The sequence below is a fragment of the Coptis chinensis genome, chromosome 4 (assembly GCF_015680905.1).
Source record: "Coptis chinensis isolate HL-2020 chromosome 4, ASM1568090v1, whole genome shotgun sequence".
Lineage (NCBI taxonomy): Eukaryota > Viridiplantae > Streptophyta > Magnoliopsida > Ranunculales > Ranunculaceae > Coptis > Coptis chinensis.
In genome coordinates, this window is record NC_141459.1 from 103,495,510 (window position 1) to 103,567,598 (window position 72,089).

A 72,089-nucleotide genomic window follows, 5' to 3' on the forward strand; every position below is an offset into this window, starting at 1 on the left:
TTTTGCCAGTAGTAGTCTAAACGTAGAAAAAGGAGAGGAGGCGGCGGGGATGGGAGGAGGAGAGAAGAGGAAGTGCATAAGGTATTTTACACTATTAGTAACCTATGAAAATAGTACCAAAAACCTGCACACAAAGTCACCCAGTTTCAAGGATCATGCCCCTCTAATTTTTTAGTGAACCGGTTGAGTTACTCTTAATCAAAACCGGTTCCCAAATTGGAGAGTGCCCTCTTAGAAACCGGGGCGTGTTTTTAACATGACCCTCTTTTTATTCTGAATACGTGATTTGATATGGTTTAGACGTATATTTTGTAAGATAGATGTGGTTTTCATATACAAATCTTTTACCGAATTTTTATAAGAGAATATCAAATTATTCATGAATGTGGTGTGGTTTTCATATACACATCTTTTACTGTATAGACGAATGTTTGACCAAACTTTTATCCGATTTTCTTAAAATTGAAACTGATTTATACCCATGGATGATTTATGTTCGATCGAATTAATCCCGTTCCCGTAACTACAAATTCGTGTTATATCACCGTTTCTTTTGTATTTTTTTATGATTGAATTTCTTGCCTGGTACCTGCAGTGATGTACATGCACCTAGGCTGTAAGCAGGGGAGGAGGGGCGGAGGGGTGGCTACAGCCCCCAACTTTTCCATCGAAAAAAAATTGTAGTTTTAATAATATACTATTAAATCACCAAAAAAATAAAATATATATATTAGTTAACATTTGTACTAGCGGGCCCTTACTAACCATAAAAAAAAAAAAAAAAAAAAAAAAGCAGGCCCTTACTCAAAATCCTGGATCCGGCCTGCGGTAAGCATTTTGTTAAAAAAGGTTGACCACCTCACATTGCATGTTGTTTAGTCACCATTAACGTGTCAATCAGATGGCTTGGAGATTTTAACAAGAGACATGTGGAATTTTCTGCTAATATGAGTTCTCTTATATGATTGACCACCAGTCCAGCTATGTACTATAGCTTCTTCTCATCCTACGTGTCTGCTTCAAAGCCTAGGTGATTGACACGTGTGACAAATAAGGTGGACTGCCACATGTCAATCTATATTTTTCACGTGAATGGGGGAATTAAGGTTGCATACTTGCATGTAATGCACCGAGTTAAATTCAACTTTATTCCAAAACTAGCAAACCCCACACAAGTGTGAAACCTGAAGAAGTCTCAAAAACACAACAAAGAATACTTGTACGTTATGTTCTCTTCTTTGCAAAACAAGTACAAATGTAACACAACTCCAACTTGTTTATGTTCTTTTTTGACTGTTGAAGCTTTTGAAAAGGGCCAAATAGTCAAGTATAGTTGATTTGATGTCAAGGCATAGTTTTTCACCAAGTGTAATGATGGAGATTTCAGCTTTGTTTCCTGGTTTTAGATTTTCCCCTACAGATGAAGAATTGGTATGCCATTACTTGAAGCGTAAGATCAATGGTTTGGAAATGAATGGAGATGTGATCCCAGAAGTAGAAATTTGTAAATTTGAGCCTTGGGATTTGCCAGGTCATATCGTTTTCTATTCTCAATCATATACACAGAATTTCTTGTCTATCCTTCTGAACAAGATTTAGGACTTACTTTCATTTTTATATTTTCACTTTGTAGCTAATAATAATCTCTTATTTTACTTATCCTCATTATTAATTAGTGTTAATTGCTTTCGTTAAGTTACATTTGTTTACTCCATAGTAATCCACACATAAACTAATTTAGCCATAAGTCACATAATTGAGGTATAATCCATCATTGGACTACTGCAGTAGTAATTAACTATGATTCTGTGGAGAATATATGCTGAGAATTTCTAAGGGTTTATGGTTGCTCTAATGGAGAAATATATGCGTAACAGTGATTATTGGAAAGGAATTGATTCAAAACTGTACAAGCAAACGAAGGCCATTAAAATGGGCCGGGGCAAAGCTATATATAGTACGTGATGAGTTAGGCTTTTCAGAAACACATGCGCATTCAAGGATGCAATGCAAATGGGTGAGATAGAACTAAAAATGGAACAAATCAGAAGTATAGACTTCTCTTCCGATCCTGGCCACCTTAATGTGGAACAATGATCTTAAAGACTTAAACATACATTCTTTTTTTTTATAGCCAGCCCAGACTTATGTTTAAAGGTACCCTTTGTTTAGTCGTCCCTTGCTGAGGTACCAACTATTATGACAATAGCTTGTCTTTGTAGTATCCTATATTATCCAGTCATTCACATTAATATATTATCATTTTTACATAAATAATCTACTTATCTGTTGCCTTTCACTGATTGAGTACTGAATATCCTTGTTATTCATTTATGTTTATGAATCGATGTTATCTATAGTCTTGTGGTAATCTTCCAAAATACTCAAAAAACTAAATACTTGTCATTTATATAACTATTTGTTCTTTGTTTTTGTTATCTCTACTTATTTCCGCTAAAATTTATTTGCACATGTTCTATAAATTTAAAGTTAGAATTGCTATGGACATCTCATCGCCTCATCGGTTTATTTGTGTTTTACCACCTTTGGCTAACTTTCTTTAATAATGACTCGAATAAGCAAAAGTTGTATCCTGTGCTATTTAGGAGTTAGTCATGGTCTCCAGGATTAATGAATTTTTGTTTCTTGCCATCAGCAAAATCCATGATTCAGTCAGAACATGAATGGTTCTTCTTTTCTCCCAACGATAGGAAATACCCAAATGGGTCGCAAGCTAGGAGGGCTACTGAGGTTGGTTTCTGGAAAGCAACTGGCAAAGAGCGGAACATAAAGTCTAGAAAGAATGTGATAGGGACCAAAAGGACTCTAGTATTTCATCTTGGCCGAGCGCCAAGAGGAGCACGAACTGACTGGATAATGCACGAGTATTGCATGAAAGACACCAAAGAAGATAAACCACAGGTGATTTGGAATGTTTTGTTATGCCATGGTTGCCACATTATTGCAGTTCAATAACTTAAATAATGAATGAGTCGTTATTTAAGTAGATTGAGTTGTTACTCAGTCTGATATTGTGGTTGTTTCTTGTTCAACTCAAACCATGATTACCTGATTGTTCTTAGTAAACCCAAAATTGTTGTGGGTTAATTTCAGGATTCCTATGTTATTTGCCGCCTTCGGAAGAAGCAAGAGTTTACCATAAAGAAAGACGATCCAAACTCTGAGTCAGATGATCATATATCACCAGAGAATCCTGCTATTAATGTTGCAACGGAAGTTTGCAGTGACTTGCAACACTCAGAAACGGGCATGGTACATCTCAAATTTATGCATTTGATAGTATCTTATGAATTGATTTTGATCTAACTTCCTCGAGATGCCTGTGTTGAACCAGTAAAATTTTGATTTATCAGCTAACAATCTAGATCTTGCAAGAGCAATTTTTATGTACCAGGAAAGGACTGATGTTGAAACAATTATTCTGTTGTTTAGAATGGTAACGTGAAGCCTCTGGAAGATGATTGTTTTGATGACATTCTAAAAGATGAGATTGTCCAGCTTGATGAAAGTACATCACAAGAACCACAACTATTGCCTACAGTTGCTGAAGGGTCAGTGGTTTTCAGATCCACTCAACCAGCTTACTCGTTAACTTCAAGGGTGAATCACTTCCAAGGAACTGCGCACAGGAGGATCGGATTGGAAAGATATAGAATAAAAAGAAACCACAAAGAGAGGCAGGAAGTTGATGATATAGAGTATATGAAAGAAGTAAAAGAGGGAGATGCAAAACAGTTGACAAAAGACTCGAAGACCGAAAGTTCAGTTCATATGTTCAATGGTTGGTTAATATGTTCCATTTTTATCTTTATGGTAGTTTTGCTGCCTTTCTTACAGCTTGTGCTTGGAGGTGATTGTTGATATTTTGTTTAAACTCACGATGAATGTACATAAATAAAATGTCCTGTCATAGAAAACCTAAGTGTATCATCTACTTGGAAAGGCACCTTCCATTTTGCCAATGGTCCTTTGTCGATAACCGCCTGCCCCTCAAGGCCTCACCTCAGATATTATGTTCTCTGTCACATGGCTTATTGTTGAGTACGTGCTATACTAAACAGCTACATATTCTAGGGTTAATTTCAAGGGAATAGGCAGCCCTCTGGTCATTTTAGTTCCTGCTTACTTCAAAATGGCTATGAAGTAAGTAACGCACGAACACTTGTATTAATGTATAAATAAACACCTTCATGAGTTACCTGGCTCTTTTTTCGCTTCGATGCATCAGTAGCTCAGATATGTTCCATCTATCACTGAATGCATACTGTATCACTTGAATACCAGTATGAAAATTGTGCGAGACTTGTAAAATGCTATGCTGAATCCCAGCCACTAATTTCTACAGCATATTGACTACTTCTGTGACTTCTTTCCTTTTGTTTGAGATTTTCAATTTCCATGTGATAATTTTATCGTGTCTACAAATTTTATTGTACCAAAAAGTGGATATTGAGAATCCAGTAGTCTAAACAACACGATTGTCCAAGTAAGAAATTGCAACAGCAGCATGAAACGCTGCCCCTATGGGAAGCACGTCTTCGTCAACAATAAAATGGGGCGAGTGCAACGGTTTATCTGATTTAACAGTCTCATTCTGGATCCCAATAAAGAAGAAACCAGTCGCCATTTTCTGGGAATAGAAGCTGAAGTCCTCTGCTCCCATGGTCATTGGGCTTAAGTGCACATTGGAACCTCCGAGCAGTCTTACCCCAATATTCCTTGCATGATCGTACATTGCTTCATCGTTGACAGTAGGGGGATATGGTATTAGTTTGTCTTCCATAAAGTCCACAACAGCAGTACAGCGATGGACGTCTGCCTGAGCTTCTAGGATCTGCGGAGAATACACAATGCATTTTTCATAGTAGAAAAACTGCTGAACACATTGATTCTTTCCCAATCCAGTATACAAAGTTGTGATGTAATCTAAAGAAGCTTGTACTAAGTACCTCCTTGATTCTCTGTTTGAGGTAAGAGTAACCTTCAGGGGTCATACTTCTAAATGTGCCTCCCAACTTTACAAATTCAGGAATCACATTCATTGCTTCTCCCGCTTGAATGTATGCAACTGACACAACCTTGATTTGAAAGAGAATATAAGATTGTGTAGCTAGAACTTGCTTTTTTAAAATAAAAATAATAAAACTGCTGCCTTGCAACAACAGATCGTAGACAAACTAGCACTGAACTTGGCAAAAACAAAAGAGGAAATTTAAGAGCGTAAAGAGTTGATGAAGTTTACTCTGCTTTCAAGAGGATCTGTTTCTCTAGATACAATCTGTTGAAGGGCAATGATTGCAAATGATGCTGCAATGGTTGGATCTATAGTCCTATCTGGCCTTGCTGCATGTCCACCTACTCCTCTAATTATCACTGAAAATCGTCCAGAGCCAGCAAGCATCGGGCCAGGTTTTGAAGCAACTGTACCAGTTGGTAACGAAGGCAAAACATGTAATCCAAACATAGCAGAAATGTTATCGAGAGCGCCCTCTTGTAACATATGATATGCTCCAGCACCTCCTTCCTCTCCTGGTTGGAAAACTAGCTTCACAGTACCCTTCGAAATGAAGTAAAACAGTAAAAGAACATTGGTAAGAACCACGAATCCAGTTGAAAAAACCAGAAGCAACACCACTACGGTATTCCTCTTACCTTCAAACTGAGTTTGCGATGCTGAAGCAACTTAGCTGCTCCAAGAAGCATTGTTACATGAGCATCATGTCCGCAAGCATGCATCTTACCATTGTTCTTGCTCTTATGCTCCCATTCTACCATTTCCTTCATATAATTTATGTTTAGTTAGATGATAGCAGATCAATAATCATCATAATGGGGTCTGGTGCGTCAACTAACCTCACCACTCTCAAAAGCTTCTCACCAGTGATCAATGATGGGGAAGCATTGGTCCCAAATGATTTGGTGGATTGGGGAATCAAACAATGGGAAGACTACCTTTTTGGTTACTTCCTTGATAAGAGATTATCATTCCCCTTTGTTAAAGATTTCCTGACAAAAACTTGGAAACTTAAGGCGAATTTTGATATAATTACTGATAAAGAACTATTCTATATAAGTTTTAATTGTAGAGAGGATAGACAAATGGTTCTAGAAGCAGGTCCGGTCTTTATTGCTAGAAGGATCTTTGTGCTTAAACCATGGAGTGTGGGTATTGATACTCAAAAGACACAAATTTACCACTGTTACAGTGTGGGTGAAGCTTAATAATGTTCCAAAAGAAATGTGGACACTTGATGATGGGTTATCCTATGTTGTAAGCTTAGTAGAAGGTCCTATGTTCATGGATGATGCAACTGCTAAAAGGAAGAGACTGTCGTTTGCAAGGGTTTGTGTGGAGATCCCAGTGAACCACAAGTATGAACCAACAGTGAGGCTCAAAGTGAAGGAGAGGGAGGTAGCTGTTGGTGTGGAATATACATGGAAGCCTTCATCATGCGAGAAATGTAACAAGTTTGGGCATTCTACAACCAGATGTGGTGTTAGAACTGTCAGCAGATGGAATGTTCGACGAGAGGGGTGAAACTAGTAGTTCCTCGAACACAGATGCTAATGATGGTGAGAATGGGAATCAGAGGAACAACAACAGCTTGGGGGATAACACACAAGATATGATGAGCCAGCAAGAAAACAATGTGGTTCAGAATAATGCATTAGTTCCTTATGTAGGTCAGGAAGTGGATACAGAGACAAATCGTGTGAGTGAGGAAGAAACAGTTTCAACTGCTATGGTGATTCACAGTAGTCATATTCAAACCCCAATCTCTTAGGGTTTGCTTAGAGTGAGTTTAGGGTCGGCTCCTCAACCTCGACCTACAAAGGACAATGAACCAATTAGATTGAGTGGAGCACAATCTAACATAAGGGTGAACTCTGCTCCCCATTTACAGAGAGCAATTGAGAGTAACTTTCATTTGATCTCACCAGGTGTAGTGGTATGTTCATATACGGAAACCGATATTGCACAGGTGCAAGGTGGTGTTAATGGGGACCAAAGAGATCTTGAGGAAAGCATTATGGTTACACCTATCCAGAGTCACCAAGATAGGATTACTTCTCTTCCCCAACTACCAAATAGCCGAGAAAGAAATATGTATGAAGGGTTAGTTGCTGAAAATGAGGAGGTAGATGATATGGATGACCTATCAGATTATGAGGAAGAAATATTTAATGATCACTTGCCTAAAAACAGGTCGAGGCATGAAACGTCTTCAGATGATTGGTCAATTGTAAAGCCAAAAAGAAGCAAAAGAATCCAAGAGCGTTCTTCTGGAGAAATTGAGCCTACTCTCGCAATGATGAAGAAGGTAAAGTCACTAACCAAAAACCAAAAAGGGTATATTGAGGATTATACGAAAGAGTTTTGGGATGACACTTTGGGACTCACATACGTGTGTTGTGCTTGCGGGTGTTTTTTCTGTGACTATGAGAAAACCCAATTTCATCTTAGGAAAGACCATCCTAAGATAGTAAAGCAATTGAAGGCTAAAAAGTAGGAGATCAAATGAAACGATTCCTATGAATACTTGCTTGTGGTATGTGTAATGATTAATCTCATTTGTGTGAGGGCTTCATGCCTGCTGTAGTCTTTGTATGCTCCCTTTGTCTTTGTATGGGGCTTCTGGATTGAAGGCAGATGGTCCCTCAGGCTATGGTTGATGGGGTTGCTGATTGTGGTTTTCTTGCCAGTGTTTGTTCCTTCGGGACTGTACGTGTAGGGAGAAATCCCAAGTGTTTTAGGCTTGATGCCTTATGTTATATGTACCTCCTTCTAATGACCATACTCTTAGGGAGGGTATGTAATGTTTCTCTATGTGCAATAAACCGGTGGGGTCTGCCTTAACCCCACCAAACTTTTCAAAAAAAAAATAATCATCATAATGGATAGCCTGGGTAACTAACCCTCCTATGTACAAAACACAGAACTTATTCTCAACAATGATGCTATCTAGAATTGTATAGACTTGAGAACATTAGTAGCTTTCACTGTACTGTAAAAAAATTCTAAAGCTTCCCTTTTCCTCACAGTTATGAATAACTAACAAATGCATTACTTATTGAGACGTTCCTTGTGTCATTGTGTTACATTTTTGTAATGACTTATTTGTATATAATCTTCTTCTTTTTTTTCTAAAATTTTCACATAAATATATATAATCAGGTTTCAAATTTGGAGTACTCAATGCAACAAAATTGTATTTCTGAAAGCACCGTACCATTACAAAACTATCAAGCAAGGGGTTTGAGGGAATATCCCTTGCCAGCAGATTTATCACCTGAGTGTTTTGTCTTTTACACAGACCTTCCAACACATTTACGTAAAAATGTGTTGAAAGTAGGCATAACTGAGACTAGCCAGTCAAAATTCTTCTCACCACTTTTGACAAAGTAGAAAGTAGAAACTAGTGAGCCACACCTAAAAAAAATGAAAAAATACCTGCATGGGCAAAGCATCCATATCCGCTCTGAGAGAGAACCATGGGTATTGACCAGACCCAATAGAACCGACCACTCCAGTTTTAGCCACAGGCCAAGAATACTCAATCCCGAGAGAGTCGAGTTCCGATCTAATGAGTTGACTAGTTTTGTGCTCCTCAAAAGCTAACTCAGGGTACTCATGAATTCGTCTTCGAACTTTTCTCATCCAATCAAAAAACTCGGCTTCTCTAGCCGATTCAAGCAAGTCCCTAGTCAAACCATTTAGTTCTAAGCCCAACTCGTTATTTAAGGCCCGTGATTTTTTCAAGAACAAAACTAAGAACAAAAAAGCATAGCAGAAGAAAGTCTTCATTGTTACTACTGAATTAGTTTGTGATGAGTTTGATGAATTTTGAAGATGCATTTCTTAAATATGGACCGTACGATATTCCATGAAATAACAATGTGATAACCATTTAACAATATACCGACTTGTCAGGAAACTTTAATCTACCTCCAAAACTGGGATGGTCACAAATCGTCGGCATTTGAATATTAACAAGATCAGCTGATTCCGGGTCTATATAACAAAATCGATGGCACTTCTCTTATTTTTCGGTGTTTTTTTAGACGTGCCAAATTGTTTGGAATTAGACATAACCCTCTCTCAACTAGGGACCAATTTCTTGGTCTGAGGGAGTGACTCTTAAAGACATAGGGGAAAAAATAACTCTCATTACTATTTTTTATTTTTTATTTTTTTATTTTTTTTATAACTCACAAAAAAGACCCGGCAGATGAAATATCAAGTATACTCCTAGCACGAAATGATAAACAGCCCGGCCAAACCAAAACAACTCGGTGTATATAGTACGAACAATCACTATTCATATCTCAACATAATATATAATCATTAAAAATATCTATTGAAGTATGAACAATCATTGTTTATACCTCAATATGAACTATAAACAATCATTTATCATATCTATTTGGGATATGAATAAATGTTCATACTTCAACATAATGTATGATCAATAAGAACACCTATTAGAATATGAACAATCATTGTTTATACATTAACATTAGCTATGAATAATCATCAGCATATTCTATGAAATATTTTTGGGTATGAACAATAATTTTTAAAAAGACAGAATATGTAAAATTAGAAAATTATTTATTTTAAATCCTAGTTATGTTATTATGTGTCCTTAGAAATTATTTTCAGCCGAAAATTAATTTACCACATTATTTTCACCCAAAAATTAGCTTTGACAGTGATTTAAAGAAAATGCTGGTTCGAAAGTGATTTGCACCCAAAAATAGGCCTTGGGACCAATTTCTTGATTTGATAATGCCACTTGTAAATGCTTTGCTAATATCCAGCCACTAATATATACAACACATTGCATGAATCCGTTACTTCTTTATGCTGGAAATGCTTAACCATGGCGATATACAACATAGATATAGTTGACAGTGCACATAGAATATGCGTAATGCGTCTAGTAACTTGTTTTCTTTTGTTTTAGATTTTTAATTTCCCATGTGACAATTATATTGCTTGTGTCTACATATCTCAATTCTTCATTTTGCTGCCGAAAGTGGGGGATTGGGAATACAGTAGCCTAAAATTCTAAACAGCATGACTGCCCAAGTAGGAAATTGCAACAGCAGCATGAAATTGTGAACTCTTAAACAAAAAAAGATTTTCTCGCATTTTCACTTGTAAATCACTTTTCACATTTGCATAGTCAATCTTTCCTACCAATTCTTTCTCAACAGATAAAATAGCTAACCCATTCAATTTGTCTTGGTCTTGTGACATTGTCGACCAAAAGTAGGATTTTATCAACTTCAATTTGAAAAAGTTTTTTTCCCCAGATACAACTGTAACTGGTATAGTTAACAATATTCTGTAAGAAATCCATGCATTTGTAAAGCAACTTGCCATTAACTTCAATTGATTCAACACATTTCTTTTTGTCTTGTGAAAAATCTTCTCTCGAGATTTTTAGTTCAGAAAATAACTCCTTCCCAACTAAATCAGACACAAGAGCTTCTTCTAGCTCAATTAGTTGTGTACCACTTTTCTCATGGGAGAGCTTGCAAGTTCGAATCCCACCAAGTGCCGGTTGGGATTTCTTTCTTGTATAATTACGTGATAGGCCTTTAAGCTAGGTGAGCTTTTAGGCTAGAGACTTGGTGTTGTTACAAATCTATGATAGGCGGACTAAAGAGGAAAAGCAAGTCTTCATGGACAAGGTGGAGGCGGTTGGGTCTACTCACCAAGTGTTGTGATGGGATTACGTGATGGGCCTTTGGGCGGTTGGGTCTACTCAAACACAGGAGCTTCTAGCCCAATTGGTTGTGTACCCCTCTCCTTATAGGAGAGCTTGCAAGTTCGAATCCCACCAAATATTGGTTGGGATTTCTTTCTTGTGTAATTACGTGACAGGCCTTTGGGCCAGGTGAGCTTTCACGCTAGAGACTTGGTGTTGCTACGAATTTATGATAGGTGGACCAAGGAGCGAAAGCAAGTCTTCATAAACAAAGTGGAAGCGGTTGGGTCTACTCAAAATGGCACATCAACAAGAGCTTTCGGGCTATGTTCCCTTCGGCAAGGTTACTTTCAAGGTTGTTGAGCCTTCGAGAGCAATGTAAACCTTTGGGCTTAAGGTCATTCAATGTAACAAGTTCAACTTCCACAATAGTTGCAATATCTTTAGCTTTAGCCATAGCCTCTTCGAATCCAGCGTTCAAAATTTGAAATGAGTCCTTTCAATTTATTTATAACAACATCCATATTCATGTATTTTTTTTTACTGGAGTTTGCTAACACATTTATCCTAAAACAATACATTATACCAAATAATCATGCCAACCAAAAACTCAAAATTTTCAATCTCATGAGTTGTTATAGACTCACCAACACTCTCTATCTTTAGTTCATCACTAGTGTTTGCCAACTGAACTAAAGCATCTCGTATCTGGGGTGGCTGCTCTTTTATCAGTGCAACACTGTCCAAATGACTTTCCCAACGTGTCGGTGCTTAAGAGTGGGACCACCAAACCCTGAGGCATTATCTTCAAAAACTTGCCATCGCTTTGTAGATGAAAAAAACAACTATAACTTATATATATCACAAAGAGCGGGATTAAAGGTATGACAACCAAATGGAGTGTAAAATGCTTTAGGTTTAATTTCGAGCAACCTATTTTGTACACCTTTGTGTTTCCCCTTCATATTGGATCCATTGTCATAACGTTGACCCCTTGTATTCCCAATATAAAGTTGAAGAGTTATTAAAATAGTTTTTAGTTCATTAAAAGTTCCCAACCCCCCTGATGTGTCATCCACCTTCAAAAATTCCAAAAAATAAAATATTTTACCTTCTCTAGACTTGTTGAAACATCCACACACCATATAACAAGTGACAATTGTTCTTCGTGACTTATTTTGGGCGTACAATCAAGAATGACAGAAAAATATATAGCATCTTAAATTTTCTTCACAATTGAATCTTTAACCTCAGTTGTTAACATTTGTATTAATTCCTTTTGACTCTTGTGACCAAGATAATGGTAATGAATTGAAAATCATTCGTCGAAAGTGATTTTGGATAGCCGGATCAAATTTATCCATCATTTCAATTATACTCAATAATCTTCTTATGGTCACAATTATACGAAATGCCAAATTATTCTTAGCAAGAGTTTTCACTACAAGTATATTCTTTAGCAATTCCCTTCAATGTTCTCTTTACTTTCTAATTTGCTCCTGAAGACGTTTATCAATTGTTTCATTTTTTGCCCAATCGATCAACCTACTCAATCCAATATTTCAAACGTCTATTGTGGTTAGGAATTTACTGATATTATTTAAGTCTTGTAGTGAGATTTCACCAATTATCAATATCCATCAGCAACGAACTAAGTAAATTTCCCATTTTGCTTGAACAACTCACAACAAAAGCAAAATACCTTGCAAAGATTTGGTTAATAAGGTAAACAAGCAGAGAGTTCAAATGCAAATTTGGTTAACGAGGTACATGAGAATGACAATGGCAATGAAGAACATATAAATGATGAACGTGAAGGGTTAATAGATCACAAACATATTACCAAGTGGCATGAAGAGTTGGTAATTAGATAATGTGGAAGCTGAAAATGTGGTGATTGAAGAACATATAGAAGTCAATAATGATAATTAAGGATATGCACCTATAAATTATTAAGATCCAGGAAATTAGGATAAAATTAACAAAAGTAATAGAGATTTACTTGTGGAAAATGGTCCAATAAGAGATATCGAAGGCAGACAATTCTCTTTCTCTTATTACACTCGACATTTAGATAATGAAGAGAAGCAAGATAGAAGTTGGTTTGTCTATTCACATACTTTAGACAAGGTATTTTGTTTTTGTTGTAAGTTGTTCAAGCAAAGTTTACTCAGTTGGTTGATGATAGATATGGTAATTGGTGAAATCTCACCACAAGACCAAAACAACATTAGCAAGCAAACACAAAAGATATCTAAAATATTAGATTGAATTGGTCAATCGGCTAAAAATGAAATGAAACATTTGGGAACACATCAGAAAATAAATAGAACATTGGAGGGAATTGTTAGAGAAGATACTAGTTGAAGTGAAAACTCTTGCTAAAAATAATTTGGCATTTCATAAAAATCATGAGAAGACTAAATAAGTGAATAATGAAATTCTTTTAGCATAATTGAAATGGATGGGTAAATTTGATCCGGTTATCCATATCCAATGCAGCTTTGATGAATTGAAAATCATGATATACATTACCATTATCTTGGTCACAAGAATAAAAATGATATGCGGCGCCGGCTAGGTTGATAGCCAAATTTCCACCGTTGGATCACAAAAAAAATCAAACGCCCAAATCTAAACACCGAAATTTCAAAATATAATCTTACAAAGGATTTGGGTTTTCTCTTACTCGTTCTTTCTCTCTCCTATTCCTCTCGCCAAACATATCGTGACTCTCTCTCCCTCCCTCTTGGTATTCTATTCTCTTTATTATTGTTTTGCAATACGGTAGGGTCATAGTACGTGCCTAAAGATATACTTCTTCTTAGAAACAAGAAACCCAAAACTCGTAATCAAAACCATTAAGAACTCTGATAATTTGAGGTGTTGGTTTGGATTTGGAGCAAATTGGATAGAAGAATAGGAGAGAGAAAACCCTTCCTAAGATTATATCGATTTTGATATTTCGGTGTTTTTAGTTACAGATCTCTAAAAATATCCAACAGTGGAAATTTGGCTGTAAGATGGTTATTAAAAATTTGGCTGTCAACCTAGTCGGCCTACATATATAGGTGAGGTTAAAGATTCAATTGTGAAGAAAATCTAATATGCCAAATATTATTATGTCATCTTTGAATGTACACCAGATATAAGTCATGAAGAACAAATGTCACTTGTTGTACAGTGTGTGGATGTTTCAACAAGGCCAGCATGGTAGAATAATTTTTATATGAAATTTTTGAAGGTGGATGATAGATCAGGGTTGAGCTTTTTAACTGAACTAAAATCTATTCTAATAACTTTTCAACTTGATATTGGTGACATAAGAGATCAACGTTATGACAATAGATTCATAATATAAATGAGAAACACAAAGGTGTACATATTAGGTTACTCGGCATTAGTCCTAAAACATTTTACACTCTATGTGATTGTCATACCTTTAATCTCGCTCTTTGTGATATAACTAACTCTTGTCTAAAAGTCGTACCTCTTTTCGCAGTGGTGCAACGTATATATATGTTATATTTTTTCATCTACAAAGTGGTGACAAGTTTTTAAAGACAATGTTCAAGCTGGTCCCACTCTCAAGACATTATCACCTACACATTACACGTTGGAAAAGTCATCAGGACAATATTGCAACGATAAAAGAGTAGGCTCCACAAATATGAGATGTTTTAGCTTAAAATGCTTAATTGGCAAGCACCAGTGATGATCCAAAGACAAAGAGCGATACTGAGTCTTTAACAACTCACGAGATTGAAAATTTTGAGTTTTTGGTTGGCATAATTATTTGGTATAATGTTTTGTTATAGGATAACTCTGTTAGATATGGATGTTGCAATAAATAAATTGAAATGAGTCCTTTCATATTTTGAAAAGTATAGAGAAACTGGATTAGAAAAGGCTATGGTTGAAGCTAAAGAGATTACAACTACTATTAAAGTTGAACCTGTTTTTCACACGTAATTCGTAATTCGTAGAAAGAGATAGTTTGATTAGAATGTCAGTGAAGAGACGCCACAATCTGCTGAAGAATTGTTTAGAGTCAAGTACTTCATTTTTATAGTAGACTATACTCTTTCTTCACTTCAGAGTTGATTTGAACAATTTTAAAAATTACGAGGTTTTGGATTTTTATATGATCTGGAGGAGTTGACGCCTGCAACTAATGCTAGTTTAAAGGCTTTTTGTGAAAACCTTGAAAAGTATCTGAAACATGACATTGTATCTGATTTAGATTGGAGAGAGTTATTTTCTGAACTAAAGATCTTAAGACAATATTTGCTAGAAGACATAAAGAAGGCAGCGGATGTATGTGTTGAGTCATTTAAAGTTAACAACTAGTTTTTTTTTTTTTTTTTCAAATGCGTGGATTTCTTACATAATATTGTCGACTATACCATTTACAATTGTATTTGGAAAAAAACACTTTTGAAAGTTGAAGTTGATAAAATATTAACATCGGTCGACCATGTCACAAGACAGATTGAATGGGTTAGCTATTTTATCCATTGAAAAAAAATTGGTACAAAAGATTAATTGTGTAAACGTGATAAGTGATTTTGCAAATAAAAATGTGAGAAGATCAATTTTCGGTTAATAGTTAAAAATTGCATCTTTATCTTTATCTGTTTATTTTATTTGTATCAAGAGAACTATGTGATGCTTGATCCATGGGGTTAGGTTCTATGTCCACGGTCCACACGACGGAAGTGACTTGGGTGTAGCAAAAAACAACAATAAGAGTAAAAATTTGTTTTGTAATTTATTTTTATTATTTTTACATAGGCCCCATTTCAAGAGCTCGTTATAGGTCCCTAGAAACCCTGAGTAAGGTACATAATACATGCAAATAAGGCTTTGCACGGGTTTTAATCAGACGGAATAAGAAGTTTTATTATGCCAAAAAAAAAAAAATCGTAATTAAATAACCAAAATATTCAGATCAAGCCTCAAGGTACTTCACTACTCAGTCAGTCAGTACAATTATTATCCAATAATCTAGACCTATTACCAATAAAATGACCCTACAATTACATAGAAAAAATAAATAAATAAATAAAAAGAAAAGAGAAAAATAACGAAAAACGGAAGTAATTAAAAGAGAGAGAGACAACGCAAATACCTGCATGGGCAAAGCATCCATATCGGCTCTGAGAGAAAACCATGGGTATTGACCCGACCCAATAGAACCGACCACTCAAGTTTTAGCCACCGGCCAAGCGTACTCAATCCCAAGAGAGTCGAGTTCCGATCTAATGAGTTGACTCGTTTTGTGCTCCTCACTCGTGAATTCGTCTTCGAACCTTTTTCATCCACTGTAGCCGATTCTAGCAAAACATCGAGTTCTGGGCCCAACTTGTTGTTTAATAAGGCCCATGATTTGAAGAACAAAGATGTCATTAACAAAACATGGCAGAAGAAATTTTGAGAGGTGCTCCGACTTGTGAGGAATATATTCAGGTCACTTGTGATTCCGGGTCTATGATAAACCCTAGGAAAAATCTTTGGTGTTTTTTTACGAGTAATTGTGGAGTTTAGAGTTCAGACCTCTATTGCATAGGTACGCCCTAATTTCCTCTGTACGCCCTAATTTCCTCTGTATTGCGTGCACTGCGTGTCACGAGGACACCTGGATGCGACACCCTGACACAAACAAAAAACAGACCCTAATTCTCAGATCTTGCCGTGTCCAAATCGGGTCGTACCCGTGTCCAAACCAGACACTCCGTCCCGTACTCATGCAACACACCTTTAGACTATTTGAAAATTAGAAAATTAGAAACGACTCTCAAAATTGTTCGAAATTAGGCATTACTCCCTAGGTGAATTTCAAATGTTCACCGACGATTAATTGGATTGTTTGTTTTTTTCGCTTGAGACGATTAATTTGATTTGATCTGTCGATCATTCTAAGAGAAAACCCAGCTCATGCAGATGTCTATAAAATTCCAACTCTTTTGTGATAAGGCACAAAAAAAAAAAGAAAGTTTCAATATGGCACTTGAAAGTCAAACCACCCTACTAAATTTACCAAAAAACAGAAATTCGCCTACTAAATTTGCTTAAATTGAATTGTTTATGTATATCGTCTACGTTAATTTTGAGAAATAAAAACCATAGCGAGATTCCCAACGTAGACGGAACAATTTTTTTGTCTTGTTCACTTGGACTAAATAGTGTACATTCCTCATTATCATTCAGGCATTCTACATTCTAGTCCACAAGCTTTTACGTCTGTTACTCAAATCGACATGACGAGCACTAAACTGATCGATACTATGCAGAAAAGGTACCTTTTTATTATTATTATTGTGTACTCCGATCATATGATTGTTTGATCTCTCATTTTCATTACTTCCTGGAGGACAGCGGATCAATTATTCATTTGTATGTTTCGATTAGAACATATTACAATCTTTCACTTCTTAAAAACTGCATCAATTTGATTTAAACTCAGGTTACTCAGGCATATGGCAAAGGAAAAACCAGTTAAACATCACCAGTAGGACTCAAAAGAAACGTAAACTAGGTTAAATGAGTATAATGCGCCCAGATATACAAACGCCCATCACACTCGCCATATCATAACACTTGCATACTCAATTTCAATTTCATCTCGTGACATTATCACCTACTACTTTTAATACTCAGCTTCGATTTCATCTCGTAACATCATCACCTACTACTGTTATTATTACCAACTTATCCTTACTATAATATATGCACCATTATAGCCATACACTATCATTACACCGTATGCCACCTCAGATAGACCTAAACACCTACTGTAGAGAAAAAGACGTTTTCTCTCATTTGGTGTTAAGAACGCCAGCCTAAGTATGCATGGATAAAGGCGCTCTATCGCGCTTCATGCATTTGGCGACTTCCAGGTCCTTAAGCGTGACCTACGCTCAACTTTGCGGCCAAAGCGACACAAGCTCCACCGTCATTCCGATTTCAATAAGATACAACCGCTTTTTGAAGTTTTTTTTTGAAACAATATAAATATAGGTTTTTTTTGTAAAAACCTAACCTAACTAAAACCAAGAAAGAGAGAGATTATAAGAGAATAATTCTTTGTGAGTTGAGTGTTCATTCTTTGTTAGTGAATTGAGAGATCTTGTAATCTGTTACTCTGGACATCAATGAAAGTTTGGAACTCGCAGTATGGACGTAGGCAAATTGCCGAACCACGATATATCTTTGTCTTGTGGTTTGTTCTCCTTTACATTAATTGTTTTACTTTATATGTTTGTTATTTGATATTGAGAAGTGTTGGGATATTACTTGGAGGATGTTGAAGTCTTGTCTAGTGAGAAGGATCGATCTTTGTGTAGGATTGATCTATTTGTTGTGGATAACGTTGTTTTTGTATTGTCATATTCATAACAATTGGTATCAGAGCCAGGTTTACGACCTAGGATTTTGAGTTTTTGTGAAGAATTATAGTGCTCAAAATTTGTATAGACAAGGTGTTCGACAAAATTTCAAAGTGAAATTATTTTTTTGAGTTATTGTGTGTAACTTGAAAAATGCCTCCCAAGATATCAAATGCTAAGTTTGAAGTAGAGAAGTTTAATGGAAAGAATAACTTTGAGATTTGGAGAGTCCAAATAAGGGATATCCTCATCCAACAAGGTTTGCATAAAGCCTTAAAGGGGAACAAGCATGGGCGGCGAGTATGAGTGATGATGATTGGGAAGAGTTCGATCTACATGCTTGTTCATCAATCCGGTTGCGTCTTGCTAATGAGGTAATGTATAGTGTGATGGGAGAAAATACCGCTGCCGTTATTTAGCTCAAGATAGAAGCTATGTATATGACCAAGAACATGACGAACAAGACGTACCTTAAGAAGCATCTTTATCGGTACATGATGGTGGATGGTTCAACGATGCAAAATCACGCTAGTGAGTTCTATTGACGCCTAACAGATTATTTGAATGTTGGTATGCATATGGATGATAAGGATCAAGCGGCATGTTTAATATTCTCTTTGCATGAAAGCTATGAGCATCTAATGACCACATTTATGAACAGAGAAGATGTTGATCTTGACGAAATTCAAAGTGAACTACTTTCTTATGACTTGATGAAAAAGACAAGAGTTGATAATAGCATTGATGTAAGTCAGGGGCTTGTGGCAAGAGGAAGGTCACATGAAAATGCTTCTACAAGTAATGAGAAGTCTAGGTCCAAGTCAAAGAAGTCTATGACACATGTGAAGTGTTACAATTGCAATGAAAATGGACATTACTCAAGTAATTGTCCTCACTTGAAGAAATAGAACAAGAGAGATGGTAAAAAGAAAGGTAATGCAAAAATTGAGGCAAGTTATGCTTCAGGCTTTGAAGGGGACGAGTCGAGTCTCTGTGTGTCCACACAAGACTATATGGCCGAAAGATGGATTCTTGATTCCGGATGTTCCTACCATATGTGCCCGAATAGAAAGTGGTTTACTTCTTATGAAAGCATTGATGGTGGTTCCGTTTTGATGGGTAATGACGTTGCTTGTAAGACGGTAGGAATTGGAACTATACGGGTCAAGATGCATGAGGGTGTAACGAGGACTTTAATCGATGTAAGACATGTTCCTGAGCTAAAAAAAACCTTATTTCTCTTGGTCTTGGATTCCAAATGCCACAAGTTTGTGGGGGAAGGTGGAGTCCTAAAGATTGTCAGTGGCTCTTTAGTTGTTATGAAGGGTCAAAGACATGGAACCTTGTATACTTTGATAGGTAGTACGGTGATAGGCGATGTAGCAGTGATTGCATGTAGTGATGATTCTGAGTGCACTAAGATGTGGCATATGCGACTAGGGCATATGAGTGAAAAGGGTTTGTCTGAGTTGTGCAAGCGATTGTTCTTGAAGCCAAGTATGGGGTTCTGTGAGCATTGTGTCTATGGGAAGCAGTGCATAGTCAAGTTCAAGTCAAGCAAACACACGATAACAGACATCATTAACTATGTGCATACGGATGTTTGGGGACCCTCCAGAGTGGCTTTTAAAGGAGGCAACCGCTATTATATCTCATTCATTAATGATCATACTCGCTATGTGTGGGTGTATATGATGAAAACGAAAGATGAAGTGTTTGAGACATTTAAGAAGTGGAAGGCAAGGGTTGAGAATCGCACATATAGAAAGGTCAAGACACTAAGGTCTGACAATGGTACAGAGTATATCTATAGGCCTTTCCAAGAGTTTTGGGCAACAGAGAATTGTCAGACACTGGACAGTAAGGGGCACACCTCAGCAGAATGGAATGGCAGAGAGGATGAATAGAACCTTGCTTGAAAAAGCGAGATGTTTGTTGTCTAATGTCAGTCTAGGCAAAGAGTATTGGGCAGATGCAGTGTCCATGGCGTGTTACCTGTATAATAAATCACCAGTTCCAGCTATAGATTGCAAGACACCTTATGAGGTGTGGTCAGGTAACCCAGCTGATTATATTATTTTTGCGAGTGTTTGGATCGACTGTTTACTACCATGTGAGGGAGAGCAAGCTAGATCCTAGAGCTAAGAAAATCATATTCTTAGGCTTCGCAAATAGGGTAAAGGGATACAAATTGTGATATCTAGAAGACCACAAGTTCCTGGTCAGTAAAGATGTTACCTGTGATGAGACTTCCGTGTTATCTTTCAGTAAGCCGGAAAGAGCTGGGCAAAATGGTGAGTCTATAGAAGTTCAAGCCACTAAGCTTGAGTTGTCTGATGCAGCAGATGACTAGTTGGTTCATGATGAGGTACCAAATCATAGAACCACACAGCAACAGGAAGAAGAGCAAGAGCATCCGCAACTTGTAGTGGCCGATCCTAGGCCAAAGAAACAAGTTAAAGAAGTGCACAAGTATGGGCACAAGAAGCCAGTGAAACACTATGGTCAGGTGGATTTAGTGGCATATGCATTGAATATCGAAGATGATGAGCCAGATAGTTTCAAGGAAGTTGTTAGAGATGCTCATTACAGAGATTGGTTGGTTGCTATGCAAGAAGAGATGGAGTCTCTTGATAAAAATCACACATGGGACCTAGTTTTATTGCCAAAGGGCAAAAGGATTATCGACAGTAAATGGGTGTTCAAAAAAAGAGGTCATTTCTGAGTCCGACAATACTGGGTACAAGGCAAGAGTGGTCGCAAAGGGTTTCTCACAGAAGGACCGAGTCGACTACAATGAGGTATTTTCCCCGGTGGTCAAACATACTTCAATTCGTGTGTTATTGAGTTTAGTTGCTCACTTTGACTTGGAGTTATAACAACTTGATGTGAAAACTGTTTTCTTGCATGGGGACTTGGAGGAAGATATCTATATGAGATAACCTGAAGGGTTTGTTGTTGCTGAGAAAGAAGATCATGTGTACAAGTTGAATAGGTCACTGTATGGTTTAAAGCAATCGCTAAGGCAATGGTACAAGCGTTTTGACACATTCATGATGCAACATGAGTACGCTCGAAGTAAGTATGACTGTTGTGTTTACTTTCGTAGACTTCATGGTAATGACTTCATCTATCTCCTGCTTTATATGAATGACATGCTTATTGCTTCCAAAAGCATGGTGGAGATAGACAAGTTGAAATCTCAACTTAGTTCTGAGTTTGAGATGAAAGACTTAGGTGGAGCCAAGAAGATATTGGGCATGGAGATTGACAAAAATAGAAAGAAGCGACAGATAGTTGTATCTCAGAAGAAATACCTTCAGAAAGTAATTTCTCATTTTGGTATGGAGAATGCAAAGTCGGTTTCTGCACCTTTAGCTGGGCATTTTAGGCTTTCAGCTAAGTTTTCTCCTAGTTCAGTGGAGGAACAAAAACATATGGCTAATGTTCTTTATGCAAGTGTCGTGGGCAGTTTGATGTATGCTATGGTGTGCACACGCCCAGACATTTCACAGGCAGTTAGTGTTGTAAGCAAGTATATGGCAAATCCTGGGAAGCAGCATTGGGAAGCAGTGAAATGGGTATTGAGATACTTGAAGGGTACCTTGGATGTGAGATTAGTTTATGGTGGAGGCACTTGTTATGTCAGTGGGTATGTGAATTTAGATTATGCAGGTGATCTAGATAGACTACGATCGACTACTGGTTATGTGTTTATGATGCATGGTGCACCGGTTAGTTGGAGGTCTATGCTACATGCTACAGTTGCTCTATCTACTACTGAGGCAGAGTATATGGCAGTGGCAGAGGCAGTTAAAAAGGCTTTATGGTTTCGAGGTCTTCTGGATGATATGGGTATTGAGCAAAACAGTGTTGCTTTGTATTGTGATAGTCAAAGTGTTATTCATTTGGCGAAAAACCAAGTTCATCATGCTCGGACCAAGCATATTGATATCCGTTATCACTTTATAAGGGATATCATTAAGGACTAGGGTTTGCCCGTGCCGTACGGCACTGAACAACTCGTCGCGCCTTCGGTGCCAAAAAACCCAATCAAGGCCAGCCCAATTTCCCATTATCTATAAGCCCACCATGTCAAATTTGGAGGCCCAAGAGTATATGGGTTAGCCTAGCTGTAATTGTTGACTTTCTGGATAGATCCGATGGATACTGAGTGTTTTAACAAAATTGCACAAGCCCCTAAATCACTTGGATTCGGCCGTGTCATATTTTATTGAAAAAGATTTTGAGTCAAATCGGATAGGGCCCGAAAAGAGCCCCACACCGTTCGTTTTGTTAGATATTAGGGTATGCCCGCGCTACGACCGTGAGACCTCAACGCTACCTGTCGCTTTACCCTCGACAACTTCGTTGTGCCTTCTTCGCACAAAGGCGTGCGATGTGCCAAACGCAGCGTGTCTTCGCGCGAAACAACAACGCTTTCGGGCCGGTAAAGGCCGACCAGCGCGCGACGCGAAACAACTCGTTACGCCTTCCGGAAAAATGTATGTCGTCTTGGCGCGAAACAATTGTGGCGTAAAGCCCAGCCCAATTGCCCATTATCCATAAGCCCAATAACATCAATTGGGTCAGCTAATTGTGCAGTACCATGTCAAATTTGGAGGCCCAACAGTTTATAAGCCCAGCCTTTTAGCTGATTTTTGGATGCCTACCCCACTATTACAATTTTTTTTTAATTGAGCCCATGCTCATGGTTCCAAGCCCATAAAAGATTCAACCCATAAAAATTTTGTCCAATGTTGACTTTTTTGTATGGGGGTGGGTGAGGTGAGAAAAACTGTTTAACTCACCCCATAAAAACTTTTTAATTCACCTTCCATGAGTTTTGAGTGGCTATGGTTAGGGGTGTGTCGACCGTCTCACCCTATGGACGTGGAATCGTCTTCCCCACTCCTCCCTGTTTTGTTAGATAGATATAGTATTTGCGTCGTGCGTACGGATCTGTAGCGCCTTTCAAAAACGCATCCACCCCTCGTGCGGCACAAATCTGGCTTTTCGAGCCCCCGCATTGCAGCCTGGATCTGGCACGGCAAAAACCCAGCCCAAGTCCACCAACTTAAAAGCCCAAAAGTGTAAAAGGCCTAACATAAAAGGCCCATCCCAAATAGTTATAGTGTCCATTCACAAAGTGTAAAGGGGCCCAATGTTAAAAGCCCGAAGCCCATGTAGCCTTTGTTGACCAAATGGTTATGGAGTGACTTAACAAAGTTGCACACACCCCATCATCTTTTAGATCATCCATGTCATAAAATTAATCCAAAGGTTAGGGGGAGGTGTGGTTGGTTATGGAGTGACTTAACAATTTGACTTAACAGCTTGATATGGAAGTGGGAAAAAAACAGCTTGAAAAAAACAGATTAAATATCGTACAAACCTCAACAAATCAAATCGATAACCACGTCCAAACAAAATTGATATAGAAGTGGGAAAAAATCGAAATAGTGCTAAAGATCACGTAACATGGCTATTATAGTGGGGTACATGGCGAAAATGGGAAGATGTTTTAGCATTTCTTTTGAAGCAAAGTAGTGCTAAAGATCACAGAACATCATATAATATACAAATGAACAACTAAAGTAGTCGTGATGATAGGTAAGATCTGGTGTGGTTTTATCTAAATGCTCCGGATCTCGATCTAAACATCCGCAAGTAAGGTCTTCGTTACTCACCGGGGTTGTGGTTCTTTGTGGAAAAGAAAAGCACAATGAGGCGTGGATACTGTTGCTCAATTGAAGTTCTCAAACCGAGGCGATACCGGGTTCTCGACAAGATGAGAAAATGGGTGGGAGTGATGGCGGGTTAGGGCGGATGTTGGAAGGAAATGATTATTTCTTTTTTTTACCCTAAATTAGAAGAAGAGATATATCATAACCTGCTATTAACTTAGAAATGCAAAGACACTACCTAGATGAATTTGAAAGTGCCATGTCACAACTTAGAAAAGACAATGGTAACCACTGGATGGAGGCCCTGCGGGCCCCACACCATTGTGTTTTATTAGATAGATGGTGATGTAGCACTTGAGAAAATGGACACCCATGACAATCCTGCTGATATGTTGACAAGGGTTGTCACCGGAGTTAAGTTTCAACACTGTTTGGACTTATTCCAAATCCTACATGCTTGAAAGAGCCCTTTGTGGGTATGGCCCTTCGGGGCGGTTGATTGCGAGTTCTGGATGGATGTGTTCGGCTCGGTTTTATGTGTTAAAATTTCACTGAGGTGGAGAATGTGGAGAAAAAGCGTTTTCTCTTGGTGTTAAAGGCGGCAGCCAGCCCGAAGCATACTGGACAAGCGGTGCGCTCATGCCTTTGGCGACTTCCAGGTCCTTAAGCGCAACCCGCGCTCAACTTTGCCTGGCCAAGGGCGCGACCCGTGCTCCACCGTATTTTAGCAAGATATGACTATTTCGGAAGTTTTTTTTTGAAACAGTATAATTATTGGTTTTTTCTGTAAAAACCTAACCTAACCAAAACCAAGAAAAAGAGAGATTATAAAAGAGCAATTATTTGTGAGTTGAGTGTTCATTCTTTGTGAGTGAATTGAGAGATCTTGTAATCTGTTACTCTAGACATCAAGGAAAGCTTGGAACTCACAGTGTGGACGTAGGCAAATTGCCGAACCACGATATATCTTTGTCTTGTGGTTTGTTCTCTTTTACATTAATTGTTTTACTTTATGTGCTTGTTATTTGATATTGAGAAGTGTTGGGATATTACTTTGAGGGTGTTAAAGTCTTGTCTAGTGAGAAGGATTGATCTTTGTGTAGGATTGATCTATTTGTTATGGATAACGTTGTTTCCGCATTGTCCTATTCATAACACCTACTACTGTTATCCACGTGTCTCTCACAGGCACATGCAATCCATCTCAACTGCACATATGTACTCATCAGTACACGTCGCATCTGATGCTCACTCTCAATAACTATAAAAGCCACTCTCTAGAGCTACTTGTGGTTTGACTCCATCACAGTCAAGCCACCCTCTAGAGCTACGTGTGGCTTGATTCCAGTCTCATTAACACAGTGCTGGATACGTAAACATCTTCTTACTTACAGGAAGAGCTGCCATTAACACTAAATAAAACCATCCCCTCTATATTATCCCAACTTAAAAGCTAAGAACTAAGTCTTACTCCTTGGTGTAAATTTAGACATTTACATATACATTTCAAGATCTAGTTATATAAAATTATAAAATGTTTTTTTTCCCTTTTACAGGCTAGATGGCAAGGTGGCAATTATTACTGGAGGAGCAAGTGGGATTGGAGAAGCTGCAGTGCACCATTTCTGGCGAAATGGGGCCAAAGTCATTATCGCAGACATTGAAGATGACCTTGGTCGAGCCATTTGCGATCAGCTAGATGAGAGTGCAATCTATGTACATTGTGATGTATCTAAAGAAGAGGACATCTCCAACCTTGTGGACACAGTCATAACCAAGTACGGGAAGCTGGACATAATGTACAATAATGCGGGCATCATTGAAGGCTTCGTCGGGAGTATCATAAATGCTAAGAAATCAGACTTAGATAAAATCATAGGGGTGAACTTGGTTGGTGGTTTCCTTGGAGCCAAACACGCCGCAAGGGTCATGGTCCCAGCACGTGAAGGGTCCATATTGTTTACTGCAAGTGCATGTGCTACAATTGCTGGACTAGGTTCACATGCCTACACAGCATCCAAATGTGCATTAGTAGGACTAATGACAAACTTGGCAGCAGAGCTTGGACAATATGGAATTCGAGTGAATTGCGTCTCTCCTTACGCTGTGACGACTACTAGCATTGCTAAGAAATATGGTGAAGCTAATGCCATGAAAGCAGAAGCATTGGTGCAAAGTGTTGCCAATCTCAAAGAAACAGGTATGACAGTCGATGATGTTGCAAATGCTGCGGTTTACTTGGCCAGCGATGAGGCCAGTTACGTAAGTGGATTGAACCTTGTTGTTGATGGAGGGTTCAGTGTTGTCAATCCTACACTTATGATGGCTCAAACTCAAGGTCGCCAATGGGTGCAGCCACAATAGGTAAATCTCGCGAAGAGTTCTTCCTAAAGGGCGTGGAAGAAAGGTACGAATGATGTATTGTACAGATTTCCTCGATCTTTTTTTAATTCCAGTTCATTATAGTGATGCTGAAGATAATTGATGCATCTCACTAGTCCCAGGGTATGCTTTTGCTTACACTGGGACACAACCAAGTTTAAATTCGATGTAATCAGCATGCAGAAAACCAATAAAGATGGAGCACTTCAGTTCTGAATGTTTAATATAATTTGGGGTTGTATAGACTTGAAATAAGATTCTATGTGTCGAGAAGATTTTAGGACAGATTATAGGTGCGCCTTACTGAGATTTGGTCTTGATGTAAGCTACTAAATAACTAAAACTCATCTATTACAGTTGAACAATTGCATTGGCTGTTTAGTATGTATTATTGGAAACTATCATTAATTGTATTGCTTAATTTAAGAGCTCAGATTAAATAAATCATGCATGGAGCCTACATGGCTACATGCTCTAGGCGCAAAAGTTATTCATGGTTGAAGGTGAATTGAGGGAGTGTAAACGGCGGTGTCGAGGTGGATTAGCAAGGTGGTGATGCTGATAATCCAAATTGCTTCCATTATTCTCTGATACTAGAAAAGGTTCAGACCATCCTCCAATTGGTTTGCGTGTTACGTCCAGCAAAGAATCCCTAACCAAGTCTGCTTGAACCATGTCATTGTCTCTCTTCTGTTACAAATAACACAACTAACATTGTTAGTTTCTAATGACTTGTTTAAATAACTGCAGAATAGATAACTTTTCTAGTCATAGTTATATTGTATCTCACCTCTACTTTGAAGATGTTCATGACCAAGGTTCTGAAGGTAGTGACATTAGCATTGGTAACTTCCAGGCCTAGTGAATTCAAGGCTTCCATCAATCTAACAAACCCACCTGGTTTGTGTTCACAAAACACTTTGAGGAAGAACTCTTTTCCATTTACTTGAGTCACTTCAACTTGTGGCTACAACGAGAAGAAAACTTTTGTAAGGACATTAAAACTTACACAGTACATAGAAGAATTAAATGAATCAATTTTATTGAAATAGGTACCTCGTATGTCTTCTCCTCAGCGTAATCCTGAGTTTGCTTGGTCAGGTTGGTTATCTTGCCGTTAGTGGAGCATCGAGTTCCTTGATCAGTTATTCCCATTTTTGACCCCTCGAGTGATTCGTCTTGCTCAGATTTGCTGGCTCCAGGACTCACACCATTGTTGCTAGTATTCTTATCACCATTTTCGTCTAGTGGTTCTTCAAGCTCATCTTGAAGATCCTTCACTTGTTTTTGCAGTTCCTTCACAAATTCTATTGCATCACCAAGGATGGAAGCTCTATCCATCTTATAATCAATAGAGGCATGATAGGTTAATCCAAGGCATAAACTTTTTTACATGAAAATCACACTTCCCACAGGGTGACGGTAAAGAAAAATTGTGTAGATATGCTAAGTGTAACTTTCCTGAGACAGTTTCTCGCATTTACGAACAACAATTGAGCACCATTTAACAACACATGTTGAGAGGTTAGAGCTTGATGGAATGTGAAAACTTGTGATCCTTATCGCGTGTGTGCCTAGTAAAATAAAAGTACATGAAGGTTTTAGTGTATGAAGTCGAAAAAGACTAATTACCTTTGAGATCTTGGGAACTAGAGCTCTTAGAGCATACAGCTTATCATTGAGCTTCTTCCTTCTCTTCCTCTCAGCAACAAGATTCTTCGATTGGTGTCTCTTACCTCCTCTTCCGATAGTTTTTTGATCGTCATCTTCATTCTGATCACTACAATCAGACACTGAATCTGTTCGTCCATTCTCTTGTTTTACTGAATCTTTCTCAGCTCCAGGTTGTTTAGTCGCACCAGAATCAGCAGATGGATGCAAGCTAGTATTAGTACCCATTACGGACTGATGAAGTGGAACAAACTCTGGAAACCCATGCTCCATAGAGGAATTATATGCTGTTGTTGGCCTATCCGACATAATTGTTTCAGTTGATCCTTCGAACCCTATATCGTTCTTAAGACGATTTTCTGAAGTAGAAGGAAACTGTTGCCCATATCCATTGAAGTAGTTCATTGGAGAATTGCTGAGGCGCACTTGATCAAGAGAGGTGTCCCACGGCAGATTTGAATTATCTGATGTTGTTGATGCAGGGGATGCCCATAGACTGTTGGGGGTCTTAGTTTCGAAACCATAAGTATGAAAAAGTTTCGATTGGTTTCGAATGATCCCGCTATCATTCAAATTGAATCCATCCATTTGGCTGCTCATTGCTTCTTGATCCCATGAGAGATTAGATTGAGCCATAACAAACTCTATGAGTTGTGGATCCTCAGACACCTGTGACACAGTTAATGAATTTAGTGAAGCCTTTTAATTATTCGAAACAAAAAGGTTGCCCTGTTTAACATTAACATAAAAAAATCCTCAACAATAATGATCACTAAAAGGGTGTGGTAGTCTGGTAAATGAACAAACTTCTGACTAAATGCTTCTTTAATTTGATTTACTGAAAAAGTGAGGCATAAAAGGAGGAAAGTCATACTTGTTTTGCAACAAAGAGCTCAACCAGTCCTCCATACACTGGAATTAGAACCCTCGTTTCAACTGTATCCTGCAAAAAAAAAAGTGAAATACATAACTAGTCATGTTGCAGAAAGGAAAGAAAGAATCAAGAGAGGGAGAAACTAGAGATACCCACATCAAAGTTATTTGAGTTAGGGGAGTTGGGAAGGATCATCCATCTAGGTTGGTTTGACATTAAAGTCTGAGTATGGAGCCTGTTACGAAATATATTCGTTTGTTAGACTAATTCATTGAACAGAACGTAACTAAATAAGTGATATAGAGGGAAAGAGAGTTAAAATGCACCCAGAATCCAGAGGCAGGGAAGAAGGTAATTGGGCTAGAAGATCACACATTTTAGTTCTTGGGTGCTGAAACATCAAATCTTTGCAAGAACCACCTGTAGAAACTGGGAACAAGAGCTCTTCTCCACCATTGTGGATACTGTGATCAGCTCCACCACAGCAACACCCCACCCACTCAATGAACCTAAAGGAAAAAACACTTGCTCAAATATTAAACCAGAGAAGATATTAGAAGGTTAGTTTTTCTTTTCACTAGTTTAGTTTGTTCATTCATTCAACCTTTGGTCTTCACTGAATTTCCAAAGGACACAGTAATCCCAGCTTTTGAAACCAACAATAGGTCTCAATTTCTCCAACAAGTTCTGCAAGTGCAAAACATCCATTTCTCCCCTGACAAGCATTCTTTATAACTACATACACGTGAGTTTGAAATAAGAATAGAAAGAATCGTCAAAGTGAGGGAAGATATGTGTCAGAGAATCAAGAAGACAAGGACAGATTCACCATAAAAGCATAAAGTGATATACTTTTGTTAGTTAAAAAACAATGTACCATTACTTAGACTAGACTTATGTTTAGACACTTTGATTCCTTCATCCATATATACCTGCTAGACAAATAGTACTGTACTTTAGCACTCCTGTTTTTCCACTTTCTGAATCAGCTTGTGACCAAGAAGAAAATGCAAAAGAAGTTTAGAAAAAGAATGTGAGAACAAGATATATAGAAAGTATGTTGAGAGCAATAGATAACTGAAGAAATATCATTGTCTTCATTGAGTTACAACTTAAAAGTTAAAACCCACCTCAGCAACTTCCTTAATAAAGTAAGCTAGCTAGACAACTCTTACTTGGGTATCTGGTCCATGAGATTTAAATGAATGACCAAACTCTTGGATTTTATATGAATCAAATTTATAAATTGAGTTTGTTACGTTGGTAGGTTGACATGTAATCTAGTGCGTAGGTCTAAGTAGATAAATTACTATTTTCTGTTTTTGAGAGTTGTGATCGATGATAGCAGAGATTATTGCATGACCCCTAGTTTTGCAAAATCGTAACAACTTTCTTTTGTTAAAGGACCCGTCTGGGTAATACTCTCTCATGTCTCGAATCTCAACGACTTCTCAACTGACTATAAAATTGGTTTTCATGATGTATATGATGTAAAATATGCATACATATATTGATACAGTAGCAAGATGAGCCTGCTATGCATATAGTTACAAATTTTGAAATTAGCATAATTCTGAAATGTTAAAAATCTAAATTATGTTCGGAATTCAATAACAGTATCGAAATTTGTAATTTCTTAAAAACAATTGGAACACATTCTGATAGTCAAATTTCAGAACATATCACTGTCCATCCACTTAAGTTTAAGAGTTTATACTAGAGTTTCTCAACATAACAGTGGCGATTGTTAAGGTAGAACAACAATGGTATATGTTAAGGTGAAATTTATCGATGGTGATAACGAAGAAGAAGTTTTATGATGAATGATAATTTCTATTTTTTCCTACCTCCTTCAATTTCAATGTCTTTTTCTATATTATTATTCAATTTCATTATATGTCCTACACACATAGGGGTGATTTTTAATTTTCAGTATAGGACACTTTCATAATTTATATTGGGAGTAGAAAATTATATAGATTTTTTTGTAATTTAGATAAAATATAAGGACTAATATTTAATTTAGAGAACGTGTAGAGATTGTTATGTAGTTATCGTAAAATATAGGGAATGTCCCATAATTACCATAAAAAAATAGGGATTGTTATGTAGTTTACATGAAACATAGGGATATGAAATTTTAAAAAATGCAAAATGACAATTTTGCCCCTGGGCGCGACATGGAATCACTATTCACTTGACTCCATATTTTTCTATATAGTAAAGATATATTTGTCAGCGGATCTCAACCTTACAAGAAAGCTAGTGCAGGGGGATTCAGGATTGTCACTCAAGGGGGGCTGCTACAACTAACATACACTCATAGTTCGGGATTTCGGAATTCTCGGAATTCCGATGAATCCAAAAACTGAAATCCAGTAAATTTCGACCCTATTATATTCAGAATTTCAATTATTTCGACACTATATTCGGAATTCTAATTTTTTGGAAAACCGAAATTCCGAGCGGAATTCCGGAGTTTCGTTCGGAATCACGAACTATGCATACACTACAAATATATTTTTTGGGGTAAATTATACATACTATTATAACTAGTTTTTTTTTTTCGACGGAAAAGATGGGTGTGCTGCAGCACACCCCCACCTCCCCTGGATCCCCCCCTGAGCTAGTGAACTCCTCACCCTTTAGGCTAAGTCCAATGGTTTGGTGCGTAATTGCATCAAACCACAATAGTACAGTGTATAGAGTTAGCGGGTTAGCGTTTGCAGAGGCAATGGTTTTACTCACAGCCGCTAGTACCTATGGCGTACAGGGGGAAAAAAATAGACTCTCCAGCCGCCATTGTTAAAGGCGTGTGGGGAAAAAAAAAAAAAAAAATTTCTAGCCGCCGCATAGTGTAGCGTGTAGTTTAGATTTCTTCAACCCGTCCCTCGTACTGGCGTGTAGACTTGACGCTATATCGTTAAAACTAGCGCTATAGATAGGTAAACTTATACCGATAGTGTTGTCGGGTTAGCATTTTGACGCACCATTGGATAAGAATTTCTGTGGTATTTGGTGTTTTGCCGCATTATTGGACTTAGTCTTAGCAATCCTCAAATCTACTATCTATATACTAAAGCAGAGACTTCTAAGAGAGATTTTTCTCTCTCTTAGGTGACATTCTAATATAAGAGATAACTTTTTCTCTCTCCTGCGTGGCTTTCTACAATGCTTTCTATCATGCCACGTGGACTCTTTAGAAAGTTTGATTCAATTTCCATTTTCCAAAAGAGTGCCTACTTACGATTAATATAGCTCTACCACATGGTTTCCTATTTTAGTACTACTCTCCCAACTTAAGTGCAAATGTGCAATTCAAATTAGTCCCCACAAATTCCGCAAACATAATTATGTTTAACTTGCAATTATTTCTTTAAAAATAGGAAAGAAATTACCACACAAATTCCGCACGTATAAAGAATATATCAATTATTTCCTAAAAAATAAAAAACATGATCTTATTATCCCCCACAAATTATGTACGTATAGATTTTTCTTCACTATTGGAATTAAATATCAACATAAGCCATTTAACAAGATGTACTCTTTTAGTACAACTCTCCCAACTTAAGTGCAATTCAAATATCTATATACTAAAGCAGAGACCTCTAAGAGAGATTTTTCTCTCTCCTAGCTAGGTGGCATTATAATATGAGAGATAATTTTTTCTCTCTCCTACGTGGCTTTCTACAATGCTTTCTACCATGCCACGTGGACTCTTTAGAGAGTTTGATTCAATTTCCACTTTCCAAAAGAGTGCCTATTTACGATTAATATAACCCTACCACATGGTTTTCTATTTTAGTACAACTCTTCCAACTTAAGTGCAATTCAAATTAGTCCCCAAAAATTCCACAAACATAATTATGTTTAACTAGCAATTATTTCCTAAAAAATAGGAAAGAAATTACTACACAAATTCCACACGTATAAAGAATATATCAATTATTTCCTAAAAAATAGGAAACATGATCTTATTACCCCCCACAAATTATGTACGTATAGATTTTTCTTCGCTGTTGGAATTAAAGATCAACATATATAAGCCATTTAACAAGACATACTCTTTTAGTACAACTCTCCCAACTTAAGTGCAATTCAAATTAGTATGTACAATTATTTCCTAAAACATAATTATTTTTAACTAGCTATTATTTCCTCAAAAATATGAAAGAAATTACCCTACAAATTCCGCAAAAATAATTATGTTTAACTAGCAATTATTTTTACCCCACAAATTCTGCAAAAATAATTATGTTTAACTAGCAATTATTTCCTCAAAAATACTTAAATCTGAAGCTCTCTCCTAAAAATCTTTAAAATAATTGGAAGTTTCAGAGAGAATAGATAATAGGCAATGAAGCTATGAAAGCATAGTAGAAAAGAATACAAATTGACCGGAAACTAGCATAACACAGTGATCATGGAAAGAACAATGTTAAATATGCCTTGATTTCCATTCTCAAAAACATAAATGAACTTCATATTATTATTCTAAGACTATCTATTTGCAGCATAAACCACATGTATACAGACATGTCACATACGTATTATCTTACCCCCAATGGTATTAGCAATTTAGCTATAGGTAAAAGCATAAAATATTAGTGAGAGGATGTCATCATAAAATGTAGGCATTGACACCACCAAAATAAATGTGCATAATGGGACTTGAAATGAAACACACTCATTAAATTCAAAGTTGTAAAAGAATGACCATTACATTGAATTAAGCAAGACTTGGCACCAAGACATCTCCATCCGCCCCCTGTGAATAGATTTTGATCTTTCATATTGGAATTAAAGAAAAAAAAACCATTATTGTTGTGTCCAAGTAACCTCATTGCCAGTTAAGAAAACACAAAACAGGACTCAATTAGAGAAATTGTGTGTTTGTCAAAAAATCATGAAAAAAGTCTAGAAACTATGTTCTGTACGTGTCTAGGTTCCATCTTAACATAGAATCTATTTGGCATAACATCACAAAAACCTTGACTGGAAATAGGGCTTTTTCTTGGACTTCAAAGGGGCTTGGGGAATGGGACATATGGGATAGACTGATGATAGGCGCATTAGAGCATAGAACACACTTGGTCCAAATAAATACCTATTTTGAAATATTTACAGGTGGCCAGAATACCGCTAGCTAGGGATAAGATCGACCAACTGTAACTTGGAAAAAGACCATAATTTATTCTAAATCTATAAGAAGGAAATAAAGAAGAAGATAAATTTAGTAGGACAAATACACAAAGAGACTCTTAATTGTTGAGATGGCCAAAAGTTTTCGAATTAAGCTATCAAGTTTAATATTAAAGGGGACCTGGGGGAGATAAAAGAACTTGAATATTTTGTACTTATAACTTATAACTTATAAGTTCTTACTACTATAAGTGCTTGCTACAATTTGTACCTACATAGATTAATTGTGATGTATTAGTTGGGGTGTTCATGTGTGGTGTCAAGAGTTGCTACCAAATGCATAGTTAAAACATTTTGTATATTGAAGGGTTTAACTAAAGCATCACATTTTGTGCTTGAATTAGATTGTAAAAATTTTAAATATAAAATCTATCAAAATGAAGCATTTCCTATTAGGAAACTCTCGATCTATAGGGGAAGTTTAAATCTTATTAACCTTAGGGATAAGGCGAAAAAAATAAAAATAAAAATAAAAAATGGACCATTCAAGTAATAAAAAAATATAAGGAAAATGAGATATATATATATATATATATATATATATATATATATATATATATCCATCCATATATATATATATATATATATATATATCAATATATATCCATCCATCATTTTTTTACATCAATGATACTAAATACTAAATACAAATATAGGTCATTTAATATAAAAATGCAATAATATAGAAAAGAAATCAAACAAGGGAGACAGATGACTAAGGATTCGAGCCCATAGCACACGGTTTCATAAAATCCATACGATTTTCCCAATCTAAATCAATTAGATTTTACATGAAGAAGATTTTGCTCAGCATGTTCTATTCGATACGGGTAGGAGAAGAACCCAACTCGGTAGTCATACAAATTGGTTGATGATTTTGAAGAACTGGAAACTAAAGAAGAGTCAACCGAGGATCGTGGTAGTCGTTCACGAAAAGCCAAACTTTTAATCATTTTTAATGATAACTAAGTTATAAAGTCGGTTGTTGAATTGGACTCCTTATAGACATTACCTTGCGTATCAATTCCCAAACCAATTGTAGGGGGATTTCCCGTCACTGAATAGATGACACGTGTATGGGAAATAACCTAAGACTATAGATGTCCAGAATGAGACAAGGACCATCGGATTAGTTATGTGAATAAGTGATCTCGTGCTCAGCACGAGTATTTAGTGGACATGTGCCAAGCACATGACTGACCGCCTTCAAGCATAACAGTTACCCCAGTCGTTAGGAACTGATATAGATAGTTCCTGAACATAAGGAAACTGAAGATGGTGATCTTTGATGATAAGGAAGGAATCGTGATGACATATCTTAGGAGTTACCTTTTAGATATAATCTTCCCATACATGATGGGACATTATGATCAACAAGGAAACTTACCTCTCATAAGATATGGTCTAGATTCAGACTTCAGAAGAGGAATCCTAATAGGAAGGTAGAGTCCAAAGATGGAAGAGAATTCACAAGTGGTGAAGACAGCCCTAACCCTAGGACTCTCGTAGCCCTTCCTATATAAACCATAGGGATTCGCTCTTAGGAACTACGAAAAATAGGGTTTGATTCTCTAATAGAACAAAGGAGATACGTAGGCAGCCGTCAGACGGTTCAACCCTGAACTCACCATCATCTCATCCCTTCTCTATTCAGCAAAAGATTCCAGATCACAAGACACAGAGGAAGATCAGGGGATACTTGGAATTTCCCCTACATCTTTTGGCGTCGTCTGTGGGGAGAAAAGTAGGTAAATATTCGTTCCAAACAATTGATTTATTCTAAAAACTCTTACTATTGTGATGGCAGGAGCAAAGAAAACAAAAGGGTGGCGCTACCACGCAGCAGCGTTGCCATCAGAAAAAAAGTGCACGAGATGCCTGAAGGGGGAGAGAATGTCGGTCGCCAAGATGCAAATGATACCCCCCCCCCCCCCCAAGGACCTATAACCAGCACCGATGAACCAATTGTTCCTGGAGCAGGTCTTAGGAATAACGCTCAGGAGGAACGTCAAAATGGCGAGAATGTTGTCCTCACCAACCCAGAGTCTGCTCAAGCGAGTCAGGCAGTGCAGGCTCTGGAACAGCAAAGGAGCAACCTTGAGCGAGAATTATAGTTGCTAAGGCACTTATATCAGTCCAACACAGGGAAGGAGCCACTCATCGATCTCGATGATGATGACCCTCCCAAAGCTGGTCGTACTAGGAACCCAAGGTGTGGGGACCCAGTGCGGCATGAGCTATCTGAGTCATAATACAGTAACTCAAATGAGGACTCAGGAACAGCCTCAGAGCTAGATTCCATTGACTAGGATCGTGATGTCGACCCTTGACACCGAAAAAGAACTCAAAATGGGAAACTTGCTACCAAAGAAAGTGCATGGGAAACTGAGAAGAATGACCTAATCCGTCAGATGCAACGGATGACAGGCAAGGGGAGGAAAATGCAAGACTCCCTTATTCAATCAGCCATAATGGGAGCAGGCAGATCTCCCTTTGCATCATGGGTGATGAGGAAGCCATATCCCCGTGGGTACAGACAACCGAAGTTCAGTGTCTTTAGTGGCAAGTCAGATCCGGCCGATCACGTATTCAAGTATCGTGCCACTATGGGACAATATGAGAGATATGACCATGTCATGTGTCAGGAGTTCAAAGCATCCCTGTCTGGATCAACGCTCTAGTGGTACCACATATTACCTGAGCGTCAGATCAGGTCCTCAGAGGAACTATTTAGGACCTTGATTGACAGGTACTCATGCAACAAGCATCAGCCAAAACGGATTGATGCACTGTTCAACATCAAGAAAATGGAGGGAGAAGCGTTGAGATCCTACATGCAACGGTTCATGGAAATTTCAATCCAAATAGAGTCTTGCGATGAACAGACTGCTATAATAGCTTTCAAACAAGGGTTGGATGAAAATAACGTCTTATTCGGATCTCTCTTCAGGATACCACCCCGTGATTTAGAGGAACTCCTTGACAGGGTTGAAACTCATGTAGGGTGGGAAGAAGATGTCCTGAACAGACATCAGGAAGCGAAGAAGATTAGTCGGGCAGTTCCTGGGCTTCCTCGAGAAGGGAATGGAAATTCTTCCCCTTAAAAATCAAAGAGAGATTGTAATCGTAATCGCCAAAGGGCCGAATCTCCATCAAAGGAACGAATGCCCAGAGGGTAATACCAAATGTAGCTAGTAGTGCAGATGGAAAACCACAGAAGAAGCCACGTGTGGAAGGAACTAAAGAAGCTCTTCCCTCGATGGACAGAAACTTTGCCCCTTTGAACAAGATGCCAGATGAGGTTCTGGACTCAATAAAAAATCAGAGTTACCTCAAATGGCCAGCTCCGCTAAAGCCAGGCTCCCTGGGTACCAGAGACCAAAGGACCTACTGCAAGTTCCATAAGAGTAAGGGTCACAGCACCAGAGCCTCCAAGACCCTGAAAAATGAACTACAGGATCTTATTGAAAGGGGGTATCTGAAGCAGTTTGTGGCACACGAACAGGCAAATGCAAGTCTGAGGAGATCAGCACGTCAGATTAGGATCCTCCAGGTGCTTTGGACCACTCAATGGCTGACTCCAGATAAATATGATTTCCGGAAAAGCAAGTAAACGGAATGGACAAATCACTGAAAAGGATGTGCGATATCAAATGTGGATCGCCAAGCAGATGAGGATCATGAACATCGAGTTGACTACAAGAGCTTAGGATAACGCGGTACCCCATAAGGATCTGCTCATCCTCTTCACTGAGGCTGACTGTTGCAACATCCAAACCCCCCCATGAGGATGCACTTGTTTTGACACTTGCTTTTGGAGATTAGGATTTGCATCGCATATTGGTTGATCCAGGCAGCTCAGCAAATGTGTTATACTACGCCGCATTCAAAAAGTTGTAAATTCCAGACTCTGAAATGGTCACCACCAACTCCAACCTATATGGATTCCGTGGGGACAAAGCTCTAACAGTTGGAGAGATCCAACTACCCGTAGCTACTGGTCCAGTAACTCTCATCATAAACTTTGTCGTAGTAAAAGCTAACACACTCTATCATATGATCTTGGGCAGGACCTGGCTGCACAGACTCCAAGCTGTTCCTAGCACCTATCACTAATGTTTGAAGTTCCCGCATAACGGACAATAGAGACGATCAAAGGAGATCAAGTAGCTGCCAAGGCATGCTACGCGCTAGCGACGAGGCAGTCCCCACTCCCTTTTGAACCAATGGAGGTGAGGCAGCCCGCCAAATAGCAATTACAGTTGGATCCACCTCTCACGGACTTGGTCCCACGAGAGAGGGAGGATCCCCCCTCACTAGAGCCGTTAGAGGAAGTAGAAATTGCAGGTGGTAGCTCGCCAAAGACCACTTTCATCGGCACCTTGTTGAGTTCTGAAAAGCGCCAAGCTCTAATATAGTTCCTCCGATAGCACAGAGATGTGTTTGCTTGGTCATTCAAAGAAATGCCAGGAATTGACCCTCATATGGCATGCCACCAGCTCAATATCCGCAGTGATGCAGTAGTAGTCAAGTTGAAACCGAGAAGGATAGTTGATGACAAATCCAGGGCGGTAAAAGCTGAAGTTGAAAAGCTAAAGATAGCTAATTTCGTCAGGGAAATCAATTTCCCCACCTGGATTTCTAATATCGTCCCAGTAAGAAAGAAGAATGGGTCTTAGAGAATCTGTATTGACTTCACAGATCTGAACCGTGCATGTCCGAAAGACAACTACCCTCTGCCACGAATTGACAAGTTGGTGGATGCGACGGCCATACACAAACTGTTATCCTTCACAGATGGGTCGTCAGGCTACAACCAGATCCCTTTACATGAAGAGGACCACAAGCATGCCAGTTTCACAACCGAGGATGGCCTATACTACTATCAGGTCATGCCCTTCGAATTGAAAAATACAGGAGCTACATACCAGCATTTGGTAAACAAGATGTTCGAAGGATCAATAGGCAACATTGTGGAGGTGTATATGGACGATCTCCTGATCAAGAGTTTGAAACGAGGAGACCATCTCTCCCACTTGAAACGTGCATTTGACGTTCTTCAAAAGTATCACATGAAGCTCAACCCTGCGAAATGTGCTTTTGTTGTATCATCAGGAAAGTTTCTAGGTTACCTGGTTACTAAGAGAGGGATTGAGGTAAACCCAGATCAAATGCGAGCGCTCATAGAGATGCCCTCACCTAAAAATATGAAAGAGGTTCAAAAAGTTACAGGCAGGTTAGCAGCTCTGAACAAGTTCATCTCCAAGAGTTCAGATAAGTGCAAACCCCTTTTTCAGTTACTGCAAAAGAACACCTCCTTCGTATGGACGGAAGAGTCCCAGAAGGCGTTTAATCAACTCAAAACATACCTGAGGGCACTACCAATCCTTTCAAAGCCTGTTGAGGGAGAAGTCCTGGGTCTTTATCTCTATTCCTCTGACTACGACATCAATTCTGTACTGATACGTGTGGATGTAAAGAAAAGTGAAAAGTCTGTCTATTTCTTGAGCCGGACGCTCCTACTAGTAGAAACAAGGTACCCTAAACTCGAAAGGGTCACTTTAGCACTTGTTTTTACTGCAGAGAAATTACGACCGTACTTCCAGTCCCACACCATCAGAGTGATCACAGAGTACCAATTGCGATCAATTCTGGAATGACCGAACAGGTCAGAAAGACTAGCTAAATGGTCTGTGCAACTGTTAGAATATGATATTATTTATGTCCCTAGGATCTCAGAGAAGGGTCAGGCACTAGCGGAATTCTTGGGAGATTTCCCAATGACCTACACAGGGTACGATTCAACCACCCCCAGTTCTGATGATGGCATCCTGCCTGAATCTCCAAACTCCCATCCAGACCCATGGGAGTTGAGCTTTAGATGGCGGCTGTTTGTGGATGGATCTTCAAATGACAGAGGTGCAAGAGTTGGAGCTATGTTAGTTACTCCCGACAATATGTGGCTGGAGAAATCTATCCAATTAGGTTGGAACGCCTTTAACAATGAGGTAGAGTATGAGACGACACTTGCTGGCCTCACAATGGCCCTCGACCTAGGCCTAACACACCTCACAGTTTTTAGTGACTCACAGCTGGATGTATTCCAAGTTGATGGAGAGTATGAAGCCAGGGACGAATGAATGGCCAAATACTTGGAACTGGTAAGGGGTCTTCAAGGAAAATTTGAGAACATTCTGTTCTATCAACTGCCTCGATCCGAAAATCGACACGCAAATGCTTTGGCATATGTTGCCTCGATGTTGGGTAACTGTGAGTCACGTTCCATCCCTATAGATTTCCAGGAAAAATCTAGCATTCAGATCCCAGTTACAATAGTTTGTGTTGTTCCTGCCATTACTTCAAGTTGGATGGACCCATATAAGTCCTACCTCAAAGACGAAACACTTCCTGAGGATAAGAATGTAGCAAGGCATCTGCTTGCAAAGATACAAAGATTCACCCTCGTAGGGGACGATCTGTACAAGAAGTCCTTTATGGGACCTCATCTCAGATGTCTCTCTCCACATCTCGCTGAACAGGTTATGCGAGAGGTACATGAAGGAATTTATGGTAACCATGCTGGAGGCAGAACACTAGCTCTCAAGATCCTAAGACAAGGATACTTTTGGCCTTATATATAAAATGATATACAGGTTTTTTCCCATAAATGTGAAAAAGGTCAATGATATGCCCCGCTAATCCATGCTCCAGCAATAGAATTGCACCCATTGGTCAGTCTATGGCCATTCGCATAGTGAGGAACTGATATCGTAGGACCTCTACCACCTGCTCTGGGTAATGTCTGATTCCTGCTAGTTGTGATGGATTACTTCACCAAATGGATAGAAACAGTTCCCCTTGTCTTCATTTGAGAACATGATGTCAGAAAGTTCATTTGGAACAACATATAGTCTGCAGTTTTGGCATTCCCAAAGTTATCATCTCAGATAATGGGCAACAATTCGCTGGAGGATTGGTTGCTGAACTCTGTGAAGAGTTTCACATTACCCATCTGTTCTCTACACCAAGATACCCACAAGGCAATGGCCAGGCCGAAGCCTTTAACAGGGTCATCTTGGATAATATTAAGCGTAAATTAAATGACGCGAAAGGTTTATGGGTTGAGGAACTACCTAGGGTCCTATAGACATACCGAACTACACCCAGACGGTCAACTAGTGAGTCCCCATTTTCACTGACCTACAGAACTGAGGCTGTCATACCTCCAGAACTAGCAGCTCCCACTCAGAAGTCAAATGTTGTACACACTCTGGACAATGAAGAGTTGTTATGTAGAGAAATGGATCTCTTAGATGAAAAATGAGAAAGTGTCGCACTTCGCTTAGCTGCTAACCAGCAGATTCTGAAGAGATCATACTACAAGAGAGTCCGGATTCGATCTTTCAAATCTGGAGATATAGTTTTGTGTGAGATCCCAAAGCCTAACTGCAAGTTTGGGCCCAACTGGAACGGACCATACATTATCGACAAGGTTGGTCGAACTGGTTTTTATTATTTAAGCACTGTTGAAGGGGATATTATTGTCAAACCATTGAACGACGCGCAACACCTTCACAAGTACTATTAGTAAATTGTTATTCTATGCTTTTCAATGCATTGTTCACTCCTCTCCAATTCATGAATAAAGTACTCCACATTGCCATCAAATTTATTTCTTGCATTTGTTGTTTATTTATGATCCATAATGGACTAAACCTTTAGGAAATTATCTTCTCACTATCTGTTCAAGAATATTGTATGCCAATTTGCTTCATAACTAGTGATATTGAGCATGGAAAAGTTGAACTATATGTTAGATCCTTTCCCATTCCCACGCAGCTGGAACTGTACGCCATTTCTTTTAAACTGTGATTATCCTCGATGGGTTAAGCCTTTAGGGAATTTGACCACACTAACTGTTCAGTAAACTGTATGCTAGTTTGACTTGGAACAAGAGATAGTATTCTCAAGAGCCTGAACTATATGTCAGTTCCTCATGCTCTCAAAACATTAACATAGGAGTTGCTGGAAAGATCTGGGTTGGATCCAGATCCTAGCACGCAAATCATGGGTCTGGAACAACATCGGCATGATAGCGCTGAGGAAGACTCCCCCACTGCTGTTTTGGCGATAACCTATTTATTTTTTAAATAAATGAAACCTATATTTATTAAACATAGTGTTATGCTCATGGCACCTAGTTCCTTTCGCAAAGACATATGACTCTATTGCGATCGAACTCCTGCTCACAGTTAACTTGAATGGCTCCCATGATATCTTGATCAGATTCTGATCATGCCTCATTTTAATCTGTTTTGCCCACTAGGGTCACCTCTTGTTGTTCCAAATGAACTTTGGGGGCATCAGGGGTAGAGTATGCATAGTAACACATGTCATATAACATAAAGTTAAGATAGTGTATACATAAACTATAAGAGCTGCAGAGCTCAATAAGTAAATAGTACACATGTATAAAATAAAAGAGTTGCAGAGCTCAGTAAGTAAATTATATCTGAACTACATAGCTCGATATTACAAATCTATAGAATAATTATTGAAAATAATTGTTTATGAGAATCATCAACTGAAAAACTTATGAAGCCCGGTAGAATCAAACTTTGGTTCACCATCAATGCTTGTTGTTGCACCATAGTCAGGAACTCTAGTTTCACTCTCAAGAACAGACTATGTGGTTGGATTAGCTGGAATGGTCGAAGGCTGAACAGAACACTCACCTAAAACTGGATCTGGAAGAAAAGAAAGCTGAACGGGAGGCATGACATCATCGGTATCTTCTTCAGAAGATGAGGAGGCATCAGACATAAGTTCTTCCTGGATAGCTGAGATACTGGTGTCTAGATCCGGAAACAAGATGAAAGGGTTGGTCACTAGCCCCTAAGCAACTGAGAGGCATATCCAGTAGCCTCAATAGCTTCTTCAAACTTAACTTGTCTAGCAGCATCGAAGGACTCTTGAGAAACATCAAGTACTCTCAAAGCAAAGCGAATGGCATTTTCAACTGACCTCTTCTTCATCTCCTTCACCATTTGAGAATAGAACTCAAAGGTCTTTGCCAAGAGGTCATCAGCCTTCTTATCAGAGCAAAGACGTTTCTCTTTCAGAGCCCTCTCATAGCCTGACATGACCTCATTTGCATGGCCAGTGGCTTACCCAAGGGTCCTCATCTCGGTGTTCCTACGGTTAAGTTCCCCTTGGACTTGGTCATGTTTTACTTGCACGGTAGTGAAGTTGGCGCGCAGTTCCAAGAACTTCACTTTCCAAGTGGCAACATCAACAGCTCCTTTTTGGGGTTTCTCTAGAGAGCTCTTTAGGTTGGAAATAGTGTCTCTCATATTCTTGAAGCCAGTATCTGATCTCTTCTCTTTCGCCAAGAGCTGGTCAACCTGGATTTGCAGCTCCGCAGTTCTCTTCTCAACAACCTCTTTCGCCCAGATCAGCTCACCGGTAGCCATGACATCAGTGGATGAATCGGCAGAGGCCGCAAAGATGGGTTCTTTCATAGCCAGAAAGTTATTCACTAATTGGAGAAGAATATAGGATGTGTAAGAAACATAATGAGATAAACCGAACACTGAACAGAGAGGAAAGTCTTACCTTGGCAAGGTGAACAACAGATCGGCAAAAAAATAGGTCCAAGGTCCCAGCTATGTTGGCTTCAGCCTTGTCAATAGGAAGTCGCACAGCTTCCAAAACTCCAAGCACGATATCAACATCTTTAACAGAGTGCTTGTTGGTAACAGGTTGTTCATCAGCTCGTCCCCAACGCCTCATCTCCACAATCATCTCCCTCTCAGGGGAATCTTGAGATCTTAGCGAAAAGGGAATGTCATCACTCGCCCTCCTCCTATCACTGGATCGAGGAGGAGGGAGAGCGACAGTTACAGCAGTGGTTTCAGCAGTACCCTTCCCCTTACGATTATCAGGGAGGGGAGGGTCAACGGTCAGAATGACATTACCACTAGTTTGTTCAGAACCTGTAGAAGGAACTGGAACCGATGGGGGTACAGCTACATTCTCACAAGACTTAACAAGTGGGGGAATACTAGCAGGAACCTTAAAAAGTGTCTTCAATAACAGAGAGGAGGCGGAACTTCATTTTTCTTACCGTAGGGGCGATGATCGAAGCGATGATCGGATCTCTTCAATCTAGAATGGTTGGACGCATGCACTCCCTTTTAAAATTGGCGGCCGCCCGGGTTCATGAGGTAGTTCGGGGCCCTCCCCCGGTGATCACACAATCATCAATCGACAAAGATATACTCTGGCCCGAACCCGACATCGCAGCTTCACTGGAGACGGCCTCCAAACTCTTCTTCTTGTGGTTTCCTCTTCTTCTAGTAATCAAAGCGGATTCATCCTGAACTGGAGGAGGAAGAAGTCTGGCATCCTGATCAATAGGGGGAGGAAGTGTTGTACGTCCAGAATTTACAGTATTTATCCCAAAGGGGGAATAGCCAGGAACAAGTTGCATCAATTCTTCAGTAGACATGTTGAAATATTCAAAAAGACGGGTGGGATCATGAACTATCACCCAAGGCATCCTCTGTTCCTTGGGGATCTTCTTGATAATGTCCACTGTAGCAGCATCAGTTGCAGTTAGTTGATTCCAGGAAGAAGAGTCGTCTAAGGAATAATAGCAAAAGATATTCAGGCGAAAGACTCTTATATCAAGTTATAAAGTACCTGAGTAGGAAGACTTACTAGTCGGAGCATGGGTATGTTTTCTGGGAACAGGAATTCCCATTGGCTTACCATCAGCATCGGAGGGGCGAACGTCCCACGCATCACCCAACACACGAAGGTGGTGATCAGCCCAGCCTTCGCCACTCTGCTTCCCCTCAAAAAAGACGATCGGAGAATTCTTGTCTATGGTCATAAGGTAATAGTATGACTGGTCTCGAATACGCCGGACCTCATAAAAGTAACCGAACACCCAGCAGTTTAGAGCAAACCCATGTCTCTTGGTAAGAAGGGCAGAGTACATAACAGTTCTATAAAACATGGGTGCTGCCTGACCAAGAGCAAGATTGAAGTGAATCAGACACTCTTTTAGCAATGGGTGGAGGGGAAGAGTGAGTCCGGCCCTAAGTTGGCCAATGGTGATGAGTGTCACCTCATTGTAGGCTAACTCATCAGATAACCTCCCCCACTCCAGGCCGATATCTCCAGGGATGTGAAATTTCTCGCGGATCAGTTCCATGGAGGAAATATTAAGGGTGGAATTTGAGCCGAGGGCTCGGAGCTTGGCTTGGGCTTGGCTCATTTAAGCTCGGCTCAAGCTCGGCTCGTTTAACTATATGAGCCGAGCTCGAGCTCAAATTAAAGCTCGTGTAACAAATGAGTTTGATGAAGCTCGGCTCATTTAGCTCAAATAGCATATTTATAGTGTAAAATAACCGAGCAGCTCGGGCTCGGCTTGGGCTTGGCTCGAGCTCACTCGTTTAACTATATGAGCCGAGCTCGAGCTCAATTTAAAGCTCGTGTAATTAGCAAGCCGAGCTTGAGCATGGTAAAACTTGGCTTGTTTAGCTCGAATTCCACCCTTAGGAAAGATCTCCGAAGTTTACAAGTGACCAGTTGGGATTCATGATCGAGAAAGAGGAAAAGTTTCAAGTTTTGGTTAAACCCTGATGGGAGATCAAAAGGTTTAGTATGCAGAAAAAGGTAGCAGAAGAGAATAAAAGTTCTCTCACCAGATCATTTATATACAGATAAGATGGACGGTTAGGATGAGCCCAAGTGGTGCATCTTTTCAGGATGGAACTGCCATCATTACCTTTTTTGGGAAACGGCGTGTCTGTTCGAGCCGTCTTTTTAGAGCCTTAATTAGTTGGGTACGTCAGCAGTTCCAACAAATAGTTTTGGAAAAGGATTCTCGCGCCAAAAGTAGCGTCGCTTCAAGCGCCCACGTGTTAGTTGGCATGAGCGGGGGAATCTGTAGGGGGGATTTCCCGTCACTGAACAGATGACACGTGTATGGAAAATAACCTAATAAGATTATAGATGTCCAGAATGAGACAAGGACCATCGAATCAGTTCTGTGAATAAGTGATCTCGTGCTCAGCACGAGTATTTAGTGGACATGTGCCAAGCACATGACTGACCGTCTTCAAGCATAACAGTTACCCTAGTCGTTAGGAACTGATATAGACAGTTCCTAAATAGAAGGAAACTGAATATGGTGATCTTTGATGATAAGGAAGGAATCGTGATGACATATCTTAGGAGTTACCTTTTAGATATAATCTTCCCATACATGATGGGACATTATGATCAACAAGGAAGCTTATCTCTCATAAGATATGGTCTAGATTCAGACTTCTATAAGAAAAGGAATCCTAATAGGAAGGCAGAGTCCAAAGATGGAAGATAACTCACAAGCGGTGAAGACAGCCCTAACCCTAGGACTCTCATAGCCCTTCCTATATAAACCATAGGGATTCGCTCTTAGGAACTACGAAAAATAGGGTTTGATTCTCCAATAGAACAAAGGAGATACGTAGGCAGCCGTCAGACGGTTCAACCCTGAACTCACCATCATCTCATCCCTTCTCTATTCAGCAAAAGATTCCAGATCACAAGACACAGAGGAAGATCAAGGGATACTTGGAATTTCCCCTATACCAATCTTTTGCAACACTTTCTCACTCAATGTGTCAAAATATTGTCATGCAACCATTTGGTAAGTTTACAGTTACTTCGAAACAAAATACAAAGTTAATATATAGCGTCTGACCACCACATCAAGACGACATAAATAGTACTACCTACTACAACATACGTAATTTTGATGTGTAGAAATTATATATTAATTTTAAGAACAACACCACCAAAAACACAACTAAACAAGTAGAAGATGAGTCAATAAGCACAAGGGAATAACTAACATGTTGGTTACCAACATACTATTCTCAAGAATACCAAACACACATAAAATATGACTAGCTAACATCGGAATGGTACATATCAAATCCAGTTCAACTCCCGATCCTATTTTATGAATAATAAGAAATAATAAATGGCTTCAGATGCATAAGTGGACAACATGCAATGATTGATTCAGTGTAGTCAGAGCATGCAAAGAACAAAATCTACCTACAATTCCAGAAAAGTATTGCAAGAGATCGGTTTATTGCCTCGCTTTTGATTTGAGAACTTCACAAAAGAGTCCTCAGGAATCGACCAATCAAAGCAGTAAAGATTCTCCATCATCCATGCCTCTTAGGCAGCACATTGTATCCATTTGGAGTCCCCAACTAAGAGCAATATGTGCAGGAGTCTTCAACAATTTCTCTGACACCATACTTAATCTTAGATGCTTACGCACAATACTCTTTAGCCATGTTGAACCAGAGGAACCTAATAGTTAATATCCCTGCAAAGTGAAGGCCAGATATGGAAAAAAGTTATGCAAAGAGGGGTATAATATTAAAGTTAGAAGCTTAAGTTCCTTAAAACTTATAACTCAAGATAGGTGTACTCCGTTCAATTGGCAAAAGGCACGCAACTGAGACTGTTGCCAAGCTGGGCGGCATTCCACCTGATTGATAGCAGCAAGGACACTTGAAACTTCCAAAAGCTCTCCCAACTATTTTGACAAAAAAATTATAATGCCAATAGCACGAGACTTGGCAAAATCATAAAGACCCTCCACTGCTTTCCAAGGTACTAGGAAATTCAAGTTGGAAATTCATGTGAATCTATTACAGTTTTCACACATGGGCAATTGTATGTGACGATTTTAAGAACAACATCTAGATTGGGATTGAGATATATATATATATAAAATTATTTGAACAATGTAGTTGAATCATTAAAATGTGAGAATAAGACCTCATTAATGATTTGACCTTATTTTGGATGTAGAAATTAGAGTATGTATATTGATTATTCAAAGCAACATACATGCAAATATACAATGATATACACTGATACAATGATACACAATTACACATGACCAAATACAATAAAGATTGGAGAACAAAATTTTCTTTCTCTAATATAATAGGCCCACACAGAAACAGAAACAACTTATCTAGCCTATTAGTTTAAAAATCTCAACAAAAAAAGAATGGGCTTTTCATAACATCCCATAGTATCAGTGTTACTTAAACAATTCAATAACCGAACCGTTACCTATATCACATTACTGTGAACTAAAATACTAGATAGGTTAAAGAGGTGCTGAGGTGGGATGGTCAACGAAGTAGTATATTTCCAAGGAAGCAATAAACAATGCAACAATCACTACAACAGAGGGGCCCTTTTGCAACGCACCCTTTTGCCACGCCAAAAAATTGTTGCTAAAACACATCTATTGCAACGCCATCTAGCGTTGCTACATCTTTCTCGTTCCATGAGAGCCCACTTTACTTGTATTCACATATTGTGACGCCTAGACTGTGGCAACTGCTTGTTTTTATGATATTTTAGAAACAATAATAAATATTTTTTTGAGGGATTTTAACATTGGCAACGCAGATGGCGCTACTATTGTACGTGAAATTATTTGCAACGCCATATTCATCACAATAAGTTTTTATCGATTTAATATTTAACTTTCTCAATTTTTGGTATACATTTGTTGCGGTGAGGTAGGCGTCACAATTGGGCTTTTTCACAGCCTACATTTTTTAGCGGGCTTCTTTTTTGTTTTGGCTCCTACAAAATAACAAAATAGAAACGAAATATTTAGCAAAATCAAAATAAAAATCCTAAAAACCCTAAAAACACTTCTTCTCTCTCCCTCCCCCCTTACTCTCTTCAATATAAAAATTGTTATAGCTAGGTGGCTTCAATCTTCCACCCTCGAATTAAGGTTAGTCTTCTTCCACCGAAAAAGATAATTGAGATAAGCTTTCCAGATTTCTCACGATCTCTTTTTTCCTCATATTGCATATTAAAGTTCCAAGCTTTGAATTAGGTTTTAGGCTGCGGATTGGGGTTTTGATTGTAAGGTAATCGCCCACCACTAGAATAGTGTCGATTTTGAGTTTGGGTTTGTTGAAATTTGTGTTTTTTTTTTGATAAAAAATTCTGTGATTTATTGTAGTGAATGGGTTCTCTTGTGTTTGAATGATTTATGGACATGGGTTTCAATTTTACTAATTAATCTTTTGTTTGACATCAGTTTAGACTTGGAACTTTGTCTGTTTATGTTTTAGGTCATGAGTGCTCTCTACTTCCGAGAACTAATCTTCTTTCTGTATATTCGCATGCAAGTCTGTGTAGGTGAATACAGGTTTCAACCCAGGTAATTTTCAAAAGCTTTCAAGGTGGTTCATTATCTCTTCGATGAATTTCTCATGATAGATCTTTGCAAGTTCTTGTTTGTATGGGATTGTTAAACTGTTAAGGTAGAATGAACATTGGGTTGTTTGACAAGTAATGGTATTGTTTAATTAGAATAAATAGTTTTCTTTCGTCTGGGTATATTTTGTTTTGAATTGGTAATAATGATGAAGTTGTGCAATCAATAGATTTTTGTTATTAGCTAATATGGCATGGTTTTCACCTTTCTATAATTGGGATTGGGATCTTTGACCGGCTTTTGGATCAAAGATGGAAACTTGAAATTTATTTGGAATTAATTGAATGATGAATATCAAATGTTATATATTCATAATCTGAAAGCTGCTCTTGATGATGTTGGTTGTCTTGATTGGTAATGCAATAATTTGATGGTATATGTTAATTGACCTAATTGCTAGTATTGCAGAAAATGTGATTTTGAAACGATGGATATCACTCATATTGTTCTTTGAACGATGCGGTTTGTTTCTTTTTCATAAGATGTATACCTAGATCCATCAAATGTTATAAGACCTCTTTAGCTTAAGTTATTTATTGTGGTTCTATATTTTGTTTTAAAGGTCTTGATTATCTAAGTCGTCTCTCGAGCATCTCGATCGATCGGTAGGCCAAGTTTATTTATTTATTTTCTACACTTTTTATTCATTTTGCTTGTTTATTTGGTTGGGATTTATTTTTTTTGTTAGTGAGGCAAAGAAAAAAAAAATCAAGGTTGGGTACATTGTGGTTAAAGCTTGGGTAGTTGGGTGTCAGGTTTTTGATGCATGTTTACAACCTAGTGTTTACTATAGCACATTTAATAATTAACTTGTCTTTTTCTTTTTTGACCTTGCATCTGATGTATGAATGGATTTGCTCTCTAGACGGGAAGTGGGAAGACATATACAATGCTTTCGGTGAGATTGACGAGTTGGAAGTAAAGCCCATCTAGACGTGGGATGACACCACATATTTGAATTCTTAATGCGAGAAGATATGTTGCTCCCTCAAAGCACATTCACCTTCTACGGTATGTTTTGTATTTGTTATTAGTAATAATTTACATGTTATCTGTGCCTGTATACATGTGTATTGTTCATCACATCTAACACAGTGTTAATGCGATATGCCATTTCAACTTTTCCCGAGTTGTTTCATTGTATAATCAATTTTGTCATAAACTAACCAGTAATAACTTGCATTTTTTGTTGTTGTAGAGTTTGATTCAAATTTCAAGTTAATGAATAAGCAAACATATAACATCTCGTAACAACACATGATGGTTCATGATTGGGCCTTCACGGACACGCACTATATTTTATTTGGGAATCGTGATTAAGCTCGATATTCCCGGTGAGTTAAACTTTAGATATGCAACATTATCACTGTTCCTAACACAAGTTTTGATTTACGTAAGTGCCTAAACTCAAATAGATCATCATACATGAATTAGCTTTCTAGCATTGTGCTAAGCTGGTTCTGATAAGCTATTCATGCAAATTACAATTTATATTTGTTCTGAACGTGAAAGTTGCTTTTAGTTTGGAATCAAAATTTCACAATATTATGTAAACATTGATTTAGAAGGACCATTGTAACATTATATATGTTGCATTTGCATAGAAGTGATTAATCTAGTCTAGCATTTGAATTGCAGGGTCAATGCTTGCATTAAGTGGGATATCTCCGATGATATCTGCGTTGTCTATGGACGATAGCAAATCTACATCTCCTATTTACTTGCTTCCTCGATTTCCAAATGAGATTGTTGAAGATCGAGATTGGAGGGTACTGATAATCATAAAATGAGTAGTTTACCTACGAAATGAACTGCGAATCCAAAACGTAAGTAAACTAAACTTAGTCTTTTACGTGTCTGATTATCAAAGCTTCTACTCTCAATGCGGTTGCACTAAATGGAGTACTGGCTTAGCTCCACTCCTAGTTCCCTAGCATGGATTGTTTTCTAAGTCTAACTAGTCTCTTAAGTCAATGAGAGCTTTACGAAAATATTATACTACGATACTTAATTAAGATGATTACTAGAAATTAACTACAAATGCTATGGAAATACTATTGTTTGACTCTAGATAAAGGAATTAGAGGGAATTGAATCCACCTCGAATCCAACTTAATGACCTAGTACAGATTATGCGGTATCTCGATTCTTACGTTTTCCACGGCAAGAATTCGAGTCTAATCCCTAGTGTTCATGGCATTTCTACCAAGTACTAACTAGCATGTGAGGTTAAGCCCACCCATTCTCATGGCTAAAACGACCTTCTAGAGTGGAATAGATGCTACAACGTTTCTATACTAAACAACTAAGGTTTCATCAAAGCTTCATCAACCCCTCTAATGGAGGTTTAGCCTTGAGTCATCAATCTAACATTTACCATTGAATCTAAACTAAACATAATGTGAGAAATTAAGACTTACTTAATTTAGCAATAATGAATCTAATTTAATGGCTGGAATAAAACAATGACAAGAATTGAATTTAGATCTAAAATGGAAATGAGAAATTCGAACTTGATAAAAAATACTACTTTATTTATCTAATCTATCAAGAACAATGATTCAAGGATTTAATCTAAAACAAGAATTTAAATGGAACTAAAACTTAATTTAATTAATAAAACTAGATCTATAATTCTATATCTTAATTTAGGTCTAACTAGCTACCATTAACAAAGAGCTAAGCTTTTGTTTTTATACATCCAGATCCAAAATTCGTGCATGGGCTTGGAGCCATGGGTTGGGCCAGAGAATCAGGCCCAAAACCCAATTCTTTCAGTCCAAAAAGGCCTCTTCAGCTGCAGTTAGCTTCCACAGACTTTTCGTCCACTTCTGCTCCTCTGATTGGGTCAAGGCTTGGACCATTGCAAAGCTCTTTCCGAGCCGGTCGTTTTGACATAAGGTAGGCCTCAATCCGGTGGTCTGAGTCCAAAGATATGGCATTCGAAGTTCTCACGACTTTTGCTCCTTTATCTCGCTAAAGTGGCACATTTCTCAAGATAATGGACCTTTGAAGCCTGAAATGCATAAAACACGTAATCGTGTATTAACTCTTACTTATTATTCACATAATTGGTCTAACAAGATGATTATTAAGGGGTTAAAACTACAGTTTTGGGCTCTTATCAAACCACCCCCAAGCGGCAAAGATTTTGCTTGTCCTCAAGCAAATATGAGAAATTAGAATAAGTGACCAAAAATGGAGTTCTACCTAATCTCGTTTACTGAGTCGATTGCATTGACCATATGCAACAAGGCCTTAAACCACTAGGAATTCCCTAGTGGACGAGTTATAGCCTCGTGAGAGTTTTCCATGAAGGTACTTCACAAACTTCATCTATACTACAACGACTAAGAAATAAAACTATTGTTTTCCCTTCATGCTCAACTATCTATACATCTCTATAGCAATTACATAAGAATAACAAAAAACCCTAAGTTAATATATGCATAATAATCAATCATCTACAATAAACATATAACCATGAGTAATACTATGAAATGTTTAGCGGGTTTGTTTCTCGAGAACTTCGAATAAGCGTCCTTAAGTAGGTCCTCACATAAATGTCAAGACAAAACCTCTCTGATTTTTCCACTCAAGTTTCGCTACTCCGATTAATGCAAGGGCACACTTTACCTTACAATCTCAATGACAACAAGGAAGTCGGTCGATCAAACACATCCGCCACTTTACTATCACACTAACCTATTCCTAATCGAGCTAGAGGTCTTTATTAGGTGTTCATGGGATTAGGAGATGGTTTAAGAAGGAAGGAAATGGATATTCAAAAAGGAGAAGTCTGAGATAATAGAGTCTTCATATTATGTAACTAGAGAAAACCTTGTTATTTACTTTTTGCTTTCTACACTTTGTTTCCATCCTTAGCCATTTTTTTTCTTTTCTTTGGCTTTTGACTCCTTTTATTCTATTTTTTTTTTTTTTTTATTTTTTTTTTTTCTTTTCTTTGGATGGAAACTTCTTTTCTTTATTTTCTGAAGCAATTAACTAACTTTTTGTTTACACGTGTTTTTCTCTTCTTCTTTCTTCACTCATTCTATTCTCGGACTTATTCTAGATTGGGTAGGTTGATTTATTATTTTTTTTTATTTTGTTTTGTTTTGTAACACAGGTAAAGGAATTGTGGGTTTATGGAAGGCTAAAGAAGGGGCTCTCGTGAGTGGCGACTAGCGGAAAATAATTCATAGGTTTGAATTTCTGGCTATATCGATCCAAAGAGCGCCTAAATTCTCGCTTAGGATATGGTTTAGTGATCAAGCAAGTGGACGGTGATTTCTCTATCCGGATTTTACTTCTCCCTTGTGTCATTTCTCAAATGTTTCACTCATATAAGGCTTTAGGCTATATTCTCACAGATTTGTGAATAAGTACTCTAGCCTAGATTTCAAACTTCATCGCTAACAATCATAGATACTCATGTAATAAATTTATAGATAGATGCAAAGATTATTACCTACATATTAACCTAAGTTTCTAACAATTATTCCGATGCAAAAGCCTACGCGACTTCTAGATTGTTAAAAGCATGGAGAAAGAAAACAATACCAATATTCCTAAGTGTATAGCATACTTTTATTTATATTTTTGAATTTTTGAAATTTTAACTAGAAAAACAAGTGCATATTATACATATCTATATCCTAACAGATGCCTTAATTACACGAAGTTTCTATGCCCCCAAAAAAAAGCATGCTTTGTCCTCAAAGCATTTAAATAAAGAGGGTAGAAAAATACCATGGAAACGCTGCGGAAATTCGAATATCCGCAAAACAAGGTTAGAACATACTAATATAGGAAATAAAACCGACGCAACACTATAAGAGTTCCACCCATTATGGGGTTAAAGAACTTAAATTGCTTGGGACATAAGCGCACACTAACTTAACTAAAAACTTACCTCGCACCCCAAAGATTTACTCGCCATCCTCCTCTTCTATATGAGGTTCTTTTCGCGATCCCGCCATGCCATAACAACTTGCCACGCCTTACGCCGTATCATCAACTAATGCTAACCTCTCTAGTGATATTTGGTCCGATGGGGTGTAAGGAGCAACCAAATGTGGTTGCATTCGCCATCCCGCCAAGTCATGGTTCGAATGATCGTACCATTATCGATTGGTAGGTCTCATGATTTCGACCCTTTTCCAATCTGCGGTAATCGCGGTACGTAATATGGGTAGGCAAGCGCGCGATAAGGCGGCAAACCAAGACAGGCATAAGAAGGTACTTATGCCTCAAGGTATGGCCTCGCCTTCAACGTAGCAACTAAAACTCGGGGAATGTCATACCGACGACGCCCCTCGCCTAAAGCAAGGAAAACGCCACCACCGTATTATTGGCGTATAAACCGCCGCCGTTCCCTAGAATGTTCATCATGATGAACAACATGGTTGTGCTACGATTCAGCCGATGATAGGCTACTTCAGTATGCATGTTATATTGGTCTTGGTCCATGATAATGAAATACCCTCCCCATAATACTCATGGAAATAGGCATATTCATATAGGTATCGTTATCCGTCATATATCCCCATGTGTGCATAGGGTCGTAATGGCAATCCCAAACCAAAGCTATCAAGTGCTTTATCTGAATTCCATAGACGCATTCATCAATAGTAAGGGAAAACTTTTGTTCTCCTTCTTGGGTACAAAAGAAAGTAATATTATTATAAAAGAATTCAGCTAGCTTAGGTGAAAAGAATCGCCATCACTCACCGTAAGATGTCGCCATCCTAATTGCAAGATCCGGCCAAGAACGATGCTCCATAGGTATAAGTTCCCATCAAGTCTTCAAAAGACTGCTCAGAATGACTATAGGTGGTGTCATCTCAACACTACTTTGTAGAATAGCTGCGAAAACCTGGAAGAACCTCGGAAAATCTAAAATTTCTGTGGTTTATCGGAGAAAGGCGCTGCGCGCCGCTATCTTGTCTTGAAGCGTGGCGCTTGGGTTTTGAATTATTGTTGTTTTAGCGCTGGTCGCTTTTACTTGTATGCGCTCCGCCGCCTGCTAAATTTTCGATTTCCGGTGTTTGAGCGAAGTCGCTCGCTACTTCATTTGCGCGCGCGAAAGTGATTTTCAGTTTACATAAAAGTAGGGCGAAGTCGCTGCTTTGAGCGCTGGCGCTTCGTGGAGTGCAAATTGAGTTTCTAAGAAAAACAAGAAAAACAAGAAAAAGGGCTGGAGTGAAAAGTGAAAGATGATGGTGGGTGTAGTAGTGTGTTGTGAGTGTAGTATGATGGAAGTTTAAATAGGTTCCGGGTTTCCAAAACGAATCGGCAAGTTGCCAAATTGTTTTAAGGCCATTTCCGAAATAGGAAACCGCCAAACCCAAAACGGAACTAACCATGTCTTTGATTTCCTAACAACCCCCGGTATCTTCTAAACTTGGTTTAGAATAGTAACTTCTAAACTCTCCTATATATCATACTACCACTACAAAAATCATAGATATGCCGATATCGGCCTAATTTCAACTTTTACTCCAAGACAACCTTCGAAAGATGATCAAAATAAATTATATTAAAATAATATGGAATCCAAATAATCTAAAACAAACAACTTAATATTCAAATCTAACTACCAAGTAAAATTCCACTACAAAACAATAAAGACAATGAAATAAAAGGACACAATCGATGGTGCACACCTAGGCGCAGGAAAGAAGATGGTCCCCGAGATGGAGATCGGCTCGGTGTCGAATGGCTTGAGCCATCTCGCTCATGGGCGACGACGCCATGCCTCCTCGACTCAACGGAGAGACGACTCATCAATGAGTGGCATCGCGTCAGAAGCATCTCTATCCCCGAACAAGCGTTGGCTTCCATCTCGCCTTTAAGATCGTGATAATCGGGCTTGGTGATTCTTGTGGATAACCTCCAAGTTAAACATTATATCTTGGTCGACCCTTTACGAGCATTTCAACCGTCCTCCTCAAGGTCCGCTTTGCTTATTGGCGGCGGCAATTTGTCTATGTCTCATATCTTCACAGATATTATAACTGCATCGCGAAAACCAGTTTTGCAAAGATTATCATTCGCTTCTAAATTAGAAGTATGACTATCAAAATTATCCTCAACCAACCATGTCATATCTTCCCCTTCATTATCCGACTCAACTTCCTTCTCTGCAGACAACGGCCAAGTCTTTTGAATGCATTCCTTATAAATACTTGCATTAGAAGGCAATTTGATCTTAATAGGAGCAGATCTAGCGACGGCTCTAAATGAGAGCATAATCTTAGTGATCAATACGGGAAGAGGCGCCAGGCTCTTTCCCACTCCTCTAATCACATTCAAAATTAAATCAAGGATGCAGAAATTATACTCTTTCGCTTTGCAAATTCCGTGAGAACGCGCATTAATCAAGTCCGATGTCGCCGACTTTGTCTCTCCCGAGGGACGTTTACCAATCCACCGAAGCTACCAGCCGGTTGATTAGTTCTCGTGGTAGTCCGCTTAACGAATGAGATATCGTATTGTATTCACCCTCTATGACCGTGATCTTTCATCAAAACAGAACCGCAGATTCTTGGATTCCCTCGAATGGTCGTATCTAGGTTGGTTGTTACAGGGTGATTCCTAATAGCTCACCAACAACCGCCTCGTGAACTTCCTTCCGCGTTCCTCGCTATCCTAATGAAAATCCTATTTCCCTCCACTTCTCGCTTCTTATAAAACCGTTCTACCAATTCATAGTGATAGAAATCCTCGATAATACCACAACCGCTCCAATGTCTCTTTAACATCTCCTCACAGCCATAAAATGAGCGAAACCGCTCCGGAAACAAACGCTTTTTCCGCAGAATTCTACGCCGCTAAGGCCATTGAAGTTATTTACTGATTTGGGGTTTGTAGATGGTGGTGGATGCGAGTTTGATGAAAACTAACCAAACCAACAAGCAGGTTATGGTAGGTTCGGCGGCGTTTCAAACTCGAATTGGTTGGTGGTTTCGATGGTGGGATCGGTTGGAGATTGTGGAAGATTGGTGTTGAGTTTCTATTATGGGCGTGGGTGGTGTTTCTATTTGGATATATTCTATTATTTATTATTATTTTTTTTTTTTTTTAGGTTGCTAGGGTTTGATTTATACTTTGTGTCAAGCGGGCCGGAGAAGAAGAAGATCGCGATCCGGTTTTGGAGTGGGGCGCTGGCGCTGTTGATAGAGCGAGTCGCGCTTTGGATTTTTCGACTTACAGAGTTTGAGCTGGTCGCTTGATGATAGCGGCGCCAATGTATAAGCGAAGGCCCAAGCCCAATTCGTATTTTTCGACTTTTGTCGATTTTTAAAAAAGAATTTCAAACTAGATTTCCGCTTCGTTATCGGTCCGATTCTTGCGAATGAGATATGGAAATGATCAGGAGAGAATTTCCAATCCAATGATCCATAAAACACTCGATTCCAACCGGGGTGACGAATAAGATAGTGGAAAACGCCTCAGTAGTGCGCTTGACGAAGTTATGCGAACGAATGAACACTAAATTTGATAACGCCAACCCAAATGAACTATACTAATGGACCTACACAACACAACTAGAGAAGTTCGAAAGCAATCCGATGGAAAGATCGATTTCTCACCCCCAAACAAATTTTAACCACAAAATTTGTTTACAACGCTGGTCGCTTAAAGTCGATTCCCAAGACTTGTTGGATTGCTATGTCTATGATTTTTATGAATTTTAATTTATTTTTATTTGTTTACTATAAGAAACACGAAAAACAATAAATACATAATTCACTCCATAGAGGAACATGACTCAAAAAAATCGAAAAAACATGCGAAAGTGGAAAAACGGAATTATGTGAACTGCGGGACTTAGGATCCGTACTTTACAGCCACACACTCCATAAGGAGGGCCCGTTACCTGAATGGTGTACTTATCAAGAAATGGAAATGAAAGTAAGTACACCAAATGACAAGGTCGGTCCTCATAGATGTGGTCCTCGTAAAAGGACTTCCTCCACATCGTGGGACAAAAGTTCGCGGAAAATGTTTTAACCGCTGACCATTAACTTGAAAGGTACCGTTGTCATTGGGATTTACCAAGGTAATTGCCCCGTAAGGGGTGACTTCAAGAACTGAAAAGGACCGCACCAACGGGTTTTAGTTTCCGGAAAATATGTAGACGGAGTTGTAAAGCAAAACCTTTTGTCCGACCACAAACTCTTTTTGGCGCAAGATATGCTTATCATGAACACGCTTCATGTTGGCTTTATAATCCTTCGCGAGATCGTAAGAATCGCCACGGATTTCTTCAAGCTCATTTAATTGTAACTTGCGCTTGACACCCGCCTCATCAATATTGAAGTTAAGGCTTTTATAGCCCACGAGCACGGTGCTCTAATTCGACCGCAAATGACATGGTTTCCCAAATACAAGTCTAAAGGGAGACATACCTATAGGAGTTTTGAAAGCAGTTCTATATGCCCATAAGGCATCCGATAGACGCTTCACCAGCCTTTCCTATCGTGGTTTATCGTTGTTTCTAAAATCTTTTTGATTTCCTATTAGAAACTTCTACTTGTCCGCTAGTTTGTGGATGATAAGGAGTTGCTATTTTATTATGTAACTCCATACTTTTTAACTAGGGATGCCACAACTCGCTGGTAAAATGTGTTCCACCATCACTAATGATGGCTTTAGGAATGCCAAACCGACCGAAAAATATATTCTTTAATAAAAATACAACGGTCTTATGGTCATTGCTACGACAAGCTAGGGCCTCTATCCATTTAGACACGAGTCCACGGCAACTAGGATATAAATATAACCGTGGAAATAGGAAAGGGCCCATGAAATCAATACCCCAAACATCGAAAAATTTCTACTATCAAGATTGGATTTAAAGGCATCATATTACGCCAGGATTCGCCCAAGTTGTTGGCAACTAATACACGCCTTGCAATGCACTTGGGCATCCTTAAAAAGGGTAGGCCAATAAAATCCATTATTGAAGAACTTTAGCGGCTGTTTTCATTCCGCTAAAGTGGCCACCACACTTTTGTCATGGCGAAACGATAGACTTCATTATATTCCCACCGGGAATGCAACGACGCTAATAACTGATCCGCACAATACTTAAAAAGGTAGGCTCATCCCAATAGTATAACTTGACTCGCCAAGAATTTCTTACGCTCATTTCTTGACCAATTATGAGGCATAACATCAGCCGCTAAATAATTTACGATGTCCGCATACCATGGTGATGAAAAATAGCATACGATGTTCATCGTGAAAAGAGTCGTATGGACTCGTAATCACTACTATCGCCATTTGTAAGTCTAGATAAGTGGTCGGCAACCACGCTGACCCCTCTTTGTCCTTTATTTCTAATGTGAACTCTTGCGTGAGAAGAATCCATCGGATTAATCTCGCTAGCATCCTTCTTTGCAAGAAGGTACCTAAGGGCGCATGGTCCGTAAACTAAAGTTTTAGAACCAACCAAATAAGGACTAAATTTATCTAAAGCATAAAATGACAGCCTAAGAATTCTTTTTCAAGAGTTGTATAATTCCGCTGAGCATCGCTTAAAGTTTTACTAGCATAATAAATAACAGTGGACTTATTATCTAGTTTCGTCCTAAGACAAAGACCAACCGTGATAGTCACTAGCATCACACATGAGTTCGAATGGTTTAGACCAATCGTGAGGTCAGATAATAGGTGCAAGGTTGCATGCTTTTAAGGTTTCAAAAAGCCCGCTTTACGCTTAAAATTAAAATCAAAGATTGCATCTTTCAAAAGGAGGTTAGTTAAAGGCCTAGCTATTTTCGAAAAATCTTTGATGAAACGCCTATAAAACCCCTCGCATGGCCTAGAAAGGTTCTAATCTCACCTGACAAATCCGTGGTTTAGGTAGGTCGCTATCTTATCTAGTTTGGCTTTATCTACTTCGATGCCATCACTAGATACAATATGACCTAGACTATGCCCTTTTGACCATGAAATGACACTTTTCCCAATTTAAAACGAGGCTCTTTTCTTCACACCGCGTCAAAACCTTAGACAAAGTTAGACAAACAAATCAGAAGGAGTCTCCATAGATAGAAAAATCATCCATGAAAACTTCCATAAAGCCTACCATGTCACTAAATATATGAAGCATACATCACCGAAGGTACCGTGAGCATTACAAAGGCCAAAAGGCATTCGCTTATAGGCATATGTTCCGGGGACATGTGAAGGTTGTTTTTCTTGGTCATCGATATCAATAATAATCTGAAAATAGCCGAGTAGCCATCCGTAAAACAATAAAAGGTATGACCGCTAGACGCTCTAGCATCCGATCTATAAATGGTAAGGGAAGTGATCCTTCCGTCATAGCATTTAAACGCCTCAGAATCAATACAGATTCTCCATTTCATAGACCTCGAAAGTGACAACATAGTCACCCTTCCCGCTACGCACTATGGTAATTCCCCGACTTCTTAGAACTACATGAATGGGACTTACCCATTCGCTTATCGGAGATTGGGTATATAATACCCGCATCGAAAGTAATCGCAAGACTTCTTCCCTAACCACCTCTTTCATGGCGGGGTTCAAGCGACGCCGAGGTTCGCGAGAAGTCTTCGCTATCCTCCAAATGGATACGATGAAAGTGCGCATTAGGGTCGATGCCCTTAATGTCAGCTAAGGACCAACCAATCGCAGACCGATGTTCCCTAATCACCCTTATTAAAGATGTCTCTTCATCTTTAGATAACAAAGAAGATATAATTACCGGATGACTACCATCCGGATCAAGTTGTATATATTTTAATTCCGGGAAGAGGTTTAAGCACCGGGTGGGTGGAAAATCAATAGATATTTCGTCCGGTCCTCATTTTGCATAATGAATACCGCCAGTAGCAAGTCTTCATAATCGCTGTATGGAGCAACCGACGGTCTACAATTGGTGTGGACTCTAGGATGGTGTTGACTTCCTCTAAGTAGAGTCATTTACAAAATCAGAAGTTCCAAAAGAAAGGAATTTGTACATATTGTTTTCGTGAAACGTTTGTTAAAATAATCTTGAGCTAAACTCTCGATCATGCTAACCTCCCCATCTATAGATCTAATCCGGGTAATCGCTTTCATCATTTTAAAAACATTTACCTCGGCGTAAAGATGGCCAAAAGATAAGGACATCTTTCCATCGCGACAATTTATAAGCGATTGGCAAATGCCAAGAAGCGGGCGCCCCTAAGATGATCGGTAACGAGTCATTCGCGACTTCAGATCGAGGATAACAAAATCGCCAGGATAGTAGAAACTCAACCTTAACAAGCACGCTTCCACTACACCTTTAGGATACTTAATTGACCGGTCCGCTTAATTGCAACGCTATTTTTTTGTAGGTTGCATTTCCTCGTAGACCTATTTGTTTATACAAGTAATAATACGGGAGTAAGTTAACACTCCCCCCGTGTCTAATAAAGCCGTCCGCCGTGGTGTGAATCTCCTAAGGTGCATTTTACAAGAGGGATCTAATTGTGGTCCTTGTACTTAACAATTCCATTATTTTCGGATAAAGTTGGGAACCGCTCGCTTAAAAAGGCCTTTGGTATGTTCGCCTTTTACGCCTAGTAGTGCACAACTCTTTAAGAAACTTAGCGGGTTAGGAAGCTTTTAATAGCTTCGAAAAAGGGAGGTTTATCGCTAGATTCTTGAAAACGCTCCTAATTTCCTCAAAGTTTGTATCCCTAGTTAGCATGGCTAATTTTTGAGGGAACGGTGGTTTCGCTTCTATATTTCGCGATATGGCTCTACTTGTCGTGTAACCTTGGCTTTCGGTTTCTTTGGTTGTGGTTTAACCGGTACCTCTACCGTGGTAGGCTCCTCGCTTCTATTTCGCATCTAGTTCGATATCCGTGTAGGGAGTAATCGATGGGGTAACTATAGAGAGCAAGCATTTTATTATCAACCACTCTTCCGTAATCCGGAGAGGGTGATGGCATTTAGGTCACCTACGATTGTAGTGTCCGTATTAGAATTACCGCTTACCCCAAAGGTCGCGGTTTGCCGCTTTTGGTTTGGTATAGCTTGACCTCGAAACACGCCTTTTTGTCATTTTTCTCTAACTAACCGTTGTATGCCCCGATTTATTGATTGTAAGATCCGCTCGCTTGATTTAGTCATTGATTGGAAAAGTTGTCGGGTAACCTCAGATAAAGGCCGATACGATCCGGTTGTGTAGGTGTAGTAGTCACGGGTGGTGCGACCGAACTATCTCTCGCTGATTATTTATGGGTGGGTTGTGATAGTTATTATTATTAACCTAACGATACCTCTATTGGTATTATAATTATTATAATTATTTTGACCTTGTGCTCGACCTTGCCTAGGTCAAGGCTGGGTGTTATAATTATTATAATTCCCTTGACTTTGTCCTTGTCCTTGTCTAAGTGAAACTTGGTTATAATTGTTTGCTTGCCTAACGCTTTTGATTATTGTACCTGGAGGTGTTACTTGTTGATTATTTCTCCAACCGAAGTCGATGTCCGCTCCAAGGGGCGCTAGGAATAGATAGTTATTAATAGAGTAAACATTATCCCTGCTCGGTGGTTGTTGTTCATAAGCTAGAGGACAATAATTGTCGTGGTGCTCGACTCAAACAGTAAATTACATGGGTTGGAATTTACATTCATGACGGGATAGGCTTTTTTGAACGTAAATAGCCTCTACTTTTTTAGTTAGAGATTCCAAGAAATTTTAAGTTCGATCGGTTTTATTCTCAAATATACCGCAGCCTTTACCGCTGAAGAAGAATCCAGCCGAAATGGGGATATCATCACTACCCCCAATTATTATTTCGCTTAGTTTGGTCTTCTAAAATTTTGTAAGCCTCCGCGGGCTCCTTTACTTAGGAAACTACCCCCCCCCATTATGTCAAGGACTTCTTTATGGTGATGTTGAAGTCCTTTGAAAAAGGCACGAACTAACGGTCTTTGCTAGGTTATGGTGTGGACACTCTATAAGAGATCGGTGAAACGATTCCATGCCTCGTAAAATGATTCATTTAGGGTTCCGCCGGAAGAAATGAATCTTGGAAAGCATTTCATCCGTTTTTAGGGGGGGTAAAATGTTCCATAAACAAATAACAAGTTTAGCCCACGAAGTCCACGTAATTAGGGCGCTTTGGGCGCTAATCCAAGACGCCTTTATCGGGTAAATGTGAAAGGAAATACCCTTAGTTTAATCTGCTCCGCACCAACCGTAGGATGATGGAATGTTGTAAGGACTTGTTCAATCCCACGACATGTGTTGGTAAGGTTTTTCATGGTCTAGACCATGGAAAACGGGTAACAGATTAAATATGTTCGGGGAATTCAAAAATCCCCCAATCGGTCCCGCTAGAACGATGCAAGATTTAGGGCTATCGCCAAAGCTTTGTAGAAGCCGGAGAGAGGAGTCTCTTTCTTCACCATTATGTCGTATGGTTTGTGTGTGATAGTAGTTAGAGGTGTCGGGGTGGTGTACTAGATAGACTTGTTTGTCAGGGTGTAATTACGCTTGTTGTTTTGTTCGACTGCATCTTTAATCTCATGCAAGACTAAGTTGAGCTTAACTAACATGCAACACTCCAAACAATTCTCGATATACTAGTATAAAACCTCTAACCGAAAAACGCGAGGTATGGAAGAAAGGAATACCGATAAATATGCCCTTGCTTCGCTTTATGAATAGCGCCTTGGTACGCTGTGTTCGCGTAATAAGATATTAGAACACCGAAAAACTTGACAATTCAAGTTTAAATCAACCGCGGAAATCCTCGAATTTCAGAGGATGCTGGCGCTGGCTTATATCGCATGCTGGCGCCAAGGCAAAGTCGAAGCCCAAGAAGATAGCGCTGGTCGCCGCCTTTCATGCGGCTACCAAGGTATAAACGAAAGTCCAAGAAGATAGCGCTGGTCGCGCTTCTTTTAAACTGGCGCGGTCGCCGCTGCCGCCTCGAATTTTTCCAAAATCAAAACGGCAAACACAAGATGAATCAAACAAGGGTGGGTGGGGTGAAATGGGACTTAAAAATAACTAATTATATTATGAAAACAATGCTAAAGTGCAACTAAGATGGCAGCCACATTTGATAATCATAAAATGAGTAGTTTACCTACTTAAATGAACTACTAATCCAAAACGTAAGTAAACTAAACTTAGTCTTTTTACGTAGTCCGATTATCAAAGCTTCTACTCTCAATGCTAATTGCACTAAATGGAGTAATAAGTTCGCTCCACTCCTAGTTCCCTAGCATGGATTGTTTTCTAAGTCTAACTAGTCGCTCTTAAGTCAATGAGAGCTTTACTAAATATTATACTACGATACTTAATTAAGATGATTACTAGAAATTAACTACAAATGCTATGGAAATACTATTGTTTGACTCTAGATAAAGGAATTAGAGGGGAATCAATCCACCTCGAATCCAACTTAACAACCTAGTACAGATTGTTGTATCTCAATTCTTACGCTTTCACCAAGCAAGAATTCGAAGTCTAATCCCTAGTGTTCATGGCATTTCTACCAAGTACTAACTAGCATGTGAGGTCAGCCCACCCATTCTCATGGCTTAAACGCCGACCTTCTAGAGTGGAATAGATGCTACAACGCTTCTATACTAAACAACTAAGGTTTCATCAAAGCTTCATCAACCCCTCTAATGGAGGTTTAGCCTTGAGTCATCAATCTAACATTTACCATTGAATCTAAACTAAACATAATGTGAGAAATTAAGAATTTACTTAATTTAGCAATAATGAATCTAATTTAATGGTCGAATAAAACAATGACAAGAATTGAATTTAGATCTAAAATGGAAATGAGAAATTCAACTTGATAAAAAAAAATACTACTTTATTTATCTAATCTATCAAGAACAATGATTCAAGGATTTAATCTAAAACAAGAATTTAAATGGAACTAAAACTTAATTTAATTAATAAAACTAGATCTATAATTCTATATCTTAATTTAGGTCTAACTAGCTACCATTAACAAAGAGCTAAGCTTTTGTTTTTATACATCCAGATCCAAAATTCGTGCATGGGCTTGAGAGCCATGGGTCAGGCGCAGAAATCGCCCCAAACCCAATTCTTTCAAATTCAAAAAGGCCTCTTCAGCTGCAGTTAGCTTCCACAGACTTTTCGTCCACTTCTGCTCCTCTGATTGGGTCAAGGCTTGACCATTGCAAAGCTCTTTCCGAGCCGGGTCGTTTTTGACATAAGGTAGGCCCTCAATCCGAGGTCCGAGTCCAAAGATATGGCATTCGAAGTTCTCACGACTTTTGCTCCTTTATCTCGCTAAAGTGGCACATTTCTAAGATAATGGACCTTGAAGCCCGAAATGCATAAAACACGTAATCAAGTATTAACTTTTACTTATTATTCACATAATTGGGTCTAACAAGATGATTATTAAGGGGTTAAAACTACAGTTTTGGGCTCTTATCAAAAATCCCATTGAGGCTCCAAAACGACGTGGCTATTACATGGGTAATGCCTTCGAAAGTGAGGGGATGTGAAAGGGAATCTAGAAATTCAAGTGCATGCTGCTTGCTCCTACCAATGGTTCAATTTTTGCAAAATATTTGGTAATTTCTTTTACTATCACACTATTTCTCTCGCTTTTTATCACCACCACGATATGATCCCTTTTTTCTTATTTAGTCAATATCGACTTTTACTACGTTGGTAATTTGTAAATCGCCGCATGTAACATAAAGCAAGGATTTTAATTTTTTTCATGATTTTGTAGGATATGACCGAGAAGTGGTACATTGGACCCTTCTTTTTATGAATGCAAGAGAAGGTGAAGAGGATTCACCGCCTCATCTAAAATGGAGGTAATTTTTGTGTTCTTGTGTATGTTTTTGTGATTAAACTGTGGTGTATGTTCCTGGGACTCACCGCCTCATCTTCTCTCGTTCACCATGTTTATCAGACATCACTGAAAAAATGTTTGTCATTTAAAACTTCTAATAGGATCACCCAACAAACCATATCTTCACCACATGGAATCACTCCAATATTTTCTACCTCAAACAAATAAGATGTGTACTTTTCTTTAGAGCCTTCTAATAATACGTATGTAATTTTCTTTTTAATTTTCAAAAAGAACACGATTACACTAGAAATTAGAAACATTTGAACCGAAGTTCGTGGGTTTTATGTTAGTAGAATATGTAGTAATCATTTAATTGAATGATCTTTTGAGCTTATTAAGAAAAAGATCCCACAATTCAGTTGTAAAGTTCCCACTAAATCTTATGACAATGTAGGTGTCTATGAACTTTGACAAAGAAGGAAATTGTAAATATTGTTCCGTTGAGCCCTTTGAACCTTTGGACTACACCTTCCGACTTTCCCCTGTGGATCAACCTAATGGTCTCAAGTAGAAAAAACAAGTACATTTATGCGCCACATCTTCGTTTCTCGCCAAACCTTGCCACATTTTCCTTTTGATATTGTTGCAAAGCTCAATGTGGACAAAGAAGTCGGGCTGACTTGGTCAATTGAAATCAAGATTTATCGGTGAGCCCATCTTCATTTCTAAAGGTGACAAAGAGGATGACGGATACCTCCTTGTAGTAGAGGTAAGAATGAACACATCGAGTAGGTACTTACTCATGCTAAATGACAAAGAAGGCTGAATTTGGGGAACCGATCTTCCTTATAGAACAATAGAAATTCCCTATGTTATCCCCCTCGCTGCCATGTTATGTTGGGTGCATTTTGTATTTCAACATGTCCTTTGGTTTCAAGGTAGTTACATATTATGGCAACACAAATAACCACATTAAAGAAAAAAGAGTATATGGTAACTTTTTGTCTCAGACTTTGCTAATCACAAAAGTTGTGGAACTATCTAATCGCCTCGCTTTTAACGGATGTTAATCTATGTTTTTGATTTTTCAAGATGCGTTTCAAGACAAAGATGTTACCTTGTGATTTTAGATCCAACACGATAGGAGAAGTCGTCTTTTGTCATAGTAGCAAGGCTTGAAGTTCCCAAAACTTAAATTTTCCTCTTGCTTTTCATGGTTTTTTAGGTCGAGAGAATTAGTTGTATCGCTTTAGATTTTGATTGCATTATTTTACTTCGTTAAACGCTTTGTGTCGATAATTCATTTTATACATAATGACCCAATGCGCATACGCTTTTCAAGAGGTGAGTGGAAGCAAAGCAATTATCAAATACAAATTATGTGTTATATATTGAATTGCCATTAGGCGCAAAGCTTATGATCGCGCAAATTCAAGATGCATGGAAGCAAATCATTTCAAATGCCTCTTCAAGACAGAAAATATTGGCTTGACGTAAGATTCGATATCTTAAATCTGGGGAGATGATGAAGCGTATAATGAAGCCCATGCTTAGTGTAATTTGGGATTAGAGGCGTTAGTCGCAATCTTTGACTTTTTAGTGGAATAAAAGCCATTTCTTGTGGACTTGGGCCGTGTGTTCTAGAAGCGAACATAGAAATGAGCAGATGGGAGAATGACCAATTTCTCCTCATGGTCCTGGTAGCAGCCTATAAATAGAATCTCTTCTCTCTAGTTGAAATTCACTATTCCTTTGGATTGAAAAGAGAGGCAGGAAAGATAGATCCAAAATTAGATCTAGCTTTGTGAGAAAGAAAGGGGTTGGTAGATCGTTGCCCACACAAACATCCCAATCTATTGAAAAGAATATAACATAAGATCAAAGGGGTTGATTGTTGATTTGATTTCATAGCTATTGTATTCTTAGAGAAATCAAGAAGGCGATTCTACGGTATGTTTTCAATTCAAAATCATGAGAACCATTAATTCCGTTGTTAGCGTGGTTTCCACGGTTTGTAGAAATATTCATTCTAAAATAGCGGTTCCTACAATAAGGTCATCACCAAAAATGTACTATAGTAGGTTGGCCGAATTACTTGATCGAGTAAAAAAACAACAAGAAAAGAAATTTGGACTAATTTTGAAAAAATTGTGAAAATAGAAAAATCGTTTGTGTTTGTCATAAAAGCAATAAAATTTCAACAACCTAAATAAATGCCAGGTGAGAATTACAAATGCATAAAGAGACCAAACATTCAAACAACGGCGCATTGCAAAAGACTCTTAAGCATTTAGTAGTAGTAATTGCATGTAAAGATGGAAGTGAAGGAGAAAATAATGATACGGTTGATGTAATCGTGGTTCAAGTGAGTTGTGTGCGGCATTGAACACAAGAGATGTCACTAAGCGTTTTGTTCTATCCCTATTCTTTACTAGAAAATATACGCGTGCTTTTGCGTGGTAATCATTGTGTGTATGATTAGTGGTAGGGTCTCTCTCTCTCTCTCTTACTTTATTTGTGGTACCGGTCTCTCTCTAAAACAAAAATAGAACAATAGATGTGGTTATTGACTTTTTGTTTTGGTTACATGAACATGTCAAACTATTAGATCTTGTTAGAACCGAGGCTACAACTTTTTGTGGCTCATATGGCTAAACATGTGGCATGTCAAAAAACTATGCAAAGTTAGATTACCGAGTTCGCGGAAGCTAACTTCTTCGCCTCTTATAAGTAAAAGGCATCAACATAAAGTCAAGGTACCAAATCCGTTAACGACAATAAACCATAAGCTCAAAAACAGACCCAAAACCAAGCTAATCCCCATTAGAACAAAAAACACTTTTTTAGAACTTTTGATGGGCCGCCTCAAAACAAATGCCACGCAACTATTAGTATAACACACATTGTAAGCTTCCTATGATGTCACTACCACTTTGATTCATGCACTGCAAGAACATAAAAAAAAAATATATACATTAAATTTATTATATAACAGAAAAAAAAACCACAAAATTAGAACTAAATGGAAACATATTGGGAAAATATACGACACCAATCCCTAACAATTAAGCAAGCCTCAGCGCTGAAGGCCGATATCTTAACAACTGTTTGATCAATTTTTTGTTGTTTTTTCTCCAAAATTTCATAACAATCTTTTAACAATTGCAAACGCTTCAGAACATCTTTTTAATTGTTCATCTCAGGAGAATCCCTAATCACAAGTATAGAATTAGATATCACCGAAATCAGATTATTGAAGTCGTTGGAAGTCCAATCCTTGCGAGGCTTTTGCAGCAATTCAAAATTACTTAAATTCCTCAAATAATCACTCTCTGCTAATGGATTGGTGAGGTAAACTCGCCTCGGACCTATAAACCAAAAGAAATTTCATACAGACACGGTTATCAAAATAACTTTGTCAAGAAATGAAAGAAGAACAAATAAACCAATACAACGAGTAACTAATTTAACATACAAGAGATACGAATCAGTATGTGAACATACCAATCAGTGTTAGCATTCCTTTTCAACTTATGTTCATTAGCTTACCAAGTCAAGTTTTGAACATTGGTTTGTTTTGTTGCAATTGTATTATGCAACTAAAATAATATCTTATCCAATTTTGTACTTGTGGACGTCTTATATTATTTTTTGCTAAATCAAAGCGTTTATATTCTTGACATGAAACAAAAATAACATATGCATGCATATAAAATTATAAATCGATGAGACTATGGACATTCATTATAGTCATAAAGAATATAATACATGATTGTATATTAAAAATAAGTTATTAAAAGTCTGTATACCGGATCCAGGAGATGGTGACGGTGATCTATGCCTTCTTACACCAAGCGTTTTAAACGCCATAGATAAGGGGTTTTCAGCATCCAAGTGGGTATCGACATCAATCGGCATTTTCAGCTTCTCTTCTCAACCATTCAAATGATGGTGAAAGATTCTCAATCGGTCCGGATTTTGTGTCCTCCCCATATGTCGTGAGTTAGATCAGTTGTCAGATCTTCATTTATAGGTCTTGGGCAGAGTGAAATTACAAATTATTATCTCGAATGAATTGCGAATTTCAAGTGTAAGACTAACACTATAAAGCATTCTTCTTTCCATCTTCCTTGAGTCAACTGAAAAAAGTCAACAAATAGTCGAACTAAAATGGAGGAAATTTGAAGAGAAAAACAAACTTGATGAAATTATAGGTTAATAAAAGGGTGACCAAAACATCCGGGCGTGTAACAATTTCCAAATAAAAAAAATACATTTTTTTTACGTAAAGGTAATCACCAAAAATGTGCTATAGTAGGTTGACCGAATCACTTGATTGAGTAAAAAAACACAACAAGAAGAGACATTTAGACCAATTTTGAAAAATCGCGTGAAAATAGAAAAATGTGTTTGTGTTTGTTATAAAAGCAACGAAATTTCAACAACCAAAATAAATACCGATGAAAATTCTGGATGCATAAAGAGACCAAGCATTCAAACAACGACGCATTGCAAAAACTCTTAAGCATTTACTAGCAGTAATTGGACGTAAAGATGGAATCAAAAGGAGAAAATAATGATATCGGTTCAGTAATTATGCGGTTCAAGTGAGTTGTATGCGCCAATGAACACAAGAGATGTCACTAGTGTTTTGTTCTATCCTATTCTCTACTAGAAAATATACGCGTGCTTTGCGTGGAAATCATCTGTGTGTATGATTAGTGGTAGGGTCTCTCTCTCTCTTTTACTTTATTTGTGGTATGGTGTCTCTCTAAAACAAAACAAAACAACAGATGTGGTTATTGACTTTTTGTTTTGGTTACATGAGACGTGTCAAACTGTTAGATCTTGTTAGAACCGAGCAACAACTTTTGGTGGCTCATATGGCTTAACATGTGGTGTGTCAAAAAACTATGCAAAGTTAGAACTGAGTAACAGCTCATGTGGCTAACTCACCCACGCCTCTTATAAGTAAAGCCATCAACATAAAGTCAAGGTACCAAATCCGTTAACGACAATAAACCAAAAGCTCAAAAATAGATCCATAACCAAGCTAATCCCCATTAGAACAAAACACACTTTATCAGAACTTTTGATGGGCTGCCTCAAAACAAATGCAACGCAACTATCAGTATAACACACATTGTAAGCTTCCTATGATGTCACTCCCACTTTGATTCAAGCATTGCAAGAACATCAAAAAAATAAATATACATTAACTTTATAATATAACTAAAAAAAAAAACACAAGATTAAAACTAATGGCACATCATTAGGAAATATAATGCGACACTAATCCTAACAATTGAGCAAGCCTCGGTCTTTGAAGGCCGATATTTTAATAACTGTTTGATCGATATTTCGTTATTTTTTCTCCAAAAGTTCATAACCATCTTTTAACAATTGCAAACGATTCATTACATCTTTTAAGTTGTTAATCTCAGGAGAATCCCACATCAACATAAAGTCAAGGTACCAAATACGTTAATGACACTAAACCATAAGCTCAAAACAGATCCATAACCAAGCTAAACCCCATTAGAACAAAAACACTTTTTCAGAACTTTTGATGGGGGCTGCCTTTAAAACAAATGACATGCAACTATCAGTCTAACATACATTGTAAGCTTCCTATGATGTCACTTCCACTTTGATTCATGCACTTCAAGGACATTAAATATATTTATATATAACAGAGAAAAAACACATGATTAAAATTAATGGCACATACGTTGGAAAATATATACGAAACCAATGATTAAAAATTGAGCAAGTTGGACCAATGTGCGACACCAATATCTTAATAACTGTTTGATCGATTTTTCATTGTTTTTTCTTCAAAAGTTCATAACAATCTTTTAACAATTGCAAACGCTTCAGAACATCTTTTATATTGTTCATCTCCGGAGAATCCCCCATCACAATTATAGAACTAGATAGCACCGAAATCAGATTATTGAAGTATTTGGAAGTCTAATCCTTTGAAGCTT

The 72,089-nt window shown here is 38.4% G+C and overlaps 4 protein-coding genes across 5 annotated transcripts; 2 read left to right on the plus strand and 2 right to left on the minus strand.

Moving 5' to 3' along the window:
• The first annotated feature begins 1,131 nt into the window (after positions 1 to 1,131).
• Positions 1,132 to 3,938, plus strand: LOC147506478 (NAC domain-containing protein 60-like). Of its 2 annotated transcripts, none has more exons than XM_086558627.1 (4): positions 1,132 to 1,531; positions 2,657 to 2,922; positions 3,115 to 3,273; positions 3,454 to 3,938. In XM_086558627.1, exons 1-4 carry the CDS (start codon positions 1,342 to 1,344, stop codon positions 3,880 to 3,882), a joined length of 1,044 nt encoding a protein of 347 aa, XP_086414753.1. In that variant the 5' UTR covers positions 1,132 to 1,341; the 3' UTR covers positions 3,883 to 3,938. The 2 variants fall into 2 exon arrangements, with proteins under 2 accessions (XP_086414753.1, XP_086414754.1); XM_086558628.1 differs by lacking the exon at positions 1,132 to 1,531 and adding an exon at positions 1,541 to 2,367.
• A 457-nt stretch (positions 3,939 to 4,395) lies between these two features.
• Positions 4,396 to 9,002, minus strand: ILR1 (Peptidase M20/M25/M40 family protein). Its single transcript, XM_086558626.1, has 5 exons — positions 8,474 to 9,002; positions 5,674 to 5,799; positions 5,264 to 5,578; positions 4,971 to 5,099; positions 4,396 to 4,855 (listed from the first exon to the last, which is right to left on the minus strand). Exons 1-5 carry the CDS (start codon positions 8,876 to 8,878, stop codon positions 4,487 to 4,489), a joined length of 1,344 nt encoding a protein of 447 aa, XP_086414752.1. The 5' UTR covers positions 8,879 to 9,002; the 3' UTR covers positions 4,396 to 4,486.
• Positions 9,003 to 16,679: 7,677 nt separating this feature from the next.
• LOC147506480 ((21S)-21-acetoxyl-apo-melianone synthase SDR-like) lies at positions 16,680 to 26,448 on the plus strand. The gene is made up of 2 exons (XM_086558630.1): positions 16,680 to 17,037; positions 25,371 to 26,448. The coding sequence occupies exons 1-2, from the start codon at positions 17,000 to 17,002 to the stop codon at positions 26,176 to 26,178; spliced, it is 846 nt and encodes a 281-aa protein (XP_086414756.1). The 5' UTR covers positions 16,680 to 16,999; the 3' UTR covers positions 26,179 to 26,448.
• AMS (basic helix-loop-helix (bHLH) DNA-binding superfamily protein) lies at positions 25,398 to 29,467 on the minus strand. Its single transcript, XM_086558629.1, has 8 exons — positions 29,346 to 29,467; positions 29,068 to 29,250; positions 28,898 to 28,976; positions 28,742 to 28,810; positions 27,829 to 28,536; positions 27,253 to 27,537; positions 26,987 to 27,163; positions 25,398 to 26,886 (listed from the first exon to the last, which is right to left on the minus strand). The coding sequence occupies exons 1-8, from the start codon at positions 29,465 to 29,467 to the stop codon at positions 26,671 to 26,673; spliced, it is 1,839 nt and encodes a 612-aa protein (XP_086414755.1). The 3' UTR covers positions 25,398 to 26,670.
• Positions 29,468 to 72,089: the final 42,622 nt, after the last annotated feature.

Coding starts and splice junctions, on each gene's coding strand:
- ILR1 (XM_086558626.1), bottom strand. CDS start 8,878: ATGCATCTTCAAAATTCATCAAACTCATCACAAACTAATTCAGTAGTA. Junction 5,100..5,263: donor CAGATCCTCTTGAAAGCAGA/GTAAACTTCATC, acceptor TTTCAAATCAAG/GTTGTGTCAGTTGCATACAT. Junction 4,856..4,970: donor TCAAACAGAGAATCAAGGAG/GTACTTAGTACA, acceptor TATTCTCCGCAG/ATCCTAGAAGCTCAGGCAGA.
- LOC147506480 (XM_086558630.1), top strand. CDS start 17,000: ATGACGAGCACTAAACTGATCGATACTATGCAGAAAAG. Junction 17,038..25,370: donor ATCGATACTATGCAGAAAAG/GTACCTTTTTAT, acceptor TCCCTTTTACAG/GCTAGATGGCAAGGTGGCAA.
- AMS (XM_086558629.1), bottom strand. CDS start 29,467: ATGCTTGTCAGGGGAGAAATGGATGTTTTGCACTTGCAGAACTTGTTG. Junction 29,251..29,345: donor AAATTCAGTGAAGACCAAAG/GTTGAATGAATG, acceptor TTTTTCCTTTAG/GTTCATTGAGTGGGTGGGGT. Junction 27,538..27,828: donor TAGTTCCCAAGATCTCAAAG/GTAATTAGTCTT, acceptor ATTGATTATAAG/ATGGATAGAGCTTCCATCCT.
- LOC147506478 (XM_086558627.1), top strand. CDS start 1,342: ATGTCAAGGCATAGTTTTTCACCAAGTGTAATGATGGAGATTTCAGCT. Junction 1,532..2,656: donor TGAGCCTTGGGATTTGCCAG/GTCATATCGTTT, acceptor TCTTGCCATCAG/CAAAATCCATGATTCAGTCA. Junction 3,274..3,453: donor AACACTCAGAAACGGGCATG/GTACATCTCAAA, acceptor TCTGTTGTTTAG/AATGGTAACGTGAAGCCTCT.